Below are 72089 nucleotides of genomic sequence, written 5' to 3' on the forward strand. Positions count from 1 at the left end.
CTATAACATGTGAACTGACACACTTGTTTGTAATAAGATATCTGAAGAGGCAAGAGGTAGGTAGCACGTTGTCATCATCACCAGTGATAAATTTGGGTGCACTGTCCCGACATTTCTAGTGTGCTTGAGGGATCCTATATCACACAGGATTTTCAGAACGTGAAGTGCAGAAAGTCGCTCGACACCCTAATAAACCTGGACGGCATAAACATCGTCCGCGACAGCTGTGTCGCTGAAGTCATCCGCTTCATAGACGCCATCTTCATCGTTGTTACTTTCGTCATCAATGTCATCAGTTGTGTTGCTGAAGTCACCGGCTTCACAACCACCATGTTCATCGTTATCACTTTTCCCATCAACGTCATCACTGGTGCCATCAATATCATCAGGTGTGTCACTGAAGTCATCAACGTCACGGACACCATCTTCACCGTTGTTACTTTCGTCATCAACGTCATCAGTTGTGCTGCTGAAGTCATCAGCCTCACAACCACCATGTTCATCGTCATCACTTTTGCCATCAACGGAGTGAATTGCAAAAAATATCGACACTTCAGGCAAAAAGCACTAATTTTTTTTCATAACTTTTGCAAAAAACACTGCTTGCTCATTTGGACCGTTTTAAGTATGTTTATGACATGGGGGTCCCGCTTTTGCTGACGTGGCGTAACGGTTCTCAGGCGACGCCGTTAGACAGACGGTTTTACACCAACACCCTTTTTGGAAAAATGAAAAAGCAATCGGCTCCTTGGCCCGGAAATAAAAGCAATCGGGTCCTTTTCCTGTCTCATCTCTCTCTCTGCCCATGAGCTCTATCCCACCGCGCTATGGACGCCAAGGTCGAGCCGCCGTGTTCTTCGCCCGGATCCAGCGAACCAAGTCGTTGGCGAAGCCCTCCACATCGGATTTGGACCCAAGTGCCTCGCCGCGCCAAGTCCTTGCAGCGGCCGTGCCTCACGCCGGAGCTCTGCTTCCACCTGCACCACTGCTGCGTCCACTGCGTCGACTTCACGCCCGACCTCTGCATCGCGCGTGTTGACCCTGGTCCTCGCTTCGATCTGGAGGTAGCAGCCAACCGCATCCATCGACCCCTACTGCTCGAGTTCGAGCACGCATCCTGCCAGCACAGGGCGGGGGCGGCGGAGCCCGATGTGGCCATGTGGGGCACGACACTGGGCGGCGGCAAAGCTCGGCGGACGTGAGCAGCGGCGGCGGTGGCGGACGCGAGCAGCAGCAGCCGCACCGGACTCGCGTGGGCACAAGCAGCCGCGCCGGCCGCGAGTAGCAGCAGTCACGCCGACCGCTCATGGTGGCGAGCAGCGGCACTGGCCACGAGCAGCAGCAGCCGCGCCGGCCGCGCGTGGGCGCAAGCAGCGGCGCCGGCGGCCAGGCGGTGAAGCTCCAGGTGAGCTGTTCGGAATGGGGCATGGCGGAGCTCGTGGCCCGACTGGCGCAGGGGAGCTGCTGCTGGCTTGCACGCTGGCGAGCTCGAGCTCCATTGGCTGGCATAGGGGAGGCCCAGCTGACATAGTCAACGGTGGGAGAGGAGATGGAAACTTACCGTTGGCTCTTTTCTAAAAAAGGAGGGAGCTTAGGGTAAATATATATATATCTTTAACGACGTCTAGTGTGAACAGTTATGCCACGTCATCATTTATAGAACCCCATATCATAAACATATTTAAAATGGTCCAAACAAGCAATCAGTGTTTTTTGCAAAAAATTATGAAAAAAATAGTGTTTTTTGACATAATTCCGTAAATGTGTGGTTCCTGCAAACCTTGCCTGAAGTGTCAATGTTTTTTGCAATTCACTCCCATCACGTCATCACAGTTGCTATCAATGTCATCAGGCATGTCACTGAAGTCATCAGCGTCACGGACGCCATCTTCATTGTTGTTACTTTCGTCATCAACGTCATCAGTTGTGTTGCTGAAGTCATCAGGCTCACAGCCACCATGTTCATCGTCATCACTTTTTCCATCAACGTCATCACCGTTGCCATCAATGTCATCAGATGTGTCACTGAAGTTATCAGTGTCATGGATGCGATCTTCATTGTCGTCATAGTTACTGTCAACATGATCAGATGTGTCGCTCTGGCTAGCCTTTTTCCATGTAAGAGTATTTGTCTATGATGCGAGCATAAGGACCAAGGTTGGTCTCGTGCGCTAACATCCACCCCACCCGGCCGGCCATCGGCTGATTCTGCTAGTATCCATACATGTAATGTCAATTCATCGATTGTCACATAGTGAACCCCTTTCTCGTAGTCTAGAATTGTATAATTAACTGACTCCGAGCCGGAGCCGTACGTACGTGTCAAATCAAAATAATCTTCTAGCTCGTTTTCAGTCTGCAAGTACATGGAAGGTATAATATCCTAGTGCATGTGACCATGGCACTTGAGCAGTTCCGTTACGTTCTACAACACCTTGAGAATTACTCCCTCTGTTCGGAATTATTTGTCGTAGAAATGAATGTATCTAAACGTATTTTAGTTCTAAATACATCCATTTTCACAACAAGTAATTCCGGACGGAGGGAGTATATGAGTTTCTTCCTCGGGGTTGAACCATTTGCTCATTGCTCCTACAAAGTGATTAGGCAATGGTGCAGTTTGTACAATAAAGTTTCCATTAGTTTTATATGTAAACTCTGTTCAATATTTTTATCATCATTTTTATTAAAGAAATTATAAGTTTAGGCTCACCGTGCACAAATATGTTAACTTGATTTTTTTAGATTAAATAATATGTAAACTTGATGAAATTATAAGTTTTATTTGCGGACGATGAAATTATAAGTTTAAGCATGTTACTGGTGCAGTATCGAGATGCAACGTACTAGATGTAAGACAACCATTGTGGTTACATGCGCTTATGCAAGGTTTGGCCCTAGCTGCACAACATACGGATCGTCCAGCGATGGTCCAAGTAGATTCCTCAGAGGTTCTCTCAATACTTGTAGGTGATAATTGGTCTCGTTCAGCTTATGGACACTTGGTAGCTCAAATCAAGGCGACGATGATTGGCAGGGAGTTTATTCCTTAGAAAACCAGTAGAGCTCAAAAATAGGGTAGCAGATTGTATGGCAAACTATAGTCGTACTGAGTCATGTACTGCGGTATAGATGAACAGATGTCCTCCATGTTGTGAGGATATATTGCCACTCGATTGTAACCTTATGATCCATGAATAAAACTCTCTTAGTTTCGTAAAAAAATACAAATATGTTGGTGCAAGTCCACCTAAATTAGCAATGTGGGACTTATAATCTCTGGTTCAGTTAGCCAGCAAAGCAGCTGGCAGGCGTCTCCTCTCGCTTGGTCGTAGTCCTGCTTCCGTCCGTCTTTGCTAGATTCATAGCCGGCGCCGTGTAGAAAGCTGATGCACGATCCCCATGGTCCTCCACCTCCTCTCACGGTGGCCGCGGGTGGTCAGCACCTCCCTTCAGCTGCTCATGGACCTTGAACCAATCCCTCACGGGGTGTGTGTGTGTGTGGGGGGGGGGGGGGGGGGGGTGATGCGATGGCAGACGCAACACAATCGTTGGTGTCGGATTTCAGGGAGGAGACGAGAAGGCATGCAGTGTACATGGGTATCCACTAAGTCCATCTCCTCAGAGTGTGACCCCTTTTTGTTTATCCCCTTCTGTGTGTTTTGATGATGTGTGTGATTTTTTTGAACTCTTCTCCCATACCCCATGTGATTCCGGTTCGTTTGAATCCATTTCTATTAGGGATCATTTGAACTCATCTTGTAGTAACAGGGTGCAATGCAAACCTTATATAAGCAAAAAAGAAACAATTTTTAGGGGTAAAAAATAAACCGGGCAGGTGACCACGTGATGCCGGCCTGGCCCATCAGGCCATCTAAAATCCTGGCCCGGTTTGTGGATGACACGCACGCCGCCGTGGTCTGGCCGCCTCTCTCTTCCCCCACTCCCCACCTCTCCGCCACCGTCAAACTCGCCGCCTCGCCGCCGCGAACTGGGAAAGTTGGGGCGCGCAAGACAGGCAGTGTCGATGTGCAGGCAGGCGGTGTCGCGGTCGCGGGTGGTTGGGCGGATGGGGATGGACGTGCACCTCCACGACGACCCCGACCGAAGACGCCTCCGTTGACTCCTTCTTCCACGCCGACAAGGTCCCCTCCTATCGTCTCCTTGCAGTTTCTGCTTCATACTACGTATTACAGTATGATTGACTGGTTCAAGAGAGAAATTACAGAGCAGTTTTTTGCATGCCTGCGTGCACCATTTTTCCAAGAAAATGAAGGTGCGAGTGCTCAAGAACTGGAAATTTTCTGAATTTTCTTTTAATTTTTTCGACATGACATAGGCTGGTGTCTGATTGCTTTTGCCCGAGTGTACAAACTAGTCCACTCATTATTATCTCCAAAGGAGAATTGAGAAGTCTCTGGTCCAAGCTAATGACCGAATCTTGGGTAGAAATTCCAACCTCAGCCTGTCATTGTTGACTGTCTCAATCAACAAAATCCAGCTGCTACTTGACTACAGGAAAAGTTTGCCCTGATGACCAGACCATACTCGTATATATTGCAGCACAAGAGAGAAGCTGCTCTGTCTCATTTCCATCTGCCATTTCCGACCAACATGATTAAGCTTGCGCTCCTTATCCGAGGAACTGCGCTGCTCCTTTGCCTGTTGATCTTCCAAGCAGCATCCACTTCCCATGGTCAAGCGAGTGCATGAGGAGCCTGCATCGGCAGCGAGCGAGATGCGCTTCTGTCCTTCAAGGCAAGCCTCCTGGACCCTGCTGGTCGTCTGTCATCATGGCAAGGCGACGACTGTTGTCGATGGAAGGGAGTCCGTTGCAGCAACAGAACTGGCCATATCATCAAGGTCAGCCTCGGCAGCATCGACACGCACGGCCACGTGAGCGGATGGTTGAGCTTGTCGGCAGGGGAGATGAGCTCTTCTTTGGCTACTTTACAACACCTGAGGTATCTTGACCTGAGCTGGAATTACTTCAACGGCACAAGCATCCCTGTGTTCTTGACTTCTCTCAAGAACCTAAGGTATCTCAACCTCTCGAATGTTGGATTCACTGGAAGAATACCTTCCCAACTTGGCAATCTCTCAAAGTTGCAATATCTAGATGTCAGTTGGAATTTTCTTGATTCAAATAGTTACTCAGTGAACCTTGCATGGTTGCCACGTCTCTCTTCTTTGCGCCATCTTGACATGAGTTGGGTGGATCTTAGTTCTGCCAAGGATTGGCTTCAGATGGTGAACATGCTTCCTTCTCTTAAAGTGCTTCGCCTGAGCTCCTGTGGACTCAATCTTCCCGTATCTGCTAGCATGTCACATTCCAACCTCACACATGTCGATATACTTGATTTGTCTTATAACAAATTCTATAATAATTCACTCAAGCACGCTGGTTTTGGAATCTCACAAGCCTTAAGGAGCTTTACCTCCAAGATTCCGGCTTGGAAGCGGCCATTCCTAGTAAGTTGGCAAACATGACGTCCCTTCAAGTCATAGACTTTAGTTGGAACAATCTTGTGGGTCTGATACCAAACAAATTATATAATCTGTGCAATTTGACAATAATGAGGTTTAGCGGTATCAACACTGGTTCAAACATAGGGGAGTTCATGGAGCGATTGCCAAAGTGTGCATGGAATACATTGCAAGAATTGTCAGTGCAGGTTGCAAATATGACCGGGAATCTACCCTTTTGGATTGGGAACTTGACCGGTCTCGCCATTCTTCAAGCATCTCAAAACATGTTAACTGGCCCTCTACCTGTAGGAGTTGGAGCACTCGGTAATTTAAAAATGTTGGACCTCAGCCATAATAAATTCAGCAGTGTGCTCTCGGAGGAGCATTTCGTGGGCCTACTGAATTTAGAGTATCTTGACTTGTCATACAACTCTTTGAGATTAGCTATCAAACACAAATGGGTTCCTCCATTTAGATTGAAGGTCGCAGGTTTCGGTTCATGCCAACTGGGCCCCAGTTTTCCAGAGTGGCTTAGATGGCAATCTGACATTGATGTTCTTGTTCTCAGTAACGCAAATCTGGATGATGTTATTCCTGATTGGTTTTGGGTGACATTTTCCCGAGCTTCATTCTTGCAAGCATCAGGAAACAAATTGCATGGCTCATTACCGGCAAATCTACAACACATGTCAGCTGACCACATATATCTCTGGTCAAATAAGTTTACCGGACAAGTACCATGGTTACCTATAAATATATCAAGACTAAACCTATCTTCAAACTCTTTCTCTGGGTCATTGCCATCAGAGCTGAATGCTCCACTACTCGGAGAGTTGTTGCTTGCAAATAATCAACTTACAGGCACCATCCCGTCATCTATATGCCAATTGACTAGACTGAATAGGTTGGACCTATCAGGAAACCATTTAACAGGAGATATTATGCAGTGCTGGAAGGAATCTGATGCAAACTCTACGAATCAATTTGGTTTTGACATGCTAAGCTTAGCCCTGAATAACAACGGTCTCACTGGTGAATTCCCTAAATTTCTTCAAAGGTCGTCAAGGTTAATGTTCCTTGATCTTTCTTACAATTGGTTATTTGGAGGATTGCCTGAATGGTTGCCAGAAAAAATGCCACATTTGAAAATATTAAGAGTGCGATCAAATATGTTCAGCGGCCATATTCCTAAGAATCTCACTTCCCTAGACAGTCTTCATTATTTGGACATAGCACACAACAAGATAACAGGAAGCATACCATGGTCTTTGTCAAACCTGAAGGCAATGATGACAGTGGTTTCGCAGGACACGGAGTATTACAATTTTGAAGAGAGCATCCGAGTATACATAAAGGACCAAAAGCGTAACTATACCTTTGTAATCTACAAATTGCTAGTGATTCTTGATTTGTCAAGTAATAGTTTGACAGGACATGTTCCGGAGGAGACAACTCTACTCATTGGGCTTAACAATCTGAACTTGTCAAATAATCAACTCACAGGAGCAATCCCAAACCACATTGGTGATTTAAGGCAGTTGGACTCACTCGACCTATCCTTCAACGAGTTTTCTGGTGCAATACCATCAAGTTTGTCGGCTTTAACTTATTTGAGCTACTTGAACTTGTCATACAACAATCTGTCCGGTGCAATACCACCCGGAGAACAGTTACAAACTCTTGGAAACCAGATGTATATCTACATCGGTAACCCTGGTTTTTGTGGAGATCCGGTTGGCAGGAACTGCTCAACACATGATGCAGAGCAAAGTGACCTCGAAGATATAGATCATATGCCATCTGTTTATCTTGCCATGAGCATTGGATTTGTGGTGGGTCTATGGACAGTTTTCTGCACCATGTTGATGAAGAGAACATGGAGAGCTGCCTTCTTCCAGTTTGTTGATATGATGTACGACATGGTTTATGTGCAAGTGGCTGTAAGGTGGGCTCACATGATGGAGAGAACTCAAGACGGTGCACCATGAAGTGCCCAACTTCGCAGCAAGTGAATTGCGTGTATCTAAATAGTATTTGTATGTTTGCACCATATCCCTATTTGTAGCTCTAAATTAGACTTGGCTGGACGTCTGTATTGTACTGTATTGTTATTTGTATGTTTGCACCATATCTCTATTTGTAGCTCTAAATAAGCCTTGGTTGGACGCTTGTACTGTATCTTATTGGCAACCCTGTCTTGGAAATCATGTTGTTAGACAACGGTGAACCTTCGAACTATGAAGAAGCGATGGCGGGCCCGGATTCCGACAAATGGCTAGAAGCCATGAAATCCGAGATAGGATCCATGTATGAAAATGAAGTATGGACTTTGACTGACTTGCCCGTTGAACGGCGAGCCATAGAAAATAAATGGATCTTTAAGAAGAAGACAGACGCGGATGGTAATGTGACCATTTATAAAGCTCGACTTGTCGCTAAGGGTTATCGACAAGTTCAAGGGGTTGACTACGATGAGACTTTCTCACCGGTAGCGAAGCTAAAGTCCGTCCGAATCATGTTAGCAATTGCCGCATTCTACGATTATGAGATATGGCAAATGGACGTCAAAACGGCATTCCTTAATGGTTTCCTTAAGGAAGAATTGTATATGATGCAGCCGGAAGGTTTTGTCGATCCTAAGAATGCTGACAAGGTGTGCAAGCTCCAACGCTCGATTTATGGGCTGGTGCAAGCATCTCGGAGTTGGAACATTCGCTTTGATGAGATGATCAAAGCGTTTGGGTTTACGCAGACTTATGGAGAAGCCTGCGTTTACAAGAAAGTGAGTGGGAGCTCTGTAGCATTTCTCATATTATATGTGGATGACATACTATTGATGGGAAATGATATAGAACTCTTGGACAGCATCAAGGCCTACTTGAATAAGAGTTTTTCAATGAAGGACCTTGGAGAAGCTGCTTATATATTAGGCATCAAAATCTATAGAGATAGATCGAGACGCCTCATAGGTCTTTCACAAAGCACATACCTTGATAAGATATTGAAGAAGTTCAATATGGATCAGTCTAAGAAGGGGTTCTTGCCTGTGTTACAAGGTATGAAATTGAGCTCAGCTCAATGTCCGACCACGGCAGAAGATATAGAAGAGATGAGCGTCATCCCCTATGCATCAGCCATAGGTTCTATTATGTATGCCATGCTGTGTACCAGACCTGATGTAAACCTTGCCGTAAGTTTGGTAGGAAGGTACCAAAGTAATCCCAGCAAGGAACACTGGACAGCGGTCAAGAATATCCTGAAGTACCTGAAAAGGACTAAGGAAATGTTTCTCGTTTATGGAGGTGACGAAGAGCTCGTCGTAAAGGGTTACGTCGACACTAGCTTCGACACAGATCTGGATGACTCTAAGTCACAAACCGGATACGTGTATATTTTGAATGGTGGGGCAGTAAGCTGGTGCAGTTGCAAGCAAAGCGTCGTGGCGGGATCTACATGTGAAGCGGAATACATGGCAGCCTCGGAGGCAGCACATGAATCAATATGGGTGAAGGAGTTCATCACCGACCTAGGAGTCATACCCAATGCGTCGGGGCCAATCAAACTTTTCTGTGACAACACTGGAGCTATTGCACTTGCCAAGGAGCCTAGGTTTCACAAGAAGACAAGGCACATCAAGCGTCACTTCAACTCCATTCGTGAAAATGTTCAAGATGGAGACATAGATATTTGTAAAGTACATACGGACCTGAATGTAGCAGATCCGTTGACTAAACCTCTCCCTAGAGCAAAACATGATCATCACCAGAATTCCATGGGTGTTCGATTCGTCACAATGTAACTAGATTATTGACTCTAGTGCAAGTGGGAGACTGTTGGAAATATTCCCTAGAGGCAATAATAAAAGCATTATTATTATATTTCCTTATTCATGATAATTGTCTTTATTCATGCTATAATTGTGTTATCCGGAAATCGTAATACATGTATGAATAACAGACACCAACATGTCCCTAGTAAGCCTCTAGTTGACTAGCTCGTTGATCAACAGATAGTCATGGTTTCCTGACTATGGACATTGGATGTCATTGATAATGAGATCACATCATTAGGAGAATGATGTGATGGACAAGACCCAATCCTAAACATAGCACAAGATCGTATAGTTCATTTGCTAGAGTTTTTCCAATGTCAAGTATCTTTTCCTTAGACCATGAGATCGTGTAACTCCCGGATACCGTAGGAGTGCTTTGGGTATACCAAACGTCACAACGTAACTGGGTGACTATAAACGTAGACTACGGGTATCTCCGAAAGTGTCTGTTGGGTTGACATGGATCAAGACTGGGATTTGTCACTCCGTATGACGGAGAGGTATCACTGGGCCCACTCGGTAATGCATCATCATAATGAGCTCAAAGTGAACAAGTGTCTGGTCACGGGATCATGCATTACGGTACGAGTAAAGTGACTTGCCGGTAACGAGATTGAACGAGGTATTGGGATACCGACGATCGAATCTCGGGCAAGTAACATATCAATTGACAAAGGGAATTGCATGCGGGGTTGATTGAATCCTCGACATCGTGGTTCATCCGATGAGATCATCGTGGAGCATGTGGGAGACAACATGGGTATCCAGATCCCGCTGTTGGTTATTCACCGGAGAGTCGTCTCGGTCATGTCTGCTTGTCTCCCGAACCCGTAGGGTCTACACACTTAAGGTTCGGTGACGCTAGGGTTGTGAAGATATGTATATGCAGTAACCCGAATGTTGTTCGGAGTCCCGGATGAGATCCCGGACGTCACGAGGAGTTCCGGAATGGTCCGGAGGTAAAGAATTATATATAGGAAGTGCTGTTTCGGCCATCGGGACAAGTTTCGGGGTCACCGGTATTGTACCGGGACCACCGGAAGGGTCCCGGGGGTCCACCGGGTGGGGCCACCTATCCCGGGGGCCCCATGGGCTGAAGTGGGAGGGAACCTAGCCCAAAGTGGGCTGGGGCGCCACTCCCCTAGGGCCCATGCGGCTAGGGTTGAGGGGAAACCCTAAAGGGGGCGCCCCCTTGCTTGGGGGGCAAGCCCCCCCACCCTTGGCCGCCGCCCCCCCTAGGAGATTCCATCTCCTAGGGTCGGCGCCCCCCCTAGCACCCCTATATATAGTGGGGGAGAGGAGGGACTTCATACACCAGCCCCTGGCGCCTCCCTCTCTCCCCGTTACGTCTCTCTCGTAGTATAGGCGAAGCCCTGCTACTGTGACGCCCTGCATCCACCACCACGCCGTCGTGCTGCTGGATCTTCATCAACCTCTCCTTTCCCCTTGCTGGATCAAGAAGGAGGAGACGTCTCCCGTCCCGTACGTGTGTTGAACGCGGAGGTGCCGTCCGTTCGGCGCTTGGTCATCGATGATTTGGATCACGTCGTGTTCGACTACATCATCACCGTTCTTTGAACGCTTCCGCACGCAATCTACAAAGGTATGTAGATGCATCCGATGACTCGTTGCTAGATGAACTCCTAGATGGATCTTGGTGAAACGAATAGGAAAATTTTTGTTTTCTGCAACGTTCCCCAACAGATGGAAGCCGACAAACGTTTGCATGAGAAGACCACACAATCACGTCTATCCATTGTAGGAAGGCTAATGACTATTAAAACACAACATAATCTGTCAGAAGCTTGTTACAATGAGATGATGACTCTTATACATGACATTGTTGGGGACGATGTTGCAAAAGATCTCCCAGCAAACTTCCATAGGTCCAAGAAGCTTGTGCATAGTCTAGCAATGCCTTACGTCAAAATTCATGCATGCCCCAATAATTGTATGCTTTATCATAAAGAGAATGAAAATAAAGAAAAATGCACTATATGCAAAGAACCTAGATATGAGGAAACAACCGCAGGAAATAAATCTACGAAGATACCAAGAAAAGTTCTGCGCTATCTCCCAATTACTCCTAGGCTACAACGGTTGTACATGTCACAAAGCACTGCCAAGCACATGGACTATCACGCAAGGCCTCATAACAGTGATGAAGTAATGGTTCACCCTTCTCATGGTGAAGCTTGGAAGGAATTTAATAAGGAATTTAAAAAATTTGCTGAGGAAGTAAGGAATATAAGGCTATGTCTAGCGACTGACGGCTTCACACCTTTTGGTATTAAAGCAGCCTCCTACTCATGTTGGCCAGTATTTGTTGTGCCTTATAATCTTCCACGAGAAATGTGCATGAAGCAGAGTAACCTGATCCTTGCACTAGTTATTCCCGGTCCAGATCATCCAGGAAAGAACCTAAACGTTTTCATGCAGCCTCTAGTTGATGAACTTGATGATTTGTGGAGAAATGGTGTAGAAACTTATGATAGTTATCGAAAGCAAAATTTCACCTTAAAGGCAGCTTTGCTTTGGACTATTCATGACTTTCCAGCTTATGGATTAGTAGCATGCCAGAGCACTCATGGGAAGCTTGCTTGCCCTATATGTGGATCTGACATAAAGATATTCTCATTGAAGAATGGGAGAAAGCCATGCTGGTTTGACTGCCATAGGAGATTCCTTCCCACTGACCATGCATTTCGTAGGAGTGTGAAATGTTTTCGCAAGAAAAAAACAGTTTTAGATCCTCCACCAAAGCGCTTGTCCGGAGAAGAGGTGTATGAAGAACTCCATAGTCTTGTCCATGATGAAACTGGCAAGAGTAAATTTGAGGGGTTTGGGAAGGAGCACAATTGGATAGCTATAAGTGGTTTGTGGCAGCTAGACTATTTTCGGAAGTTGCTGCTTCGCCATAACATTGATGTAATGCACAATGAGAAAAATGTATCTGAGGCTTTACTAAACACATGCCTTGATATTCCTGAGAAAACTAAGGATAACAACAAAGCACGCCTTGATGTTGCTTTGTATTGTGATCGACCAAAGCTACACCTGAACAAGAATTCAAGGGGTGTGTGGAAGAAACCTAGAGCGAAATATTGTGTCAGCAAGGAAGATAGAATGACCATCCTTAAGTGGTTTAAAGAAGTGAAGTTTTCTGATGGGTTTGCTGCTAATTTGAGTAAAACTGTCAACTTGAGTAAAAACAAATTCATTGGGCTGAAAAGCCATGACCACCACATCATCATGGAGCGCCTCCTGCCAGTTGCCCTACGAGGCTTCATCCCAGAACCTGAATGGAAGGTCATAGCAGAGTTAAGTTTTTTTATCGGCAATTGTGTGCCAAAGAAATTGCTCCAAAACGGATGCGTGAACTTGAGGAGGAGGTTCCTGTTCTATTATGCAAGCTTGAGAAAATGCTCCCACCAGGCTTCTTCAATGTAATGCAACACCTGATAGTGCATCTTCCATATGAGGCAAGGGTTGGCGGCCCTATGGCATATCGTTGGATGTATGTTTTTGAGAGGTATGTTAGACTATATAACATTGATCTGTACATTGTGTTTTGATATATTTATGTCATTTATTGCTGAAACTTCTAATGTTTTGTTATAGGGCAATGCACTATCTTCGTTTAAAAGTGCGAAACAAGGCAAGAGTGGAGGGTTCAATCGTTGAAGCTTGTATTGTGCAGGAGATCACGAATTGTGTTTCTCTTTACTTTAGTGATCATGTTCGCACTATATGGAAGAAGAATCATCGATATAATAATGGAGGAACACGCGTGCAGAATGATGGTTGCACCTTAGATGTGTTTCAGCATGTAGGAAACCTACATGGGAGGCCTATTGCCCGAGAACTATCGCGTGAAGAGTTGAATGCAGCAAGGCTGTACATTTTGACTAACTGCTCTGCTGTTGATAGATTTCGTGAGTAAGTGATGAATAATTTGTAATTTTAGAATTGAAGTGTGCAAGATGTTTATAATCATACGCGGATTTGCAGAACATTTGAAGATGAAAAATATGCAAGTCATCCAAACTTGACATCGGAGGGCCTTGATGAAATGATGGCATCCGAATTTGTGGAATGGTTCGAGATTGCTGTAAGCACATTTTAATTAGCATTATATCCTCTCCATTCAACTACTACTATGTTTCATAATCCGAGTTTTTCTTTTCATTTCATTGTAGTGCAAAGAAGATCCCAATTCTGATGAGGACTTGTGGAATTTAGCTAATGGATGCAGCTCTAGAGCCTATTCCTATAGCTCCTATGATGTGAATGGCTTTCGCTTTAGATCAGAGATATTTGAGAAAACCGTAGAAGGTTGAAAACGGTGAACACAGGGGTTTGTTTGACATCCTTCATCTCAGAGACTGAACAACTTGACTACTATGGTGTCATTGAGGAAATTATCAAAGTATCCTTCACAGCTGGTAGAAAAATTGAGATGGTACTCTTCAAATGCCGTTGGTTTGACCCCATCAAGGGTGTGAAGCCAAATGCAGAATTAGGTTTGGTGGAGATAAAGTGGTCTTCAAGGCTATGTAATTTTGAACCATTTGCCATGGCTCACCAAGCTATACAAGCTTATTACTTGCATTATGCAGCCTCCAGGAGAGATCTTCGTGATTGGAGGGTTGTTTACACTATTCAGCCAAGTACCAGCTTGAGTAACTTTGATGACTGCGCAAATGACCCATCTACTACAGATGAATATTTCCAGGAAGGTGGTCAGCTAGGTAGTTTTTCTGTAGATGGTGGCAAATTTGTTGATGAATCTACTGAGCCAAGAAAGGAGTCAGATGATGTGGAGCTTGATCCCTCTGAAATTTATGTAATAGAAAATCAAGGCAATAATTATGAGGGAGAAGAATCTTCAGAAGATGAATTGGACGAGAGTACTGATGAGGAAGAAGAAGATTTACCTGAAGAGGAAGGACAAGAAGAGACATATGAGACCGAAGATGAGGATGGTGCAATAGAGCATGACTCTGAATATGACGATGATGATTACTGAACATTTATAGCTTTTGCACTTGTCATTTTCTGTCTTGGTACCAATAAATATTATATAGTGGCACAACTAGTGAATAATATAGTATGTTTACTATTGGTAGTAATACATATTACATAGTGATTTAATGACACAACTATTGAACAATATATTATGGTTGATAGTATTTGTAGTTTAGTTGTTACATAATGTTTTCTGTTGTTTTCTTCTTCTACTGTCATGCCTTTGGCAATCATCTACTAATTATTTTTTTATGTAGCTAATAAGAATGTATTTGTCACTATGTAAATAGGATGACCCGCTTGCATCATAGGCGTGTCTCAATGGCTAGGTCGAACAAGTCTTCTTCTAGTGCCTCCGTAGGAAACAATGGATCAACTCAGCCAACTGCACAGGCTAAAAAGCCTAGAACACCAAGAACTAGGACTTTAGCCGGTCTCAGACTAGAGGAAATTGACCGACCGCTTATAGTTCCCGTTGGCATGTAAGTATTAAATATTTCAATTTCTTTACTTGTAGCAATGTTCATGTGCTAACTACATTTGATCTTTATTTATAACAGGGCATGGGAAAGGCACCCATACAGCGCTCGTGATCCATCAACGGTGCTAGGTGCCTTAGTGCGCCAGATGTATCCACCGCCAATTGGTCCAAAAAATGATCAGAAACCGGTATTGTGTTGGGAGGACTACAAGTGGTCCCCTGGTCCAGAAGTAAGAACAGCAGCTTCCAAAATAGTGGAAGAATTTTGGGTAAGTATCTGCACACACACACACACATTGTTTTGGGTAAGTATATACATTGTTTCTATAAATGCTTTGAGAGTTTTGAATCAGTTTTTCTAGTACTTAGAATTCTGAAACAGAGGTGAACATATTATATTTAGACATAAGAAGTCTAAAATTGGTGGATGGGTGGTAGTTAAAATTCTTTATTTTGGTCACAACCAAGACAGAACTACTTGGTTTATCTATGAAGTGTTGGAAGCTTTGATGATTATGCATATGCTCACTTCCACAAATGCACTAGTAACCAACAAAAAATGTTTTGGGATGGTTTTTGGCAGTGGCGTTTCAAGTGTGACCCATCGGAGCAAGAGAAGGCAGATGGTGTTTTGGAGGAGAACTTAACTAGGAAAGTGAAGCAGATGCTACATGAGGAAAAGGCCGCAGCCATCAAAAGATTAAAGAAGAAGGGACAATTGCCTACAGAACTAACAGAAGAGGATGAGGATGGTAACCGCTGGCCAACTAAGGAAGCTTTAATATCTGCAAAGAGAGTTGACTTTGGTACAGATGTTGGTCGGCGTCTACTATGTGAGCACTGGAGTAGTACTGAATTTAGAGGGTTATCTTTAACCAACAAGAGGAACAGACTTGCTAATGGGGACACGGTCTTCCATTGCAGTGGTGCTAGAAATGTTGTCGCCACACGTCAATTTCTGGTACTATTTTCGTCAAACATCTTTCTGCTTACTGTTTAATAAGGAAGTTTCATTTACATTGGATGATGTGTCACACTCTTGAAATGCAGAAACTCAAAACCGGGAAAGACCCTGGAATTTCTGGTGCTTGGCTTCACACGCACAAATTGCATCGAGGGACCGATGAAGAGAAGATATGCAGTCAAAGAACTGCTGATCATTGGGTCAGTAAAATATTGCAACTTTGTTCATTATAATCATCATGAGAACTATGTGCATAACACTGCAGTTTACCATTAAATTTTAATTTGAAAAGGAGGATTTTGATAAGGCAATGAAAAATGCCCATAGAGAAAATTGGGAAGAGGAGCACCCGGATTTAGATGGACAAATCATCTACGAAGCAGCAGGCAGAATGCCACATGGCAGGCTAGGAATTGCTAATGAGTTGTTTAGCAAAGCAGAGAAGGCGAAGTTTAAGTCTAAAAGGGCGATGGCCTCACAGCCGGTGCAGTCTGCTAAGGAGGAGCGTCTAGAAAGAGAAAACAAACATTTGAAGAAGGAGATCAAGCGTCTTTGAGGCATTGAGCTTGTTGTTCAGGTAATCTTGTCTTCTCTTGTAAATTGGAGTCTGAGTGAATAGGTTTGTGCTGACATGCTGATGTTTGTAGTCTTTGGCTGAGAAAGGGGGAGTCGACTTTGATGGCATAATGCAATCAGCAGCAAATGACTTGGTAAGTTATACCCATCTCAATAGTAGGCTTTCAGCAATTGAACCATTAAGTAATGTTTCTTTTGTGTATGACACATAGTCTCCATCATATTCTGAAGGCGGATTTCAAAGGGGACGAGGTGATGTGCCTCAACACCAAACCGAAAAGGTTAGTTCATTGTCGTCGTGCTCGCAAGTCTAGGGATGACCTCTCCTTGTTCCACCATTTATGTGTTTGTCTTTGCTTATGTATTAGCACATCAAGAAAGAATTTGTGTGTGCAAGTCAGGTGCAGGATTTTTGGTCATGGAAAGTAGCAGCAGATGTAGATCCTTCATATATTTCAATTACAGATTTAGAAAAGAAATGCATGGTTAACTATATTGGCGCATTCCTCTAAAGGATTATATCACCCAAGAGAAATGACTGATGCTTCATGTAAATACTTGATGGTTGAGAGAACAAGTTTATCTGCACATCTATGAGAAAAAATGCAGTGAAGACCACACTTGATAGCCTGCAGTTGTCATGCTTGTTTCTCTATACATATGCCTTGCTTGCTTGTTTCTCTATACATATGCCTTGTTTGCTAGCATATCTTAATTTGCTATCATTTCTTATGTGCAAAACTAGATAAACTGAACCATGTTAATTCAAAAATCATTAGTAGGAAAAATATGATAGTATGAACAATAATTTATTTGTACTTCATGTATAATTTATTCAGGTCGCAGGGAACAAATTAGTAGACATGAAAGAGTTTAGGCTAACCATCCGGAATATTTTTCTTACGGATACTCTTCCTTTATCTAAGCATTGTTGAACCATGTTCGGTAAAGCCTCTGTACATATGCATTTCAATTTATAATACATATACATGCAAATATTTATTTCACCTTGGGGCACATGCTGCTAGTTTATGCTTTTTGTACATGCCATTCTTAATTAGTTTACTATATGCCCAAACTAGCCAATAGTGTTCAGTTAGTTTACTCGTTCGGCTTTGTCATGTGACTGCGAAATGTAAACACTATTGATAGTGGGGTCGCAGATAGATATGCATAGTACTTGGAAAATGTGTATGGAATATATGTTCCTGCTGATTCATGTTTCCTCTGAAAGTTTCATGTGAAGGATCGAAAGGTGAATAGGCATCATATTGTTGGATAATCATACTATTATATAGCAGCTAGAAGATAACCTGTCAATTAGAACAGTTAAGTTTGATCCCTGTAGGTCACTTAAATTTCAGCTACATTATACTAACAACTAGTCTTGTCATTACTTAGGGAATGGGAAGCAGGACTGGAGGCAGTACGAGTCATGGAAATGATGATGAGGATGACTACTATGGCAATGGGGGATATGATAACTATGGCGAGGGTGATCTGTATGGTGATGAGCACTATGATCACTATGGCGATGGGGAATATGATGACTATGGAGATGAGGATGACTATGGCTATGGCGGTGGCGATGGCGATGATGATGATTGGCTATAAAAGTCTAATGATCTTCAAGTCATGCCAAAATGTAGTTATGTTAGATATTTGAAACACTTTATTATCTTATGGACAAATTTGTCTTAGTGGACAATTTATCTTATGCAAAATGTGGCCTATCTCAATTACAATTTTTTTCTGCATTCGACATTTGATAATTATGGTTAATGCAATTTGGATGCAACTCAATACCTTGTGCTTGTGTATGAGACGCATTTGTTGGAATGCCAATATTCTGAATGATTGCTATGGAATGAAACACCCCTTGGTGAAAGAAATATATGAGGGGTGAGTAATGACCTATGGTGGAAAATATGTCTCGGTTATACAGAATGCCAATGGGGACTTCAGACAGTTGGTGAATTTATAAAATGACGGTGTTTGCTCACCCTCAACTAACAGGTTTTGTGGTGGTGTTCGCTCACCCTCGGCTAACAGGTTTCCTGAAAGGTCGTATACACTGTCGACCATCTAATGAGCTGACGGTTTGGTTCTCCTCATGGTCATAACTAAGTCCAGCGGGACAAATGTACCATCGACTATTTTGAGAACCGACGGGAAGCAATAACCGTCGGAGAGTAAATGCCCGACGAGGAACCGTCGGCTATAAATGTCGTCGGGCTAAGATGAGCCAGCAGTCACAATAACATGCCCGACGGCTCACCGTCGGCTTACTACCGTAGGTGACAATATTACCCGACTGTACCGTCGACCATTACTGCAATGGCCGACGAAGCAAGGCCGACGGGAGATGGCTGACGGTGTACCGTCGGTTTTAGTAATAGTTGACGGTGATAAAAAATATCCGACGGTAATTGGACCCTCGGTTATAATGAAATATCTAGTAGTGAATCGGGCCCGACAACGCTAGGTCATGAAGATTCAGTCTGGTGAGTCGCCCCGGGTGCTTCGGGTCGCTGCAGTCGACGCCCTTCCATCTGCAAAGCAGGGCGCCGACATGCCAAGATGTCAAGGCTTGCTTGGAGTCGTTGGTGATGGCCCTCTTGAAATCTAGCAGCGACATCATGTCCGTGGTATTATCATGAACTGTCGTCGTCGAGGAGGAGCGGACACTGCCAACTCCACAAGAAACGAGCAGCAATGACAATAACTTAAGGATGGTGGTGAGTCTCGCCGGTTGACTGCTACACATAAGGCCTCCCGTACCTGCAAGTGTGAAGAATTAATAAAACATTAGAACCCATGCATGTAAAAAAAGAGTTTGCTGGTAGCCGCTACGGCAATCATAGCACAGACCACAGAGGTTTGATTTTGTGAAATGCTTGATCGCAAACAGAAAACTGTCGGCAAGACGAAAGATGGATGTTTGGACACCTTTGGTTGGCCGGATCGGACGAAACGGCAGCCATTCTTGCATGGTTTTGCTGCCGGGTTGTGAGATCAGGTGTGTGTGCCACTGCCAGGTATGGGTTGGAACGCTAGACTTGATGCTCAGCTGGTTGATGAGGCCCCGGCCGGGGTATAAAAAGACTAACTCTTCCGGACTTGATTAGCCTTATTATTATGTGAAGCCTGGCCACCACCGGAGGGGAGGGAAGACCTCATGCAAGTCCGTCAACCTCAAGACCTCAAGTCCGTCCACCACCGGTCAAGTAAATACGTAGTAGAAGCTAGTACTTGGCGCTCGCGACGCGAGCCAGCCAGTCTCCGCACGGAGCGCTCCAAGGCAGGGTACGACACGAGGGAGGGAGCAGGCCTCACCACGTGGGCTGACTGGCTAGGGGAGGAATTAAAATCTGCTGCATGCGCATGCAGCAACCACAATATGGTTCCCACGGACGCCGCCGCCGGCTACTAAATCCTCGGTTTCGGCTGCTCGGCAGGACTCATGGCGTGTGATGCGGATACATGCGGAGGTTGGCAGAAGGTGCTCCCGCGGCGCGATGTGCAACGCCAGGCGTCACAAGCCCTTGCTTTGGCTCCCCGTCCCGTCCCCGCTTGGCTTCATGGTCGATGTTGCAGATGTCTCTTTCCTGGACACCTTGCAGCGGATGGTCGAGATCCTTTTAGATGTTATCGGTGTCTTGAGAACGGTCATCGAGCGCGTGAGTGCCGCAATGCCCGGCGTCCCCTCGGCTCCTTGAGAAGAGCTATTGTGTCGCCATTGCCCCGTCTCTCGTCGAGCACCAACAAGCTCCATCTCCATACAAGGTCCAGAAAGAAGCCCCGCCCCTCTCGAAGACATTTTGTCGTGATTCTTGGCCATCGATCGTTTCTGCTCCTGCTGCCTCAATGGCCCCGGCGGATATCTTGATGCGGCCCACTTTGGAGAGGCAGGCAGAGATGCTGCGCTCTGAGCTCCTTGGTATGGCTTCCTTTCAGCTTGAGAAAACGGTCCAGCCTCTACGTGATGTCGTTGCCTCTATGAAAGATTGGATGTTGCGGATGGAGAGCTTCATGGAGCTAGTTGAGGCTGCACTGGGCGGGCTCTCCCTGACGCCGCCTGTGTTGCAGACTGCTCATGTGTTGCACCCTTTGGTTGTGCCCGATGGCAGCTTCGACGCTGAGAAGGGAGACGAGCTTCATAGACGTTTCTCCCCTCGTGCTAGGGCCAGCTCACCGCCATTAGCCTCTGAGGGACTTGACAATGATGTGGTTGTGACTCCGGTGTTACAAATCATGCCCGAGCTTCGGGAGTTGTGTGCGGGCTCGGTTTTGCCTTTGTGCGTCGAGCAACTTCAAGTAGACCCTCCCGAGATCTCGAGTGTGGCTTTGCCACCAACATCACCCCTGGAGTCGAGCCAGATAGTTGATGCTGAGGAGAGTAGTGATTTGGACGGTGCGATCTCTCGCTTGCCAAATCCATTGGGCGTCACCCGTTAGTCATCGAGCGCGGAGTTTCAGATGTTGCTGCCCTTCCCTCATATGCGACCAGCGAGGAGGTGATGCCTGTGAGTGGCGTGGCCATTGAGCCAAGTGTGTTGGCACCTACTTCAACTCCAAATCCAAATGCTCTCTTCGCGAAGGAACTTTGTGACTTGCTCGCTAGCGTGGAGGTTGCTAGACCTGGTTTGGGCAGGTCAATTGCTTGCCTCCTGACGGGAACGCCAATAAGGGGCAAACTAAAAAAGATGGGCAAAGGCAAGAGTGACGTCATAGGAAAGACGTCTATGGTTGCTTGATGGATGATCTTCGGTCTCTCGGCTTGGGAGGTGCATGATGTCTTGCGTCATGGTGTTCGTGTTGAGATTCAGTTGGCGTAGTAGTAGTGGGTTTGTGGATGTTGTGCATTCAGAGAGTTTGGCAAGGGCCGACTGTGCGATTGAGGGATTTCTTGCTTTGTGAGTAGTTAGTCCGTGCTTTATTTGTGTAGGTTTTTGCCCGATTTTCCTTAAATTAACTGGGCAATTCTCTTCTTCTTAATTAATCGATAAGACAAAACGTTTGCCTCCGTTTCAAAAAACAATACGGTTCCCTAAAGAAGTGTTTGTTTCGAGGGGAAACTCGGATGAACAGCAGCAGACATTTGTGGTCTTCGATCTCCTCCAAAAATGCACGACTGTAAAAGAAATGTGAAACAATGCTGAAAGTGGGCGCTCTCTTTCCCCGCAAAAACAAAAAAAGAAAAGAAAGTGGGCGCTCTCTGTTTCACAAGCAACCAAGCAAAGCAGATACAATGCAAGGGTCTCTGTTTCAGCTAAGCGGATATAAGGATCAACAGACTGCTCTGAGATTCAGTCATTCTGTATTTCTGTTGACATTGACATGGCACATGAACAGAAATGAACAACCAGCTAGCGAACAAACACCAGAACTCAAATCAGCTCCTCGGCTCAGTCCCAAACCAGCTCAGCAGAGAGATGCTCTGCTTTCACTAGTCATCTAGAAAGGCGATTCTGAAGCCAAACAGAAAAAGAACGGCAACGAAGAAAACAACGCGCCCCCGCGTCGCTCACGCAGGGGCGACTCGGGCGGCGTAACCCTAGCCCGCCGCCGGCCCTCTCCCCCACCTCTCCTCTCCCTCGTCGCCACTGGAGGTGGCCGCCGGCTCGCCGCTCGGCCGCCGGTGAAGGTGGCGGCGAGGATCTGGCCGCCCCGTTCTTCCTCGGGGGGCTTTGAATCCGTGGCGGCGGCCTCGGCTGGTGGGTCGACGCCGGGTCTGCGGTGACCGGTGCTCGTGGTGCTGGCCGTTCTTCCTCTGCTGCGGGGGCGGCAAGGCGGCGGCAGGTGGCGGCTGTGGTGCGTGCGTCTCGGCGGCGGCCGATCCAGATCTGAAGGCCTCCGTCTACTTCAACCAGGGCTGCCTCCGATGGTCCTGCTTTGGGCAGCCTTTATCGCCGGAGTTGTACCTGTTTGGCGGCTGGAGGTGGAAGGTGGCTCCGGAGAAATCCGAGGCCAGCGGTGCTGGCCACGACGGCGGCGACGCCCGAGAGCGCCGTACCATTTTTGTAGGCGCCGTCCAGGTTGCCTCCTTCCCCTCCTCCTTCCACCCAGCTCGTATGCCGGGCGAAAGCCCAAATCCTTGCCGGATCGAGCGACAGCGGCGCTCCGGGCGTCGTCACCCTCTTGGGGGTGTTGTTCGTGGTGAGCTTGGGGTGGATGTGATGCTTTGGTTGCTTGGCGGCGGTTGGTGGCGTGGTCGGAGTTCGTCTGGTGGCCGTGCGTTGGCGCTCTGCCGCCTATGTGCTCTACCTCGGAGTCCTTATTCCACGGTGCTTGGTCTTCAGCAGCCCTGCCGGACTTGGCGGAGCGGTGCTTCATCTCACACATTGATGGCGGCGGTTATCGGCGGCATGGTGCTATGGAGGGTCGGCGTCCGATGCGCGGGATGGACTCGCGCAGGAGGAGGTAGCTGTCTGGCGTCATGGTGACTTCGATGGCTGAGTGGCCAGACAAGGTAGATGCCTCAATATGATCTGAAGACGGACCTGTGGAAGATGGCGGCGACGACACACGAGTGCGCCTGACCGGATTGTGCCCCAGACCCGGTATGTGGCTCGGCTGGGGCTTCCGGCTTTTGATGTTAGGCTTAGGTGAGTGGTCTGAGTGGCCCAGCTAGCACCCCTTCATCGTATGGATAAGAGTAGCGGCATATGTTGCCAAGATGGTGGATTTAGGCATATTGTTGTAATACTTTGTAAGGTCCTCGAGAATAATCAATAAAGTGGCCGTATGCATCTCGCAGATGCAGAGGCCGGGGGTCATCCTCCTTTTCTAAAAAAAATGTTAGCAGACACCTAGACATTTCAAAAAACAAAAAATGTAACAACAGACAAACTTCAATGGTTACCTGCTGATCCAAATATGCACGAGCTTGCAAAGGATCCGAACAGAAAAATGTGAGGGCAGCTTCATACGAAAGTAAAGCAATGCTGAATATAGGCGGTCTCTGTTTTCACAAACAAACAAGCAAAAGCAGAGGACCCTCCAGGATCAACAGACTGCTCGATTTTCGGTCATTCTGATGACAATGACATGGCACATGGCCAAATATCAGAACCACCTGGCGCTCCCAAAGTCTATAAATCAAACGAACACCAACACCTCAAGTCAGTTCCTAATCTCCTGCTTCCTTCTACAACCCCATTACCTTCCTCTTCCGCGAGTTCCTTCTCAAGCCTAGTCTGATCTACCCTATAACATGTGAACTGACACACTTGTTTGTAATAAGATATCTGAAGAGGCAAGAGGTAGGTAGCACGTTGTCATCATCACCAGTGATAAATTTTGGTGCACTGTCCCGACATTTCTAGTGTGCTTGAGGGATCCTATATCACACAGGATTTTCAGAACGTGAAGTGCAGAAAGTCGCCCGACACCCTAATAAACCTGGACGGCATAAACATCGTCCGTGACAGCTGTGTCGCTGAAGTCATCCGCTTCATAGACGCCATCTTCATCGTTGTTACTTTCGTCATCAATGTCATCAGTTGTGCTGCTGAAGTCATCAGCCTCACAACCACCATGTTCATCGTCATCACTTTTGCCATCAACGGAGTGAATTGCAAAAAATATCGACACTTCAGGCAAAAAGCACTAATTTTTTTTCATAACTTTTGCAAAAAACACTGCTTGCTCATTTGGACCGTTTTAAGTATGTTTATGACATGGGGGTCCCGCTTTTGCTGACGTGGCGTAACGGTTCTCAGGCGACGCCTTTAGACAGACGGTTTTACACCAACACCCTTTTTGGAAAAATGAAAAAGCAATCGGCTCCTTGGCCCGGAAATAAAAGCAATCGGGTCCTTTTCCTGTCTCATCTCTCTCTCTGCCCATGAGCTCTATCCCGCCGCGCTATGGACGCCAAGGTCGAGCCGCCGTGTTCTTCGCCCGGATCCAGCGAACCAAGTCGTTGGCGAAGCCCTCCACATCGGATTTGGACCCAAGTGCCTCGCCGCGCCAAGTCCTTGCAGCGGCCGTGCCTCACGCCGGAGCTCTGCTTCCACCTGCACCACTGCTGCGTCCACTGCGTCGACCTCACGCCCGACCTCTGCATCGCGCGTGTTGACCCTGGTCCTCGCTTCGATCTGGAGGTAGCAGCCAACCGCATCCATCGACCCCTGTTGCTCGAGTTCGAGCACGCATCCTGCCAGCACATGGCGGGGGCGGCGGAGCCCGATGTGGCCATGTGGGGCACGACACTGGGCGGCGACAAAGCTCGGCGGACGTGAGCGGCGGCGGCGGCGGCGGACGCGAGCAGCAGCAGCCGCACCGGACTCGCGTGGGCACAAGCAGCCGTGCCGGCCGCGAGTAGCAGCAGTCACGCCGACCGCTCGTGGTGGCGAGCAGCGGCACCGGCCACGAGCAGCAGCAGCCGCGCCGGCCGCGCGTGGGCGCAAGCAGCGGCGCCGGCGGCCAGGCGGTGAAGCTCTAGGTGAGCTGTTCGGAATGGGGCATGGCGGAGCTCGTGGCCCGATTGGCGCAGGGGAGCTGCTGCTGGCTTGCACGCTCGCGAGCTCGAGCTCCATTGGCTGGCATAGGGGAGGCCCAGCTGACATAGTCAACGGTGGGAGAGGAGATGGAAACTTACCGTTGGCTCTTTTCTAAAAAAGGAGGGAGCTTAGGGTAAATATATATATCTTTAACGACGTCTAGTGTGAACAGTTATGCCACGTCATCATTTATGGAACCCCATATCATAAACATATTTAAAACGGTCCAAACAAGCAATTAGTGTTTTTTGCAAAAAATTATGAAAAAAATAGTGTTTTTTGACATAATTCCGTAAATGTGTGGTTCCTGCAAACCTTGCCTGAAGTGTCAATGTTTTTTGCAATTCACTCCCATCACGTCATCACAGTTGCTATCAATGTCATCAGGCATGTCACTGAAGTCATCAGCGTCACGGACGCCATCTTCATTGTTGTTACTTTCGTCATCAACGTCATCAGTTGTGTTGCTGAAGTCATCAGGCTCACAGCCACCATGTTCATCGTCATCACTTTTTCCATCAACGTCATCACCGTTGCCATCAATGTCATCAGATGTGTCACTGAAGTTATCAGTGTCATGGATGCGATCTTCATTGTCGTCATAGTTACTGTCAACATGATCAGATGTGTCGCTCTGGCTAGCCTTTTTCCATGTAAGAGTATTTGTCTATGATGCGAGCATAAGGACCAAGGTTGGTCTCGTGCGCTAACATCCACCCCACCCGGCCGGCCATCGGCTGATTCTGCTAGTATCCATACATGTAATGTCAATTCATCGATTGTCACATAGTGAACCCCTTTCTCGTAGTCTAGAATTGTATAATTAACTGACTCCGAGCCGGAGCCGTACGTACGTGTCAAATCAAAATAATCTTCTAGCTCGTTTTCAGTCTGCAAGTACATGGAAGGTATAATATCCTAGTGCATGTGACCATGGCACTTGAGCAGTTCCGTTACGTTCTACAACACCTTGAGAATTACTCCCTCTGTTCGGAATTATTTGTCGTAGAAATGAATGTATCTAAACGTATTTTAGTTCTAAATACATCCATTTTCACAACAAGTAATTCCGGATGGAGGGAGTATATGAGTTTCTTCCTCGGGGTTGAACCATTTGCTCATTGCTCCTACAAAGTGATTAGGCAATGGTGCAGTTTGTACAATAAAGTTTCCATTAGTTTTATATGTAAACTCTGTTCAATATTTTTATCATCATTTTTATTAAAGAAATTATAAGTTTAGGCTCACCGTGCACAAATATGTTAACTTGATTTTTTTAGATTAAATAATATGTAAACTTGATGAAATTATAAGTTTTATTTGCGGACGATGAAATTATAAGTTTAAGCATGTTACTGGTGCAGTATCGAGATGCAACGTACTAGATGTAAGACAACCATTGTGGTTACATGCGCTTATGCAAGGTTTGGCCCTAGCTGCACAACATACGGATCGTCCAGCGATGGTCCAAGTAGATTCCTCAGAGGTTCTCTCAATACTTGTAGGTGATAATTGGTCTCGTTCAGCTTATGGACACTTGGTAGCTGAAATCAAGGCGACGATGATTGGCAGGGAGTTTATTCCTTAGAAAACCAGTAGAGCTCAAAAATAGGGTAGCAGATTGTATGGCAAACTATAGTCGTACTGAGTCATGTACTGCGGTATAGATGAACAGATGTCCTCCATGTTGTGAGGATATATTGCCACTCGATTGTAACCTTATGATCCATGAATAAAACTCTCTTAGTTTCGTAAAAAAATACAAATATGTTGGTGCAAGTCCACCTAAATTAGCAATGTGGGACTTATAATCTCTGGTTCAGTTAGCCAGCAAAGTAGCTGGCAGGCGTCTCCTCTCGCTTGGTCGTAGTCCTGCTTCCGTCCGTCTTTGCTAGATTCATAGCCGGCGCCGTGTAGAAAGCTGATGCACGATCCCCATGGTCCTCCACCTCCTCTCATGGTGGCCGCGGGTGGTCAGCACCTCCCTTCAGCTGCTCATGGACCTTGAACCAATCCCTCACGGGGTGTGTGTGTGGGGGGGGGGGGGTGATGCGATGGCAGATGCAACACAATCGTTGGTGTCGGCAGGGAGGAGACGAGAAGGCATGCAGTGTACATGGGTATCCCCCCCTAAGTCCATCTCCTCAGAGTGTGACCCCTTTTTGTTTATCCCCTTCTGTGTGTTTTGATGATGTGTGTGCTTTTTTTGAACTCTTCTCCCATACCCCATGTGATTCCAGTTCGTTTGAATCCATTTCTATTAGGGATCATTTGAACTCATCTTGTAGTAACAGGGTGCAATGCAAACCTTATATAAGCAAAAAAGAAACAATTTTTAGGGGTAAAAAATAAACCGGGCAGGTGACCACGTGATGCCGGCCTGGCCCATCAGGCCATCTAAAATCCTGGCCCGGTTTGTGGATGACACGCACGCCGCCGTGGTCTGGCCGCCTCTCTCTTCCCCCACTCCCCACCTCTCCGCCACCGTCAAACTCGCCGCCTCGCCGCCGCTAACTGGGAAAGTTGGGGCGCGCAAGACAGGCGGTGTCGATCTGCAGGCAGGCGGTGTCGCGGTCGCGGGTGGTTGGGCGGATGGGGATGGACGTGCACCTCCACGACGACCCCGACCGAAGACGCCTCCGTTGACTCCTTCTTCCACGCCGACAAGGTCCCCTCCTATCGTCTCCTTGCAGTTTCTGCTTCATACTACGTATTACAGTATGATTGACTGGTTCAAGAGAGAAATTACGGAGCAGTTTTTTGCATGCCTGCGTGCACCATTTTTCCAAGAAAATGAAGGTGCGAGTGCTCAAGAACTGGAAATTTTCTGAATTTTATTTTAATTTTTTCGACATGACATAGGCTGGTGTCTGATTGCTTTTGCCCGAGTGTCCAAACTAGTCCACTCATTATTATCTCCAAAGGAGAATTGAGAAGTCTCTGGTCCAAGCTAATGACCGAATCTTGGGTAGAAATTCCAACCTCAGCCTGTCATTGTTGACTGTCTCAATCAACAAAATCCAGCTGCAACTTGACTACAGGAAAAGTTTGCCCTGATGACCAGACCATACTCGTATATATTGCAGCACAAGAGAGAAGCTGCTCTGTCTCATTTCCATCTGCCATTTCCGACCAACATGATTAAGCTTGCGCTCCTTATCCGAGGAACTGCGCTGCTCCTTTGCCTGTTGATCTTCCAAGCAGCATCCACTTCCCATGGTCAAGCGAGTGCATCAGGAGCCTGCATCGGCAGCGAGCGAGATGCGCTTCTGTCCTTCAAGGCAAGCCTCCTGGACCCTGCTGGTCGTCTGTCATCATGGAAGGGCGACGACTGTTGTCGATGGAAGGGAGTCCGTTGCAGCAACAGAACTGGCCATATCATCAAGGTCAGCCTCGGCAGCATCGACACGCACGGCCACGTGAGCGGATGGTTGAGCTTGTCGGCAGGGGAGATGAGCTCTTCTTTGGCTACTTTACAACACCTGAGGTATCTTGACCTGAGCTGGAATTACTTCAACGGCACAAGCATCCCTGTGTTCTTGACTTCTCTCAAGAACCTAAGGTATCTCAACCTCTCGAATGTTGGATTCACTGGAAGAATACCTTCCCAACTTGGCAATCTCTCAAAGTTGCAATATCTAGATGTCAGTTGGAATTTTCTTGATTCAAATAGTTACTCAGTGAACCTTGCATGGTTGCCACGTCTCTCTTCTTTGCGCCATCTTGACATGAGCTGGGTGGATCTTAGTTCTGCCAAGGATTGGCTTCAGATGGTGAACATGCTTCCTTCTCTTAAAGTGCTTCGCCTGAGCTCCTGTGGACTCAATCTTCCCGTATCCGCTAGCATGTCACATTCCAACCTCACACATGTCGACATACTTGATTTGTCTTATAACAAATTCTATAATAATTCACTCAAGCACGCATGGTTTTGGAATCTCACAAGCCTTAAGGAGCTTTACCTCCAAGATTCCGGCTTGGAAGGGGCCATTCCTAGTAAGTTGGCAAACATGACGTCCCTTCAAGTCATAGACTTTAGTTGGAACAATCTTGTGGGTCTGATACCAAACAAATTATATAATCTGTGCAATTTGACAATAATGAGGTTTAGCGGTATCAACACTGGTTCAAACATAGGGGAGTTCATGGAGCGATTGCCAATGTGTGCATGGAATACATTGCAAGAATTGTCAGTGCAGGGTGCAAATATGACTGGGAATCTACCCTTTTGGATTGGGAACTTGACCGGTCTCGCCGTTCTTCAAGCATCTCAAAACATGTTAACTGGCCCTCTATCTGTAGGAGTTGGAGCACTCCGTAATTTAAAAATGTTGGACCTCAGCCATAATAAATTCAGCAGTGTGCTCTCGGAGGAGCATTTCGCGGGCCTACTGAATTTAGAGTATCTTGACTTGTCATACAACTCTTTGAGATTAGCTATCAAACACAAATGGGTTCCTCCATTTAGATTGAAGGTCGCAGGTTTCGGTTCATGCCAACTGGGCCCCAGTTTTCCAGAGTGGCTTAGATGGCAATCTGACATTGATGTTCTTGTTCTCAGTAACGCAAATCTGGATGATGTTATTCCTGATTGGTTTTGGGTGACATTTTCCCGAGCTTCATTCTTGCAAGCATCAGGAAACAAATCTGATATTATGCAGGATTGGAAGAAATCTGATGCAAACTCTACGAATCAATTTGGTTTTGACATGCTAAGCTTAGCCCTGAATAACAACGGTCTCACTGGTGAATTCCCTAAATTTCTTCAAAGGTCGTCAAGGTTAATGTTCCTTGATCTTTCTTACAATTGGTTATTTGGAGGATTGCCTGAATGGTTGCCAGAAAAAATGCCACATTTGAAAATATTAAGAGTGCGATCAAATATGTTCAGCGGCCATATTCCTAAGAATCTCACTTCCCTAGACAGTCTTCATTATTTGGACATAGCACACAACAAGATAACAGGAAGCATACCATGGTCTTTGTCAAACCTGAAGGCAATGATGACAGTGGTTTCGCAGGACACGGAGTATTACAATTTTGAAGAGAGCATCCGAGTATACATAAAGGACCAAAAGCGTAACTATACCTTTGTAATCTACAAATTGCTAGTGATTCTTGATTTGTCAATTAATAGTTTGACAGGACATGTTCCGGAGGAGACAACTCTACTCATTGGGCTTAACAATCTGAACTTGTCAAATAATCAACTCACAGGAGCAATCCCAAACCACATTGGTGATTTAAGGCAGTTGGACTCACTCGACCTATCCTTCAACGAGTTTTCTGGTGCAATACCATCAAGTTTGTCGGCTTTAACTTATTTGAGCTACTTGAACTTGTCATTCAACAATCTGTCCGGTGCAATACCACCCGGAGAACAGTTATAAACTCTTGGAAACCAGATGTATATCTACATCGGTAACCCTGGTCTTTGTGGAGATCCGGTTGGCAGGAACTGCTCAACACATGATGCAGAGCAAAGTGACCTCGAAGATATAGATCATATGCCATCTGTTTATCTTGCCATGAGCATTGGATTTGTGGTGGGTCTGTGGACAGTTTTCTGCACCATGTTGATGAAGAGAACATGGAGAGCTGCCTTCTTCCAGTTTGTTGATATGATGTACGACATGGTTTATGTGCAAGTGGCTGTAAGGTGGGCTCACATGATGGAGAGAACTCAAGACGGTGCACCATGAAGTGCCCAACTTCGCAGCAAGTGAATTGCGTGTATCTAAATAGTATTTGTATGTTTGCACCATATCCCTATTTGTAGCTCTAAATTAGACTTGGCTGGACGTCTGTATTGTACTGTATTGTTATTTGTATGTTTGCACCATATCTCTATTTGTAGCTCTAAATAAGCCTTGGTTGGACGCTTGTACTGTATCTTATTGGTATTTGTATGTCTGTACTTTAACACATGAAGTGTATACATATGTTTTGCTGGATTGTTTAAGCTGAAGAAAAAAATATATTTACCAGTGAGATCATTGTAAAAGTGAGATCATTGTCTAGGCTCGGAGGAGGTGACTCTGGATGCCCAAAAGGTAAAAGTGAAATTAAGAAGAAATAAGTGTATGTTTTATGTCTACGGACTGTTTCATTTCAGAAAAGATATGTTTAAGCTGAAAAAAAAATATACAGCCCTATAACTGCACTCTGTCTTTTCCATGTTGATCGGTTTGCTTTGTATCATCTATTCCCAGAGAGTGATGATCTCATTTGCATAGCAAAAAAGAATAAGGAAAAAGCCATCTGTTGGTTAATATGTGAACAAACTTGTTTGTGAGATGTGCCAAGAGGCAAGACGTAGAAAGCTCTGTTCATCATCAGTGCTTGTAAACTTATTCATGTTAATCTGAAGTGTCATTTGAGCTGGTATTCATTTAATTACTTTGGTCAGCACCCAGCAAACTGTATGACTCGACCATGCCCACCTAGTCTGTGTTTGGAAGCGAAGTAGAGAAGCTCAAGGCTGATCAGTTCAAGCCCGTGGAGCCCTTTGAGTGTGACCCCAGGATAAGCAGAGCGCTCAAGGTTCCATCAGTCTGGTGACATTGAAATGGCACATGAACAGAAATCAAGAATCACCAGGTGCTCCAAAAGCGTATAGACCGGACGAACACCAAAGCCTCGAATCCGCTCCTCGGGCATCAGTCCAAAATCTGCTCAGCAGAGAGATCCTCTGCTTCCAGAATGCCAGATGCTCTGCTTTCACTCGTCCCAAACGAGCATCAAGACTTTGCTACAGTGTATACAGCAACTCACCGGCCCCCATATGGCTCAAAAATTTGGACAACAGTGAATTGATGCTATTGTGCGAACCAGACTTGCCCGCATCAAAAACATTGTAAGTTCTCTACCGAGCTTTATTATGTAAATTCAGCATTCTAGGCTTTATTTACACTACACACAATATAAATGAGTTTGTTATTTTTCATACATTGAACCGGATTTTTTTTTTAAAAGACACGCTGACCAGCTGCTGAATCTATTAAACAGGGAACTGCAGAAGCACACACAGGCACGCCGTAATCAATCAGCTGAAATGATGGAGCACGTCTTCTTTGGGACAGCAAAGCTTTGTGGAGCCGTCCAAAGATGAGATCTAGTTCTACACATGGAGGATACTTTAACTCTTCCAGTAATATTGGAGGGGGAAATATATAATTGCCATTATGGTCTTGTCTTGTCAGAAAATATATATTGGGGTTAAAATAGTACTCCCTCTGTCCGAAAACACTTGTCGCTCAAACAGATGTATCTAGCACTAAAATACATCTAGATACATCCGTTTGAGCAACAAGTATTTCTGGACAGAGGTAGTATGAGTGAATGAGATGGATATGCTAAAATAGTATGAGTGATGTGCAAGCAAAGCACAAGTTCAGTGTACATTGGGATTTATGATTCGCGTTAAGATTGATGATAATTGAGCATGCCTCTTTATATATACTCCCTCTGTCCCAAAATATAAGAACGTTTTTAACACTACACTAGTGTCAAAAACGTTCTTATATTATGGGACGGAGGGAGTACATCATTTCTTTTCTGTTTCACGGATTCACTCTGATATACTCTGCTTCAGTTCCGAAACACTCTCAAGCTTAATAGTGTGATGATCCATTCATTTCAGGTCAAAGATGCACAACCTTACAGCCTTGTGTACGCATAAATCTCAAGACTCAGCTTTGCTGTCAAAGCCGATAATGCACATCATCGGTGACTAGTTCTTTTGAAGTTCTGCTTCTTCTCGCCTGCTTCGTCAGCTCTGCAACCCGGCAGAGCTCAGCTTTTGGAATACTTCATCGCTGAATTCGAGGGTGACAAAAACCCATTTCCTGTGAAGTTGGGAGAATCTATGTTGAACTCTTCGGAAGTGTTTGTGTCGTGAGAAACTGAAGTTGGAGCCCTATTCTGTAAGTTGGGAGAATCTATGTTGATCTCTTCGTAAGTGTTTGTGTTAATTGCCATGAGGACATTAGTTATTTTTGTTCCTGATAGTAAGTTCGTCTTGCTCAGCAGTTCGTACATCTATCCTGTTTGTTGCCCATCTAAAGAAACTGTGATAACTTTGCGGTTTAGTTCCTGGTCTGAATTTCTGTTGTTGTGATTACTTTCTGTCTGCATCCAAAAACTATGTGACAGTTGTATTTTGAACACTGAAAACTGGATGTACGCTCACCTGAAAACTGAAGGGACGCTCAACCGTTTCTATCAAGTTCTTACTGATCCATGTGAATTTACAACAAGATGCAGATTTGAAAGTCGAGATTTCGGTCAGGCAGGTGAAGAGGTAAAACAAAGCTTCTCATGCTCAACTCAAAAGTAAACTAAGATAAACATTTCAGACCATCTCTTCTTCTTGTTCTTCTTCTGCTTCTGCTACACCAGACCACGTCCCGCTGCGGCAGCAGGCACTTTGGTGCTCTCCGTCCCGGTCACGGTTCCAATTTCAATTAGACCTATTGTCTCAGGCTCCTGCTACTGGTGTGTTGTATCTTGATGTGAGATCTTATCGCAACTTCCATTTTTACTGTCCCATTCATATCGAATGGTGCTTTTCGATATCGCCTTCCATCTCTTCTGACAGTTGTGAATCTGAACCTGAAGTTGCTGTTTCTTGATTTTTGCTTTCCGCATTGCCATCAGATGGTGATTTACTTCCTCAAACTGCATGCCCATCAGGATACATTCCACCTGCATCTCAGTAATTAAATGTATCTGCTCAATTTCCGCAGATGGATTCCAGTTGTAAAGTGCTTCCCATTTCACGGAGACGGAGCGATTCAGGATATGTTTGTGCCATTGAAGCAAGACCTGCAGCTCCTACCCCGTTTCCACTTGATTAGCTCCACTACCCACACTGAAGAATAACTTGGTCCTTCATGGCCTTAACATGCAGCAGCTGACTGTTACGGCTCTGCGTCTGGCTGACAAATTTAAGACAACTGAACTACTATTAACTTGGTCCTCTGAGCCTTGGTTCTGTAAGTGAAATACCGTACCATCGATCTCTCACCCAAGCGTTGCCAACTCATGGAATTTGTTTATGAGGTGGAGCGCAGTTAAGTCCTTTGGCTAGTCATGTAATATGTCCTCTGTTTCCAGATATGTTTCTCTTCCCGATTTGTTTGTTGTGCTTGGCTATATGGTCATTGATTCGTCAGTCTTCATCATCTTTAAGATAACTCTTAAGCTAAACCACGGATTCTTGGTTGAACTCTATGTACGTGCTTATTGATTTTGTTCTATGTTCCTTCCATGCGCTATTATTGTGTTGTCGACCAGCCTGGTACGCGGCCTTGGGGTCGGCGTGGATGTCGGAGGGGCGGCTCCGGATATGCTTGTTGGGTGTCGGCTTCGGTGGCTCGGGTGACCGAAGCTGGCGGCTTGGTGCGTGGCCTCGGGGTCAGCGTGTGGGGTTTCCGTATGTCGGAGCAGCGGCTCCGGGGATGGTTGTTGGGTGTCGGCTCTGGTCGCTTGGGCGGCAGAGCAGTCGGCTCGCCTGGTGCGCGGCCTCAGGGTCAGCACGGATGCCGGAGCGGCGGCACGGATGCCGGAGCGGCAGCTTTGGTTATGGTTGTAGAGTGTCGGCTTCGGGTTGCTCAGGTGACGGAGCTGGCAGCTCGCCTAGTGCACGGCCTTGGGGTCGGCGTGTGTTGATGGTGCTCTGTTGGTCGTCTGTTGTAATCGTTTCGCCCGGTTTTCCGTTAATTAACCGGGCAACTCTCTTCTATCTTTTTTAATGAATCATGTCCTAAGAGACCGCGTTTAAAAAAAAACAGCAGCAAGGAGAAAACTGCTATCACCAATGAAACGCAAACTCAGAATATGCATACTACCCCTCAAAATCCGAATTACAGATAATGTGCTTACTGATTTCGTCGATTCTTAAAATCATTGTAAATATCATCCATAACTTAACTAGAAGAAAAATATGCAACCATTGCAAGACCATGACATGGACTTGGAATGTGCTGGTTCTCTCTTTTTTGTAAGCAGGGTAACTTGAGACTAATGACTGGGATAGTGTAATCTTTATGGGTGACAATGTGACCAAGACGCCTGTTTGGGATTTACAATTAGCAACCACATTACGGTTCCCTAAAGCGTATGCAAGTTAAGTTAATCCTAACACTCTCCACACTGCCTGTACTTTTGTCTGCTTTGACTGTCCAAGTTGTTATAAGCTTCTTTTTTTTCGATAACTCCAGTATTAGAACAGTCAGCATGACAAGACCTAGACGTGAACTAGCTTTTCTTGTAGACCATTCAATGGGACGGTCGGTAACATGCCAGTGGTTAGCATGACAAATCCTGATGATTTTATGCTCAAACTATCCTTTTGATCTGTTTTGCAGATTGCTGAGCACTGAGAGCCACGATTGGTCCCAAAGAGAAGGTTGGGAAGATCCCAACCCCGAGAATTACACACGGCCAAAAAACAAAACAAAACAAAACAAGAATGACAGGTTTGCTCTTGACATCCTGGTGAGAATAAAATATATCAACAGTATGGGTGGAATGTAACCAAATATTAGAATGAATACTCTATATATATGATCAGGTAGTACGTATTGTGTTTCTTTTGTCCGAGAGATAGTAGGACATGGGAGCTAGCAGATCAAGTGTTCCTCCAAAGGAGTCCCCACAGGTTGCCTCCAATACTGATAAAGGCTCTTGCCGTGCTTATTTCCAACAAAGACTCTGTTTCATGGTACCCCACCTTCCAGATTATTATCAGACAGATACAGATTGGTGAGGTGTTGCAAGCCACCAAGCTCTCTTGGGATGAAGCCCAACAAATTGTTCTGCTGAAGGCTTAATTGTTTTAACAGCCCAAGATTACCAAAAGAAGTTGGAACTTGACCAACGAAATTGTTGAACGACAAGTCTAACCCCACTAGACCTGAAATATTGCCTAGTGACGCTGGGAGATGACCTTCAAAATTGTTATCCTCCAATAGGAGTTCTTCGAGATTCAGGAGGGTATCTCCAAAGTTAGATGGCAGTGTTTTCCCAAGCATATTGGAACCTAAGGATAAATATTGGAGAGAAGACTGATTGTATTTGTACAGGGTTTCCGGGATTCTACCCGATAGCCTATTTTCAGCAAGGGCTAACTCAGTAAGATTTGGGAGTTTTCCCAACTCATCAGGAATGGTTCCGGTGAGCTTATTACCAATAAATGAGATCTCTTCAAGATTACTGATGTTTTTTAGGCTTGGTGGGATTGTTCCGGTCAGATTATTCAAGGCAAGATTTAACGCAACTAGCTTGGATAGGAGGTCTATACCGCTGGGAACTTCTCCTATTAGTAAGTTGTTAAACAGGAAAAGGTCCTGTAGATTGGAGCAGTTTGTAAGAGTGTCCGGAATGATCCCTCGCAGTGAGTTGTCCCACAAGGAAAGGTACTCCAATCTTTGGAGACAGTTGAAAGGAGGTATCTCACCGGTGAAGCCATTTAAGGACAGGTCCAGACTCCTAAGGAACGTTAGATTCCCGAGGGACGGTGAAATCGTGCCCGACAATGATAGCAAGTCAAGATTCAGCTCGGTGACTGGCCCTGGGTGCTTTGGGTCGCTGCAGAGGACGCCGTACCATCTGCAAAGGGGGGCGTCGACGTGCCAAGATCTCAAGGCTTGCTTCGAGTCAGTGGTGATGGACCGCTTGAAATCTAGCAGTGACATCATGTCCGTGCTGTTGTCATGGACTGTTGTCGTTGAGGAGGAGCAACGGATGGTGCCGACTCCATAAGAAACGAGCAGCAACGGCAGTAGCATAAGCATGGTGGTGAGTCTCGCCATTTGACTGCCACATGTAAGGGCCCCGTCAACTACAAAGTGGGAGGAACAAAACATTGTGAGTACCAGCACATTCATTGTAAGATTTATTGTGTGCATCGACGCATGGAAAGGCCGGGATATCTTCTTTCTGAACAAAACAAATTATGAGTCGCGCGGCAGCTGTGTGAGCTTTCTGTCATGAAAAATACTAGTACTAGGTTCTATATATATGATCAAATCCGGGGAAATATTAGAGGTACGTAGAACCCACGTGAAGTAAAAATATTAACTCTGATGAACAAGATGAATGTTTAGCAGTAGTAAGGACTCTGGAGGGCACCTTTGCTTGGCCGGATCGCACGGAACGACAGCCTTTCTTGCATGATGTTGCTGCCGGGCGCTGTGTCGTTTGTGTTGAAATGATAGACGCTCAGCCTGCACAGGTTCCACGAGTTTAATACGTACTACACTTATATCATAGAGCAAAAAAGAGAGGAGACCTCAGGTCAGTCAACCTCTTTCCAGTCATTGTTCATCAGTTGGGCTCCATGGGTGCGTCTCCGCCAGAATCTGACAGGGAGAGGTTCTCTTTTGACACTGGACAAAACGATGGTTGTCTTCGATGGATGTCGTGCTCTGGGAGATCCTCTCGCTTTTAGCCCTTTATATAAACACAAAGTGCATTCAGGTGCGGAAGCATGCTGGAAAAATGTTTATTTTACTCAACAAACTTGAAGAATGACTACTTACCAAACAAAACTTTGAAGAAATGCACGCCAATTTATCAGCGGCCTGTCCAAAGCATTCGAGTGCGACCATGCCTTAGTGGTTACAGGATGCCCAAAAAGGAAAAGTGAAACTAAGAAGAAAAGAAGTGTTTGTTTTATGTCTTAACTCTGTTTCATGTCAGAGTTGATCTAGCAGTAGTAGTATTCAATATGGAGCTGGAGGCCAGGCTTTCGGGGTTGGCAGGAGCCGAACTTTGAGTTCTCTTATACCGCGAGAGTAGGCTATGAGGTGGAGTTTAGTTATGTCCTTTGGCTAGTCGTGTATGTCCTCTGTTTTAAGATATGTTTCTCTTTCCAATTTGTTTGTTGTGCTTAGCTATATTGTCATTGACTCGTCAGTCGGTATCATATTTTAGATAACTCTAAGCTAAACCGTTGAACTCTATGTACGTGCTTACTGATTGTGTTCTAAGTTCCTTCCATGCGTTATTATTTCCAGCCAGCAGCAAGGAGAAGACTACTATCACCAATGAAACACAAACTCGGAATATCCATACTACCCCTCCAAAATCCGATTGCCGAGCACTGAGAGCCACGATCTCACCAGATCTTTTATTGCCAAAGAGAAGGCTGGGAATATCCCAGCCCAAGAAATATACATGGCCAAAATACAAAACAAAACAAGAATGATAGGTTTGCTCTTGACATGCTCTTGGTGAGCATAAAATAGACCAAGCAATTAAATACGAATGACATGGAAGCAAATATATTGTAATACTCTAATCAAGTAGTGCGTACTGTGTTTCTTTTGTCCGAGAGATGGTAGGACATGCATGGGAGCAGATCCAGTGTTCCTCCAAGAGAAGTCCATGTTGCCTCAAAGTGAGATGGAACTGTTGTTTCCAATAAAATTGTTTCATGGTATCCCACCTTGCAGATTATTATCAGACAGAGACAAATGGGTAAGCCGCTTTAAGCCGCCAAGCTCTATTGGGATGAGGCCCGACAAATTGTTTTGCTGAAGGTTTAGGTACCGTAGCATCCCAAGATTACCAAAAGAACATGGAACTTGACCAATGAAATTGTTGGAGGACAAGTCTAAGTTTTCTAGCCCTGAAATATTGCCTGATGATGCAGGGATTTGACCTTCAAAATTGTTACCGTCCAAATAGAGATATGTGAGATTAAGGAGGGTATCACCGAAGTTAGATGGCAGTGTTTGCCCAAGCATATTGGAACTTAAGTCTAAAATTTTGAGAGAAGACTGATTGCATTTGTACAGGGTTTCTGGGATTCCACCTGATAGCCTGTTTCCAGCAAGGCCCAGTCGAGAAAGATTTGAGAGTTTTCCCAACTCATCAGGAATAGTTCCTGTGAGCTTATTACCAAAAAGAAAGATGACTACAAGCTGACTGATGTTTGTTAGGCTTGGTGGGATTGCTCCGGTGAGATTATTTTCCCGAAGACCTAAATACTCTAGATTGGATAGGTGACCTATACCACGGGGGAATTTCACCCATTAGAAAGTTTTCATAGAGCCTTAGGAGCCACAGATTGGAGCAGTTTGTAAGAGTGTCTGGAATGATCCCTTGCAGTGAGTTGTTTCCCAAGTTAAGTTCCTCTAATCTGTGGAGACGGTTGAGATGTGGTATCTCGCCGCTGAAGTCATTACTGGACAGGTCCAGTGACCTAAGGAATGTCAGATTCCCGAGGGATGGTGAGATCGGGCCTGACAATGCTAGGTCGCCCAGGTTCAGCTTCATGACTCGCCCTGGGTGCTTCGGGCCGCTGCAGACGACACCCTTCCATCTGCAAAGGGGGACACTGACGTGCCAAGATCTCAAAGCTTCCCAGGAGTCGGTGGTGATGGCCCGCTTGAAATCTAGCAACGAGATCATGTCCGTGCTGTTGTCATGGACTGTCATAGTCGAGGAGGAGCAGCGGATGTTGCCGACTCCACAAGAAATAAGCAGTAGCGTAAGCATGGTGGTGAGCCTCGCCATTTGACTGCCACATGTAAGGGCCCCGTCAACTACAAAGTGGGAAGAGCAAAACATTGTGAGTACCAGCACGTTCATTGTAAGATTGGTTGTGTGCATCGACCCATGGAAAGGACAGGATATCTTCTTTTTGAAAAAAAAAATTATCAGGCACGGCAGCTGTGTCAGCTTTCTCATGAAAAATACTAGTAGTAGGTTCTATATATATGATCAAATCGGGGAAAAAAATTAGAGGTACAAGATGAATGGAAGGGCACCTTAAGTGAACGCATGTGAAATAAAAATATTAGCTATGATGAACAAGATGAATGTTTAGCAGCACTTCACTAGTAAGGACTCTGGAGGGCACCTTTGCTTGGCCGGATCGCACAGAACGACAGCCTTTCTTGCATGATGTTGCTGCCGGGCGCTGTGTCGTTTGTGTTGAAATGATAGACGCTCAGCTTGCAGAAGTTCCACGAGTTTAATACGTAATACTCTCATATCACAGAGAAAAAAGGAGAAGAGACCTGAGGTCAGTCAACCTCTTTCAAGTCCAGTCATCCTTCAGTTGGGCTCGATGGGTGCGTCTCAGCCGGAATCAGACAGGGAGAGGTTCTCTTTTGACACTGGACAAAACGATGGTTGTCTTCGATGGACGTCGTGCTCTGGCAGATCCTCTCGCTTTTAGCCCTTTATATAAATACAACGTGCATTCAGGTGCGGAAGCATTCAGGAAAAAGGTGTTAAGAATGGTTTAAGCGTCTCAATCACCGTAACATGGTGACCCGCATGTATTTGTATTGATATGGCTTGGAGTACAAGGGATCCGGTGGTTACAATCTAACCATACGGAAGAGATATACAAGGGGAGGAGATAGAGATAGAATATAGAGATAAGTTATCTAACTAACTACCTCCTTGATGCGCAACAATATTGGCTAACACCCTCCCTTAATCTGAACGCCTCAAGTTCAGATTACGCTTGAACTCCTCAAACTGTTTTGTAGCCAAAGCCTTTGTAAAGCCATCTGCAATTTGATCTCTGGAAGGAACAAACCAAATTTCCAGTTCCTTGCTAGCAACCCTTTCTCTGACAAAGTGATAACCAATTTCAATGTGCTTGGTTCTTGCATGGAAAACAGGGTTAGCAGAAAGATATGTTGTTCCAATATTGTCACACCAAAGACATGGAGTTTGTGTATGACATATCCCAAGCTCCTTGAGCATAGCCTTAACCCATATAATTTTTGCTGTAGCATTTGCCAATGCCTTACATTCTGCCTCAGTGCTGGAACGTGACACAGTTGCCTGTTTCTTTGCACACCAAGAAATCAAGTTAGGACCAAAGAAAATAGCAAAGCCTCCTGTGGACCTCCTGTCATCCAAGCAACCTGCCCAGTCAGAGTCAGAGAATGCACTGACAAGAGTAGATGATGGCTTGGTAAATGTTAGTCCAACATTCAAAGTATGTTTCACATATCTTAGTATACGTTTGGCAGCAGTCCAGTGAGCTGAGGTAGGTGCATGGAGAAATTGACATACTTTATTAACTGCAAATGAAATATCAGGCCTGGTGAGTGTGAGATACTGAAGTGCACCCACCAAACTCCTATACTTAGTGCCATCCTCCGGACTCAAGGGCACACCTTCTGTAAGAGAAAGTTTTTCTGAACTGGACAAAGGTGTCAGTGATGGTTTACAACTCTGCATCCCTGCCTTGCTCAAAAGATCGGTGGTATATTTTTCCTGAGAAAGATGGAGACCACCCTCTTTGTTTGGCCTGACCTCAATTCCAAGAAAAATAATGCAAATCACCAAGATCTTTAAGAGCAAAATCAGAATTTAAATCCTTCAAAAGAGCCATGACTGCGGCATGAGAGGAACTTGTGACAATGATGTCATCAACATAGACAAGAACAAAGATAACTGTGGCATGCTGATTGTAAATGAACAAGGAAGTGTCAGACTTGGATGGAACAAAGCCAAGAGCCTGCAACTTAAGACTCAAGCGAGAATACCATGCTCGTGGAGCCTGTTTGAGTCCATACAGAGATTTATCCAGTCGACAAATATGAGATGGCTTGTGAGGATCTACAAACCCAGGAGGTTGTTTCATATAGACTTCCTCTTCCAGAACGCCATGAAGAAACGCATTCTTTACGTCTAGCTGACGAAGAGTCCAGCCTCTGGAGACAGCAATGGAGATAACAAGGCGAATGGTAGCAGCTTTAACAACCGGACTAAAAGTATCCTCATAATCAAGCCCATACCTCTGTTTAAACCCTTTTGCAACCAAGCGTGCTTTATAGCGGTCAATAGTGTCATCTGACTTTTTCTTGATGCGAAACACCCATTTGCAGTCAATCACATTAAGACCTGGACGAGAAGGAACAAGATGCCAGGTACGGTTTGTCTGGAGAGCAAAAAGTTCATCATCCATGGCTTGTTTCGACTGGGGATCTGCAAGAGCCTCATGAATAGTGCGGGGTTCACCTGTAGGAACAGTAGCAACCAGCCCATATTTTGTTTTATAATTAAAAGGTTGTAGTGTACCACTTTGAAGTCGTGTACACGGAAGAACAGAGGGAGCTGGCACAGAAGATCCCGTAGGTGCAGCCTCCAGCGAAGCAGCAGATCCCAGCGATCCCGAGGGGGAGACAACGACGTCAAGAGGATCGTCTGCGGCGCGCGACTCAGCAGGAGGAGAAGAGCCGGGCGCAGACAATCCAGGGGAGCCGGACGCAGCATGCACAGGATCGGGATGAGGCGGGTCCCGGCGCGTGTAGACTCGGGGGACAGGCGCGAAGGTTTATATTGTACTCAACAAACTTCAAGAACGACGACTTACCAAACAAAACTTTGAAGAAGTGCACGCCAATTTATCTGGCTTCTGTGCATGGCGGCCTGTCCGAATCATTTGAGTGTGACCACGCCTTAGTGTGGTTACAGCAAGGTCGTCAGAATCGCGATTTTGAATCGGATCGGAGCTTCGGTGGTAGGATCGCAAATCATAGAATCTTCATTATCAGGATCGTAGAAACGTAGATTCTAAGAACTAAAATCGTAGAATCAAAGGGCTAATCTTGGATCGTAAAGTCGTAGAATCGTATAACAGAATCGCGATTCTGATAACCTTGGGTTACAGGATGCCCAAAAAGCAAAAGTGAAACTAAGAAAAAAAAAAGAAGTGTCTGTTTTATGTCTTAACTCTGTTTCATGTTACAGTTGATTTAGCAGTAGTAGTATTCAAAATGAAGCTGGAGGCCAGGCTTTCGGGGTTGGCAGGGGCCGAGCTTTGAGTTCTCTTATTCCGCGAGAGTATAGGCTACCGGTTTGGGCCGTCCATGGACGGTCGGTCATGTAATTCAAAACTCTTCTTAATTAATGAGATGATAAGGCAAAGCTTTTGCCTCCATTTTGAAAAAAAAAATCTGCTTTTGCTTGTGAAACAGGGAGTGCCTACTTTCAGCATTGTTTTACTTCCATATGAAGCTGCCGTCACATTTTTCAGTCTGTTTTCTTTTGCAGGTTTGTGCATTTGAAGCTGAAAGCCTGGCCTCCAGCTCCGTTTTGAATACTCAGTCTGTATTCAAAATGCAAACTCACACATTCAAACTTCCATATGAAGCTGCCGACAGTCAGTTCTAAGAGTGTGGGTTTGCATGATGCTGAAGAGCCAAATGTCTGTTGCAGTTCATCCAGAGTTTCCCCTGGAAACAAAGTTTGAATGGTGGTTTTGATATTAAATAGCTGAAGATTTCCCCTGGAAACAAGTTCAATAGTTGAAGATTATACTACTTTTATACTACTCCTACTTATTATCCTGTACTGGCCTCAGTTCCTGGGTACTAAAATCTCCATTTTTTCTGTTTGGGTCCTTCCAAACCAACCAAGCCATCTAAGCTGCAAGGCACGCACGAATTTGTCCATGTCCAGGATGCCTAGGCCGCCCATATCCTTGGGCATACAAACCTTCTCCCATTTTATGTTGCAGTTTCCCCCAGAAATCTTATCTGTGCCTCCCCACAGAAAAGTACATACACTCCCTCCGTCCCAAAAAATATAGGGGTCTCTGTTTCAGCAAAGCAACCCCCAAGATCAGCACAGTGCTCTTGGTTCGGCCTGTCTGGTGACATTGACATGGCACATGGACAGAATCAAGAAGAACCACCAGGTGCTCCCAAGTGTATAGATCGAACGAACACCAACGCCTTGAATCCGCTCCTCGGGAATCAGTCCCAGATCAGCTCAGCAGAGAGATGCTCTGCTTTCACTCAGCATCTAGAGAAGGCGATTCTGAATCAAAAAATTCAAGTTGTTTACTGAATAAGGTTGTTTACTGCACCAGTGTGTGTGATAAAAACCTAGCTTCTGGTATCAGTATCACACTTCCAAAGTACATACTGCTGGTACAAAAACCGTTTGGGTGTATACACGACTTTCCAAATGAATTATCTCCAACACTACAGTCATTCAGTACACAGTCACAGCACACGCACGGAATATATGAAGAATACATGCTTTAAAGTGATGCAAAGTTTGAAGTTGGGGAGCACATCTGGTTCTTGCCACCCGATGCGACGAAGGAACATCCATCGCCACAGAAGTAACTGCCGGCCATGGCCATCGAAAGTGGAGACACAACACTGGCCAGGAGTGTCTTTCCAGGCTTCTTGACGCGGAGATCCCATGACTCTGTAGCGCGGCCGATATTTCTCATGGTATCTACGTGAGAAAATAACCGTCGCTTAACCAGAAATTGACATATTGTAAAACAGGTGCACTATGCAATACAGTAAAATTATACTGGCTGGGCAACAAAAATCTCAGCCGTTTGGGCCAATGATCATCTGTTGAAAACAAGGATCTCCAGCCTGGCACTTCTCTTTTTCCTGAAGATAGCAAATACTACAACAGACACATTCCGGTCAATGTCTGTCTTTGCTCACTCTCAAGAATTAGCAAGCCGCATATTATGGAGATGACAAGAAACCATTGCTGGAAATGATCTGACGAAAATCAACAATGCCATGATTCATAAAATGTTCGTGCATACAAAAAAGATCATGCATTTCAAAAAATGTTCGTTAAATCAAAAAAATGTTTGTGAATTTTAAAAATTGTTCCACCAATTTCCAAAAGAAATGGTCATCAATTCTAGAAATGTTCGCCTATTCAATAAAAATGTTTTTAAAAATGTTTGCAAATAGTATAAAATGTTCATGATTTTTTTTATGATTTTAGAAAATGTTTGAAAATCTGTAAAAATGTTCACGAATTTGAAAATATTCATGATTTCAGATATGTTGAAGAGTTTAAAAAAAATGTTCATAACTTTAAAAAATTGTGCATGATTTCACGAAAATGAGAGTGATAGTGTATCTTGGTGATGCAACAAAATGTGGTCAGTTGCAACACACGGACCGTTTTGCTAGTAAATCTAAGCTAAGCATGTATCCTTAGCTCAACATACCGATTTTGTTCTGTGTTGTTTGTTTCCGCCAGCAGCAAGGAGAAAATTGCCATGACGTGCCTCAACAATCAACACATAGATATGGAAATTTCTTATCTTAAAAAGGAGAGTGAAACAGGGAAAGCCAAATCTTGCCCTCCAAAATCTTTGGAGACGGTTGAAAGGAGGTATCTCGCCGGTGAAGCCATTCATGAACAGGTCCAGACTCCTAAGGAATGTTAGATTCCCGAGGGACGGTGAAATCGTGCCCGACAACGATAGGTTCATAAGGTACAGCTGGATGACGCGCCCCGGGTGCTTCGGGCCGCTGCAGACGACGCTGTTCCATCTGCAAAGGGGGACGCCAACGTGCCATGACCTCAAGGCTTGCCTTGAGTCGTTGGTGATGGCCCGCTTGAAATCCAGTAGCGACATCATGTCCGTGCTGTTATCATGGATTGTCGTCGTTGAGGAGGAGCAGCGGATGCTGCCAACTCCACAAGAAACGAGAAGCAACGACAGTAGGGTAAGGATGGGGGCGAGCCTCGCCGGTTGACTGGCACATGTAAGAAGGCCTCCCTGACCTGCAAAGCGTCAAGATTAAATGATCAGCAACGACAGTAGCATTAGATTGAGAATGCTGCCGACTTCAGAAATGATGTGAAGAAAGACTTTGCTGGCAGCAATGAAAAAACCGAGGGCAAAGGCAAAAGATAGGATGCTGCCTACTCGGAACGGTGGCCTGCTTCCTTCCATGGTTTTGCTGCCGGCCGGCCGGGTGGTGAGTTAGAACGCTGGATGCTCATCACGTCCACACACTTGCGTCTGAATTTTCTGCAATTTTTCTCACGCCCTTATCAAAAGCCTGCCCGCCATCGGAGCGAAGACCTCAAGTCCGTCAAACTTGTCAGTGACCGTTCGAGTCCTGAATAAATACTCCAGTAGGATAGGTCCAGCTCTTCTGTATATATACTTTTCAGCCAGAATCGGACAGAGATATGTCCAGCATGCGGATGGTTTCTTTGTGACTGCCGTGCTTTCCCGGATGTGGTGGGCGAAGTTCAGGGACGGTTTGAGGTTCTTCCTACGGTGCCTCCCATACGGGCGCGCAGCGCTGCAAGTCAGGGAGTGTCCAAATCGTTTTTTTTTTAGAAAAGGAGGATGACCCCCGGCCTCTGCATCTGGTAGATGCATACGGCCACTTTATTGATTATTCTCGAGGACCTTACAAAATGTTACAACAATAAGCCTGAATCCACCAACTAGGCAACATATGCCGCTACTCCTATCCATATGATGAAGTGGATTAGCTTTGCTTGTAGACCAAACAATACGAGTGGTCAATACCGGGCCAGCATCACAAATCTTCATGATTTTTTTTAAACTGTCTTTTCGATTCCTTTGCTATTAATGACTATTCATTTTGGGGGTTGGATTTAAAATGATGTACATGTGGCAAACAAAGGGAGAGTTGCCAACATTCAAAAACCTCTGGACCTTAAAGCTAGATGTGTGACCTGACTCACAATGTGCAGATATTGTTGGTCTCATTATGCGAATCCAGGATAGAAATTCTAGCTCCAATTTGGCTGCCGTGTTGTACATGGTACTGTCTGAATCATGGCAAATTCTAGCCACACCTCGAGTGTAGGAAAAGTATGCATGACAAAGACCAAGATGTAGCTTGTAGTCTCTAGACCATACACGTATATTGTACGTAGTTCATTCTCCTTTCAATCATGACAAATTCTTGCCACATCATCTGTTTAACAAGGTCTCCAGTCTTTAGACACACTCCGGTCAGTGTCTGTCTTTGCTCCCTCTGAAGAATCCAGCAAGCCGCGTATTAAGGAGATGATATATATGAATCCAATGTTGGAAGTGTTCATACATTTCTGACGAAAATTAAATGCTATGGCAAGGAAAGAAGTCTAGCTAGCAATAGAGGCAACCGAAAATATCAAGAACATGAATGGTACTGTCTAAGATGTTTCTTTAGTAAATAAAAGAAATGCTTGATAATTTTAAGCATAAAATTAACTAAGATTTATGCAACACTAACCAAGCAACAACAGTTGTTATCTTTTTATTGCCTCCCACTCCTCGTAATTAATCATATGTAGGAGTAGTGGAAAAAACTTCTCTTTTTTCATTCATGTGTCTGAATTGTTGCTCTTTTTCCTCTCATTTCTCATTTTAATATATTCTGTTCTAGAGTTGAAGATATGCTAAGTTACACAGCTAGGTGTCCATGGTAGAAATAAAGTTGCATATGTGCATTTTTTCTTTGTTTCAACAAACAGAACTGCAGATAGGTGAACTTGCTTTAGAACTATCTATTCTTCACTAACATTTGCACAGTCAAATCACGCAAATACTGTTCCTACTATCTTATATAAATAAATCAGTATGATAAAACTTCAGTGGTTGAGTCAGTGGTAGTGTGGCAAATTAGCAACACAAGCTCATGCTCAGAAAAGTTTCACACATCGCCACAACCCCTCTTCTTCTCCAGGTGATCTGCCGCGGCAGCGTCATGCGTGTTTGGGGGTGGACTGGGAGTGTCGCACACCACAACGACGCCTCCGTCACGCTGGAGGTCCTAATCGTTCACTTTCCCCACAGGTTCACTTTCCATTTCACGCAGAGGGAGCAGAGCAATTCAGAGTTATCAGTTGTCACTAGGTTACTAAGTGAGACTTGTAGCTGAAGCATCTCCTGCTCAGTTTCCACTAGATTAGCTACTCTACACACAGTAAGCAACCTGATCCTTACTCCATAGCTTTAACATGGCTTTCACCGCTTGCAACTGGCTGAGAAGCTTCATGCTTCAGCAAATGGAGTATTATGGTATGCCCTCTGTTTTCAGACAAGTCTCAGCTCAACTTACCGATTTTGTTCTGTGTTCCATTTGTTGTTTGTTTCGGCCAGCAGCAAGGAGAACATTGCCATGACCAATGAACACACAGATAGGAAAATTCCTTACCTTGAAAGGCGAGAATGAAACGGTGTGAGCCAAAAGTTTTCCTCCAAAATCCTAGTTACTGGCGACCAACATGCTTGTCCACCGTGCTCGGCATGGCCGACTGTCTAAATCATTACAGATTTCAGCCATTACTAAACTATAAGAAAAGTATGCATGCATCACAAAATCAGGACGTGGACTGAAGAACAATGTAATCTTTGTTGACGATAATCATCTTTATTATATATAAATACAGGGATGTCTCGGAAAGGCACCTGTTCTACAAGGAGCGCGAGTAACCGGTGGCGGTTTCCAATTAACAACCTCTTGACGGTTCCCTGAAGCGTGGATTATACATAATTAACACATGTTACAACCATCTTAAGACCCTTTGCTTTGCTTGTTGGTTAGCTTTGGCTGTCCAAGTCGTGATAAGTTTATGAAAAAGGGTTTCCCCCCGCTTTATATTATAAAGCAATGTACCAAGCATTATTAGAAAAGTCAGCATGACAAGACCAAGACGTGGACTGGCTTAATTTGCTTGCAGACCATACAATGGGAGTGGTCAGTAACCCCAATATTAGAAAAGCCAGCATGACAAATCCTGATGTATTTTTTGAAACTATCCTTTTGATACGTTTTGCTGATTGCTTAGCACTGAGAGCCATGATCTCACCGGATCATTTATTGCCAAAGAGAAGGTTGGGAAAGTCCCAACCCCAAGAATTACACGCGGCCAAACAAAACAAAACAAGAATGATATAGGTTTGCTCTTGCCATCTTTTTGGTGAGCCTAAAATAGGCCAAACAACATGAGTGACATGTATGAAAACCAAATATTGTATAGTCTAATATAATCAGGTAGTACGTAGTGTGTTTCTTTTCTCCGAGAGAGATAGTAGGACATGAGAGCAGCCGATCATGGGTACCTCCAAAGAAGTCCCCACCCCACCGGTTGCCTCCAAGTGAGGGGGGACTGTTATTTCCGACAAATAGCCCGTTTACCGAAAAAGGCTTTCGCCCCGCTTTATAAATAAAGCAAACCGCCAAGAGCACACATACACAGACTAGTTCGGAACACACACACACACCCAAGTCACATAACGAGGAGTACAAAGGTTCTGCTGAGGGCACAGCTCAACAAGCCTAGAATAAACAAAAAAGGACGCGGCCAAGGCAAGGCGTCTAATCCGGCTCCGGGGGTGGCGGAGGGGGCGGCGGCGATAGACGGACGGCCATCGAGCGAAGGTCGGCGATGAAGGCGGTGATGATGTCGCGGTCCTGAGGGCGGCTAAGCGGCCGCCATAGCTGCAAGTAACCAGACAGTTTGAAGAGAGCGTCAGTAGCCCGTCGAAGAGGAATACGCTGGATCACAAGCTTATTGCGAATCGTCCAAAGGGTCCATGCAAGAACCCCAATCTCGAGCCACCTAATTTGGCGAGAGGGGGAAGGGGAGTTTTGGAGTTCGGCAAAGAGGTCGGGGAAGTTGGTGTGGCACCAGTCGCCTCCCACAGTCTCCCTAAAGCAGCTCCACAAGAATTGAGCTGAGACACAGGAGAAGAAGATGTGATTCGAGTCTTCGGGGGTACCGCACAGGGGGCAAAGGCCGGACCAGGGCCATTGCGTTTGCGGACCTCCACCCCAGACGGGATCCTACCGCGGATCCATTGCCACATAAAGATCCGAATTTTCAGTGGCAAGCGGATGGACCAAACCTCCGGAAGGGGGGGAGGGACGGAGGAGGGGGCAATGGCCGAGTAGAGGGACTTGGTGGAGAATTGGCCCGAAGGCTCAAGACGCCACCGAACCTCGTCCGGGCCCGCATCCAACTCCGGTTCGTGGAGAGCGATGCAATCGAGCAGCTCCAGCCACGCGGCGGCTTCCGGAGGCCCAAATGGCCTCCGGAAGGCGAGGCGCCCTAAGTCAATAAGGGCCCTCTCAACAGAGATTAGGGGGGCGACAGCAATGGAGAAGAGGTCGGGGAAGCGGGCCGCAAAGGGGGAGTCTCCCGCCCACCGGTCGAACCAGAACAGCGTCGCTGTACCCGATCCAACCGAGATGGAGGTGCCGATGCGAAGGACGGGAAGCAGTTGGACAACCGATTGCCAAAACTGGGATCCGCCGGATCTTTGACAGAAGGCGAGGGGCTGTCCGCGCAAGTACTTTTTCTGGATTATGTCAAGCTAGAGACCACCGTGGCCCTGCGAAATGCGCCAGAGCTAGCGGTGAGGAGGGAGATGTTCATGCGTTTAGAGCACATGATACCGAGGCCTCCCTGTTCACGGGGCTTGCAGATGTCCGGCCAGCTAACCATGTGATATTTCTGCTTATTGTTGTCAACCGCCCAGAAGAAGCGAGATTGGAGTTTGGCGATTTCATGGTGAAGGGTCTCATGGAGGCTATAGAAGCTCATAAGAAACAGGAGGAGGCTAGTGAGGGAGGAGTTAACGAGGATCGTCCGAGCCGCCTTTGACAGCCACCGGCCTTGCCACGGCTCCATGCGTGTTTGAAGCTTGGCCACTGTGGGGCGCAAGTCCGCGACAGTGAGCCGAGAGTCACTGATGGGGGTTCCCAAGTAGGTCGTGGGAAAGGAGCTGAGGCGGCAATTGAGGCGGTTGGCGATGTCCAAGGCGTCAGCCGGAGAGTAGCCCATAAGCATCACATCACTCTTGTCGAAGTTGATCTTGAGGCCAGACATTTGTTGGAAGCAGAGAAGAAGGAACTTGAGGTTAGCGATGTCCGTGTCCGAGCCCTTGACCATGATGATGGTGTCGTCGGCGTACTGGAGCATGGAGATCCCAGATCCGCCCGCCAGATGGGGGGTGATCCCATGAATGTGGCCAGCGGCTTTGGCCTTATCAAGGATGGCGGCAAGAGCATCCACCACCATGTTGAACAGGAACGGAGAGAAAGGATCGCCTTGTCTAACTCCACAAAGGGTGGGGAAGTAAGGCCCAATTTCTCCATTGATGTTCACAGCAGTGCGACCACAGGACACCATCTGCATCACCCGGGTGACCCAACGATCATCGAAGCCCTTCCGGAGCAAAACTTCCCGAAGGAAGGACCAACTAACAGTGTCATAGGCCTTGTGAAAATCAATTTTCAGGAAAACTGCCTTAAGGTGTTTCGACCGGACCTCATGGAGAACTTCATGAAGAACTAGCACCCCATCCAGGATATACCGCCCTTTCACGAAGGCGGACTGGTTGGGGTGGGTAATGAGGTCCGCGAGCAGGGTCACCCTATTGGCGTACCCTTTAGCCAGAGTCCGGAAGATCACATTGATCACCGTGATCAGGCGGAACTGGCGGATGTTGGAGGCCCCCGGTACTTTGGGAATGAGCGAGATGATCCCATAGTTGAGGCGACCAAGGTCGATATGGTCCCAACGTAGAACTCGTCAAAAATGGCCATGATTTCTGGCTTAATCACATTCCAGAAGGTTTGGAAGAATTTCACCGGAAGGCCGTCCGGACCCGGGGCCGAGGAGGGATTCATGCCTCTAATGGCCGTCCATACCTCATCCTCCGAGAATGGAGCCGTGAGGGCGGCATTCTCCGCATCTGAAACACACTGGTGGCCGGACCAGCAGTCGAGGGCCAGAGACAGGCCGCTCCTAGGAGAGGCAGAGAAAAGGGATCGATAGAATCCGTCGACATGAGTCATAATGTCGCTCGGGGACTGCAGAAGGGACGGACCGTCCCAGAGGAGGGGGATGGTGTTGTGTCTCCGGCGACCGTTAGCTATGGCCTGAAAGTAGGCAGTGTTCGCATCGCCCTTCAGGACCCATTTCTGGGAGCCCCGCAAGCGCCAGTAAGCTTCCTCATCTGTGTAGATGATGGAGAGTTGGTCTTCCAGGTCATACCGAGAGAGCCACTCGTCAGGGGAGAGGTCGACCGTGTCCGCACGGAGGTCCAGTGCCTAAATGGCGGTCAGCAGGACCTCTTTTCGCTCGCGGAGGTCACGGCCCAGATTGGCACCCCACCCCTTCATGAACTGCCGACCGCGCTTGGCACAGAGTTGCCAAGAGTCAATAGCAGAGGGGGGGCGGGAGTGAGGGAGAGACCTAGTCTCCACCCATCGAGCCCCAACAGCCTCCACAAATCCAGTTTGGGACAGCCAGAATGTCTCAAACCGGAATCTAGGGGAGATCGGAGGACGCTCGTCGGAGGAGGACAAGAGAAGAGGGACGTGGTCGGAGCCAATCCGCGTGATGGCCCGAAGAGAGGCCAGAGGACAGCGAAGGTCCCATTCCGGGGAGACTAGGACCCGGTCCAAGACGGACTGGGTCGGGGAGGCTTGCCGGTTAGTCCAGGTGAACCTGGCACCGATCCTATCTATTTCGCGAAGACCCAGATCGGCAATGCAGTCGTTAAACATCTGCATACGTGCATAGTTAACATGATCATTGCTCTTGTCTTCTGCGAATCGGAGGAGGTTAAAATCGCCTCCGACAACCACCGGCAGGGAGGCCGCCGAAACCTTCCGATTAAGCTCATCAAGGAAGGACGCGGATCTACTGTGGTCAGCCGGGCCATAGACGATGATAACCTCCCATTTAAAGTTCAGGGCCAGTTCATAAAGCTCCATACTAACAAAGAACTGGCCCCGGTCCATACTTCCCACCTCGAAGGTGGCATCCTTCACACCCAGAAGGATGCCACCCGAATGGCCGGCGTTCCCACTAGAAGGGAGCCAGTGCCATGCAAAGAGGTGGGAGCTCAGTCGGTCAAGCTCCGGCAATGAGAAGTCAGAGCGCATGGTTTCCTGGATCGCCACTATGTCAATATGCTCATCGCGAACGTACTCGATGAGTTGGCGGCGTCGGCCGTCATGGCCAAACCCGCGGATGTTCTAGAATAGGGCACGCATTAAGGAGCCATTGGGGGGCTGCTTGACCCCAGGACGCGGGGGGCGCTTTGGGCGCGGAGAGCGGCAGTGCGAGAGCGGGTGCGGCCCCGAGGCCCAGCCTCCACCGCAGGGGGGCGGCCAGCCGTCCTCCGGGGCTGAGACGTGGTAGCCACCAGAGGAGGGCCCGAGGGGATGGGGGGAGCGAGGAGGGTCTGACGAGCCTCCGCCAACTTCCCATCAAGAATCTCGCGAGCCTGGATGGCCGCTATCTGCACCTTGCAGATTATTATCAGACAGATACAAATTGTCAAGGTAGTACATGCTAATGTGTATCTTTTGTCCGAGAGATAGTAGGACATGGGAGCAGATCCAGTGTTCCTCCAAAGGAGTCCCCACCGGTTGCCTCCAATACTAATAAAGGCTCTTGCCCCGCTTATTTCCAACAAAGACTCTGTTTCATGGTACCCCACCTCCCAGATTATTATCAACAGATACAAATTGGTGAGGTGTTGCAAGCCACCCAGCTCTCCTGGAATGAAGCCCGACAAGTTGTTTTGTTGAAGGTTTAGGTATTCTAACAGGCCAAGACTACCAAAAGAACTTGGAACTTGACCAACGAAATTGTTGAATGACAAGTCTAACCACTCTAGCCCAGAAATATTGCCTAGTGATGCTGGGAGATGACCTTCAAAATTGTTATCCTCCAATGTGAGATATTGAAGATCCAGGAGGGTATCACCAAAGTTAGATGGCAGTGTTTTCCCAAGCATATTGGAACCTAAGGACAAATATTTGAGAGAAGACTGATTGTATTTGTACAGAGTTTCTGGGATTCCACCTGATAGCATATTTTCAGCAAGGTATAAATCAGAAAGATTTGGTAGTTTTCCCACCTCATCAGGAATGGTTCCGGTGAGCTTATTATCAGCAAGCCAGATGTGTTCAAGCTGACTGCTGTTTTTTAGGCTTGGTGGGATTTCTCCGGTCAGATTATTGAAGGAAAGATCTAACCACACTAGATTGGACAGGAGGTCTATACCACTGCGAACTTCTCCTATTAGTAAGTTGCTAGACAGGGATAGGTACGGTAGACTAGAGCAGTTTGTAAGAGTATCCGGATTGATCCCTTGCAGTGAGTTGTACCGCAAGTCAAGGAACTCCAATCTTTGGAGACGGTTGAAAGGAGGTATCTCGCCGGTGAAGCCATTCATTGACAGTTCCAGACTCCTAAGGAATGTTAGATTCCCGAGGGATGGTGAAATCGTGCCCGACAACGATAGGTTCATAAGGTTCAGCCCGATGACTCGCCCTGGGTGCTTCGTCTGCAGAGGACGCCGTTCCATGTGCAAAGGGGGACACCGACGTGCCATGATCTCAAGGCTTGCCTTGAGTTGTTGGTGATGGCCCGCTTGAAATCTAGCAGCGGGATCATGTCCGTGCTGTTGTCATGGACTGTCGTCGTTGAGGAGGAGTAGCGGATGGTGCCGACTCCACAAGAAACGAGCAGCAACGACAGTAGCGTAAGGATGTGGGCGAGCCTCGCCGGTTGACTGGCACATGTAAGAAGGCCTCCCTGACCTGCAAAGTGTGAGGAGTAAATGAGCAGCGCAATGACAGTAGCATTAGATCGAGGATGCTGCCGACTTGCTGGGCTGGATCGCATGGAACGGCATGGCAGCTGTGTGAGCTTTCTCTCATGAATAATACTAGCAATAATTTCTCTAAATATGATCATATAATTCAGCTTGAATACCCATGTGAAATAAAAATATTAGCTATGATGAACAAGACGAATGTTTAGCAGCACTTCACTAGTAAGGACTCTGGAGGGCACCTTTGCTTGGCCGGATCGCACGGAACGACAGCCTTTCTTGCATGATGTTGCTGCCGGGCGCTGTGTCGTCTGTGTTGAAACGACAGACGCTCAGCTTGCAGAGGTTCCACGAGTTTAAAACCGGCCACTCTCATATCACAGAGAAAAAAGGAGAAGTGACCTCAGGTCAGTCCACCTCTTTCAAGTCCAGTCATCCTTCAGTTGGGCTCCATGGGTGCGTCTTAGCCAGAATCGGACAGAGAGAGGTTCTCTTTTGACACTGGACAAAACGACGGTTGTCTTCGATGGACGTCGTGCTCTGCCAGACCCTCTTGATTTTTGCCCTTTATATAAATACAAAGTGCATTCAGGTTTGGAAGCATTCAGGAAAAAAGGTTTATTTTACTCAACAAACTTGAAGAACGACGACTTACCAAACAGAACTTTGAAGAAGTGCACGCCAACTTATCTGTCTTCTGTGCATGCCGGCCTGTCCGAATCATTCGAATGCGACCACGCCTTAGTGAGTGAAACTAAGAAGAAAAGAAGTGTCTGTTTTATGTCTTAACTCTGTTTCATGTCAGAGTTGATTTAGCAGCAGCAGTATTCAAAACGGAGCTGGAGGCCTTCCAAACAAACCAAACCTTCTCCCATTTTATCTTGCAACCGCTGCCCTCCCTTCCCTTGAGTGACCTGAGCGCGAGGGAGACGACATTGAGCACGTCGAGCAAGACCAGTCTGGCCTCCTCATCATGTTGACCAGAGCTCACGAAAGCCATGACCCATGAGTGACACGGCTTCTCTGTAATTGCCTGACGTTACAGTGGCTAGACAAACATGTCTCGATTTTCTTTCATTACGTTTACAATAACGGGGGTACTTCATTACCTTTACGTTGCTCCTGCAGAACCAATCACCTCCATAGTGGTAATTAATAAGCTGAATGAGGTTGTTTAAACAAATTCATGTTGTTACGATGCTAAGTCTGATCACACAAAACAGAACAAGGACGTCACTCACTAACTTCCCGAGATCAAAATCAACACAGAAGAAAACTTTCCGGTGTCGTTATCATACTGTCTACAGTGTCCACACTATCCACACTGTGTACTTTGCTTGCTGGATTACTTTGACTGTCCAAGTCATTATAAGTTTTTGTCTTAACTCCAATATTAGAACAATCAGCACGACAAGACCTAGACGTGGACTAGATTTTTTGTAGACCGTTCAATGGGAGCGATCGGTAACTGGCCAGTGGCTAGCATGACATATCCTGATTATGATTTTTTTCTGAAAGTATCCTGATTTGTTTTGCAGATTGCTGAGCACTGAGAGCCAGATCTCACCAAATCATTTATTGCCAAAGAGAAGGTTGGGAAGGCCCAAATCCTGAGAATTACACACGGCCAAAAAACAAAACAAAACAAAACAAGAGTGACAGGTTTGCTCTTGAGATCCTGGTGAGCATAAATTAGATTAACAGTATGGTGTGGCATGAAATCAAATATTAGAATGAATACTCTATATGATCAGGTAGTACATAATGTGTATCTTTTGTCCAATACTCCCTCCGTTCCTAAATATAAGTCTTTTTAGAGATTACACTATAATCTATATACGGATGTATATAGACATATTTTAGAGTGTAGATTCACTTATTTTGCTCCGTATGTAGTCTATAGTGAAATCCCTACAAAGACTTATATTTAGGAACGGAGGGAGTACATAGTAGGACATGGGTGCAGATCCGGTGTTCCTCCAAAGGAGTCCCCACCGGTTGCCTCCAATACTGATAAAGGCTCTTGCTCCGCTTATATTTCCAACAAAGACTCTGTTTCATGGTACCCTGCCTTCTAGATTATTATCAGACAGATACAAATTGGTGAGGTGTTGCAAGCCACTCAGCTCTCTTGGGATGAAGCCCGACAAATAGTTTTGCTCAAGGTGTAGGTGATGTAAGAGTCCAAGATTACCAAAAGAACTTTGAACTTGACCAACGAAATTGTTGAATGACAAGTCTAACCACTCTAGCCCCGAAATATTGCCTAGTGACGCTGGGAGATGACCTTCAAAATTGTTATCCTCCAATCCGAGGGCTCCAAGATTCAGGAGGGTATCACCAAAGTTAGATGGCAGTGTTTTCCCAAGCATATTGGAACTTAAGGTTAAATATCGGAGAGAAGAATGATTGTATTTGTACAGGGTTTCTGGGATTTCACCTGATAGCCAATTTGCATCAAGGCCTATTTCAGAAAGATTTGGGTGTTTCCCAACTCATCAGGAATGGTTCCGGTGAGCTTATTATCGGCAAGATAGATATATTCAAGCTGACTGATGTTTTTTAGGCTTGGTGGGATTTCTCCAGTGAGATTATTTTTGTAAAGATTTAAACTCACTAGATTGGATAGGTGACCTATATCTTGGGGAATTTCACCTATTAGTGAGTTGTTAGACAGGCCTAGGTACAGCAGATTGGAGCAGTTTGTAAGAGTATCTGGAATGATCCCTCGCAGTGAGTTTTCTGCCAAGTGAAGGTACTCCAATCTTTGGAGACGGTTGAGAGGTGGTATCTCACCGGTGAAGCTATTTGTGGACAGGTCTAGGTACACTAGATTGGAGCAGTTTGTGAGAGTATCTGGAATGATTCCTCGCAGTGAGTTGTTTCTCAGGGAAAGGTACTTCAATCTTCGGAGACGGTTGAGAGGAGGTATGTCGCCGATTGTTAGAGTTGTGTCGAATATAGTGTACAACGTAGGTTACAGTTGGACTTGTAGTTGTATTGTGTTTAGATAGGATATGGAGTGTCCTAGTAGGACACTTGTATCCTAGGCCTCTCATATATAGCGGGGCTAGACACACGATGTAACCTATGCCAACATAATAGCACAGGCGCGCAAGGGGAGCCGGCGGCGTGTGCCGGCGCCCGGGTGGCCGGTGTGCGGTATTGTGACGGTGTCACGGGGAAGAGCGCCCGTAGTCAAGCCCGGGATGTAGCCATATCGGTGAACCTCGTTAACAAATCTCGGTGTCGTGCTCGTGTGATTGCTTGGTCCTCGGATGATCAACGGTATTGCCTCGAATTTATTCTAACAAATGGTATCATGAGTTAGGTTGTTCGGAGGCCGTGGATTGTTGATCTAGAGGAAATATCAAGTCTGAGATGCAGCCGGTTGTGGCGTGGTTCTCGGCGAGATTGAGAAAAAGTAATCAGAGGCGGCGGTGCAACGCGTGGGAGAGGAACCTATCTATTGGATCAATCGAGAGCGATCTCGCCGAGTCCGTGGTTGAGATCGGAACCAGCAGGCGCGTGTGCGAGTGCCAACAGAGGAGACGTGCGGCGGTCGATCGGTTGATCGATCGGGCGAGCGTACAGGCGGCACTGAGCTAAGCAAGCGTCAAATCGATACGATCTCGGCGAGTTGGGATGCGTGAGACTTGTGCGAGCGGCCGGGGAGCAGCTGGTCCAGGCAAGGCCCAGGGCGTTCACGCGAGGCAAAGGCCCAGCGGGCTGTGGAGCAGCCGGCTCGGTCGTGGTGCGTGGCCGAGCACAGGTGCGGCGGAGCTGGCTCGATGATGTTGTCCCACGCCACGCAGGAACTCATGAGCTTGCCGGAGATTTGTTTGAAGACAAAAAAAAGGGAGACCGAGTCTCCATAGTACTGACACGGACAGGCAGGCAAATCAATCGGTGAAAGAAATCCATCAAGGGATATGTGCATCCATCGGAATTGGCAAGTGCTTGGACAAGGCAATTAGCCAGCATCTGGGTTGAGTGCCATGGAGCTACACACGTGAAGACCAGAATAATTTTTGGTTGGAATTTGCTAGATGTACACGGACTGCAGGGCGTTGCGTCTGGTAGCAGCTTGGTTATTTTTTCATGGGTCAGCCGTACAAAGAATCATGATTGAGGTGCCAACCTTGACAAGCCCTCCGCCATTAACGCCACCATGACGCCAAATGACGACCACCCCCTACGATAGAAACTCACCAAGCAGATGGAGCGCTACCACAAGATGAAGATCAGCGGTAGAATAGATAAATCGCCGCACACATTGCCGCCGCCAAACACCTCACACGCACCACGAAGCGCCCACCGTGCTTCCGGGAACCCCAGGCGACGCCTTCAAGAATGAGCGCGACGAAGGTACGACGCCGTCGCCCGCAAGGGGAACTAGAGCTTTCGCCCAAATGAAGAACACAGTGAGAGACGGGATAGGACCTGGACAAGGCCTCCAAGAAGGGAACCGACGCCCACAAGGCGCCGCCATTGTCGTGGCCTCCGCCGACGGCCAAGGGATTCCCCCGATCCCGCCCCGTCCCAACCATCCGGCCAAAGACCTGGCCAGGGGAACGCCCGCAGCCGGAGAAGGCGTCAGACTTCATCGAAGCAGGCACGTCGGTTGACGGGGCACCCCGACCCACCGTAGTAGACGTCCACCGAGACCTCGCCGCCCGCACAGCCGAAGTCGCGGACCACCAGCTCCCACGGCCGTCGTCCGTCAAGAGGCCACGCCGTCCACACCGTCCGAGGCCGCCGCCCCGGCATCCACCCACTGCGCACATCCCGTCAAAACACGGAGAACGACCCACACCGCCGCCACCAGGGAGACCACACCACGAGCGCCCAATCCGGGCGACGAGGCAGGGCCGCGCCGGCCAGATCCGGGCGGATCCGGCGATCCCCGGCCCACCAGCCGCCAGAGAGGAGCCAGCCCCGATCCAGGGCCGAGCCGGCCTGATCTGGCAGTTCGGCGGCCACCAGGAGGTGAGGAGGCGGGAGGCGGCGTCTGATGCGGGGAGGGGGCGCCTCCACATCGAGGCGGGTGCATTGGGAAGCCTCGCCGCCGCCTACTGCCGCGCGGGCAGCTGCCGGCGGCGGCGGGGGAGGAGGAGGGGAGGCGGGGGGAAACCTGGGGGCGGCTAGGGTTTCGCCCCCGAGTCGTCCGGAGCGGACGACGCGGGGGAGGTGAGGAGGCGGGTCCAAATCATAAGAAAAGTATGCGTACAGCATGAAAAAATCATGACGTGGATTAGCTTTGCTTGTAGACCAAACAATACGAGTGGTCAGGGAGTGTCGACCGTGCTTCACGGATGTCGTGGGCGAGGTTCACGGACGGTTTAAGGTTCTTCCTACGGTGCCTGCCGTACGGGCGCACAGCACTGCAAGTCAGGGACTGTCTAAATCGTAAGAAAAGTATGTATACAGCATGACAAGACCATGAAGTGGATTAGCTTCGCTTGTAGACCATACAATGGGAGTGGTCGGGACCGGAACAGCATCACAAATCCTGATGATTTTTTTCTAAACTGTCCTTTTGATTCCTTTTGCTGATTGCTGAGTACGTGCATTAATGGCTATTCATTCTGGGGGTTGGATTAAAATGATGTACATATGGCAAACAAAGGGGGACCTTAATGCTAGATGTGTGACCTGAGTCAGTCTTGGATATTATTGGTGTTATTGAGTCAGTCTTTGATAGAAATTTCAACTCCAACATGTCTACTGTGCTGTGCATGGTCGCCTGTCCGAATCATGACAAATTCTAGCCACAGCTCGAGTGTAGGAAAGGTATGAATGCCAAGACCAAGACGTGGCTTGTAGACCATACACCTATATTGCAGTTGTGGTTGAACTGGAGTAGACAGAAGTTGCTCTGTCCATTCTCCTTTCAATCTTTTTCTTTTGACCGGAACTGCAGGAGCTCTGCATTTTCATTATAGTTGGAAAGCAAGTTGTACAAAGGCTAAGAACTAGCCAGAGCCAGAGGAAGGAGGAAGGAATAAAGAAAGAAAGCCCAAAGCTTAGGGAATACAGAAATAAACTGAGGCTGATATCATCTCTGATAAGCAGGAGAATTCTCTGAGGTGTTGCTTGCTTGCTGTTGAAAAATCTTGTAGTATTTCGTTCTTTCCAAATTCCCCAAGCAATGTAAGCAGCAGCAGTGCACTCATCAATCCCGTTTTTTATTCTTATGAAGTAATTGGCATTTGGGCCGCCACTCCGAGGCCAGTGGCGGATGTATGTACAAGTCTGGGGGGCTGTGCCCCCCCCCCCCCCCCCCCTGGATTTTTGAGATTTATTTTTGCAGACTCATGTTTTAGCGTTCCCCCCCCCCCCCCCCCCCCCCCAATCAGTTTCTACCTAGCTCTGCAACTGTCCGAGACCGAGGTAGCAGGGAGCCGCCTGAGCCGCACCTGCGCATAGAGAGCCAACTTGCTGCCATTTTTCCTTTGCAAAAGGGCATCGAGGGAACATATGAGAAACAGATTCCAAAGTTTGATCGCAAGTACTTCCTCCATTCCCTTATACAAGGCCACAAACTCATATTACAGGTACCAAGATAAAATTTAATGACACATTTGCAAGTCAACTTTTCTTTTCATTAACCGGGATCATTAATACACCACAAGCATGCAACGAATGAATGAGAAGGAAGTGGCTGAGTGTCATTATGACTACATGCATGAAAGTATTAAAAATTTGCTAGTACGAGGAAACATCATTAATTTTTACCTCGATTACTGTTGGTGGCCTTGTATTGATGCAAAATGTATTTTTGATAGTGGCCTCGTATAAGGGCATGGAGAGAGTACAACAATTGGCCTTATGTTCCCATCCTCTGATCTGTAACCTGTCTGCAGTCCAAAGTCTATTTTGGTCCAGATGAAGAATTTCACTTTCATTTCAGCTTTGATAGTCCAGACTTCTTCAAGGATCGGAATCGGGATGCGTGATAGGAATTGCACATTGTAAGCTAAGCATGCGGAGTATTGTCCATTTGTCGTGAGGTTCTAAGATATTTTGTCAAGTTCAGATGTGAGTTGAACATCTAGTTCTTTGCCCCATAGTCTGATGAAAGCATCGAGGTGTGCAATAGAAGAGATGTTAGCCAATATCCCCGCATCCAAAATCCATCTTGCAGACCCTTCTGAACTTTAGTTGACTTCGATTTGGCCATCTTGTAGAGCTCCGGTTCCATCTCTTTGGGTGCTTGCCCATCTAGCCATCTGTGTTTCCAGAAGCCCACATTGTTTCGGTCTCCCATGGTGATCGTGGAGCAAGCAACAAAAAGTTGCAGGTCGACCGAGTCACATGGCACAAGAGTACCTTTCCAAGGTCTTGGAACATTGTCCCGTTCATGCCATGGCGATCTAAACCTGAGCGCTCTATTGAAAGCAGTCAGATCTTTAATCACAAGCCCACCGACAGCTTTCGGGGCACATATGCATTTCCAATTTACAAGACACTTGCCCCCATGGGGCTCTTCATCTGCATTCTAGAGGAAGTTCCTTCTGAGCTTGTCGAACCTCTTTACGAACCATTTAGTGGGGGCAAACGAGGAGAGGAAGAAGATTGTGATGGCAGTTAGCACCGAATTAATCAGTGCAAGTCTCCCAGTTCTGTCGAGCAATTTCCCTTTCCAAGCCTTCATCTTACTAGCCCCCTTATCCAAAATGGGCTGAACATCAACCCTTCTCAGTTTCCTTACAGAGAGGAGCAACCCCAAATACCAACAAAGAAAATTTCCCAACCTAGCTCCAAGGTTACCAATCATATCCTGGATCTGCATCCCATTGGACTGGATGGATTAAATAACACATTTTGCCGGGTTGATCTTAAGCCTGGAGATCTCTCTGAATGAAAAAGGGATGGCCGAGGTAGCATCAATTTGACAAGCCTCTGGATTTAGGAACTTGACAGTGTCATCCACATAAAAGCTAGATCTTAGTCTTGCAGATGCAAAGAGTGGGTGGGGGAGGGGGGTCAGGACTCCCATCTTAGTGGCTTTCATGAGCCTTTTCTGCAAAGGGTCCATTGCTAAGATGAAAAGCAGCGGCCGGAATAGGCTCGCTCCTTTTCTTCACCTCCACTTTCATGAACCGCTCCCCTGAACCGCTCCCGCGACGCGCCCCGCGCTCGCGTCACGGGGGTTCTCGATCTGCCGCCGGCGAACTCCTCCCCTCCAGCCTCTCCTCCCCCTCGCCGTCGCCGGAGGGCATCCGCCGGGCGAAGCCTGTGTGATGTGGGCGGCGGTAGGGCCTTTCCTTCCTTCCCCTGTTTGAGGCTGCGGCGGCGCGGGTTAGTCGCTCGTGGGGGCACGAAGCTCGGCGAGGCTCTCGGCGGCGGGGACGTCGGGCTTCGACGGTTGTTAGGCTGGGAGTGGGGGTGCGCAGCGCTGCGTCGTTGGTGGCGGGGTGTTGGTCGGGCTCCCCCCGATCTGGATCCCAATCTGCGGTGGGCGGCGCGGCTAGCGTTGGCGGTGGTGGTCCTGCCCGCCGGTGAGCATGTCTTGTGGGGGCTGGTCGCAGCTGTGAGTCGGCGCCATCCCTCCTTGACCTTGTGGCTCGCCTTGATGGACCCTGTTTGGCCCCTTCCGAGTCAAGTCAGGAGCTTTCGGCCGCGGGCTTGGCGGCGCGACGACTAGCCCGAGTTCCGGCGATGCGCTCATGTGGTGGCGCGGTGGCGGGGTTGGCTGGTAGTGGTGCGGAAACTGCGCGGGCCTGTGCTGTGACTTTGGTGCAGGCGGCGGCCATGGTGGCTGGTGGCGCGGGTGCGTGCCCGGCGGCTCCGACGCTTGGAGCTCACCGGTCGGCGCGGGTTGGGCAGTGTCCCAGGTGGCTGCTGCTCCGGCCGTAGATGGCTCCATGGCGGCTTGGCAAGTCGGCTACAGCGGCGGCTGGCTTGTCCCGGCGTCGGCTCGTCCGTAGGCCGCTTGTGTCCGCCTTCGATCTGTCTCCTTGTCGTCCCGGTGCTATTTTCGTTGAAGTGATGGCCCTCTCCCAGCTGTGGCCCATCGTTAGTCTCGCGCTAGTGCAGCGGTTCCAAGCTCGTCTCGCGCCCGACAGCAGGACCGTGCCCATCTCGTGCCCGGCAGCAGGACCGCGCTCGTCTCACACCCGGCAGCAGGACTGTGTTCGTCTCACGCCCGATGCGGCAGGACGAGTCGATGGAAGCTAGTTTGCCATGGGGTCCGCTCGTCTTTTCGATTGGGGTGGCGGTGGGTATCGAGTGAGGTGGTGTGGAGTTCTTGGATGCCGGGGCGGCGGCCCTGGTGGTGGTAGCGTGGTGCTCATGGGCAGAGCCCGTCGCTCGGTGCTGCCCGGCGTCCATGGCCATGTGGGTAGCGTGGTAGCCGGGGTGTGGCGTTTGGTGCCGGTGAGTGTTGGCCGGGGTGAAAACCTGCTCTATCTTCGGACGGACCGACGACGGCGTTGCTCGTTCCCTTCTTGAAAGCATCGTCGCGGCTCTCATTGCCCGTCATGAGGCTCCTGGGGAAACTCTGATGCTTGGATCAGGCGGTGCTACCTCTTGAGCATGCGTTGGTTTTCCCTTGAAGAGTAAAGGGTGATGCAGCAAAGTAGCGTAAATATTTCCCTCATTTTTTGAGAACCAAAGTATTAATCCAGTAGGAGATAACACGAAAGTCACCTAGTACCTGCACAAACAATCAACAACCTTGCAACCAACGCGATAAAGGGGTTGTCAATCCCTTCACGGTCACTCGCAAAAGTGAGATCTAATAAAGATAATAAGATAAATATTTTTGGTATTTTTTTGTATAGATTGGAAAGTAAAGATTGTAAAATAAAATAAATAGGAAACTAGACTTGTAGATCGGAAACTTATATGATGGAAAATAGAAGATTATATGATGGAAAATAGACCCGGGGGCCATAGGTTTCACTAGTGGCTTCTCTCAAGATAACATGTATTACGGTGGGTGAACAAATTACTGCCGAGCAATTGATAGAAAAACGCATAGTTATGAGAATATCTAGGCAATGATCATGAACATAGGCATCACGTCTGTGTCAAGTAGACCGAAATGATTCTGCACCTACTACTATTACTCCACACATCGACCGCTATCCAGCATGCATCTAGAGTATTAAGTTCATAAGAACAGAGTAACGCATTAAGCAAGATGACATGATGTAGAAGGATAAACTCAAGCAATATGATATAAACCCCATCTTTTTATCCTCGATGGCAACAATACAATACGTGCCTTGCTGCCCCTGCTGTCACTGGGAAAGGACACCGCAAGATTGAACCCAAAGCTAAGCACTTCTCCTATTGCAAGAAAGATCAATCGAGTAGGCCAAACAAAACCGATAATTCGAATAGACTTTTAAAGATATCAAATCATGCATATAAGAATTCAGAGAAGAACCAAATATTATTCGTAGATAGACTTGATCATAAATCCACAATTCATCGGATCTCGGCAAGCACACCGCAAAAAAGTATTACATCGAATAGATCTCCAAGAACACCGAGGAGAACTTTGTATTGAGAATCAAAGAGGGAGAAGAAGCTATCTAGCTAATAACTATGGACCCGAAGGTCTGTGGTAAACTACTCACACATGATCGGAGAGGCTATGGTGTTGATGTAGAAGCCCTCTGTGATCGATTCCCCCTCCGGTGGAGCGCCGGAAAAGACCCCAAGATGGGATCTCACGGTTACAGAAGGTTGCGGCGGTGGAAAAGTGGTTTCGTGGCTCCCACTGATGTTTTTTGGGTATAAGAGTATATATAGGTGGAAGAAATGGGTCGGTGGAGCTTCGTGGGGCCCATGAGGGTGGGGGCGCGCCTACCCCCCTGGGCGCGCCCTCCTGCCTCGTGACCGCCTCACTGAGTTCCAGACTTCAACTCCAAATCTTCTGGATTGCTTTTGTTCCAAGAAAGATCACCGTGAAGGTTTCATTCCGTTTGGATTCCGTTTGGTATTCCTTTGCTGGAAAACACTGAAATAGGCAAAAAAAAACAGAAACTGGCATTGGGCCTTCGGTTAATAGGTTAGTCCCAAAAATAATATAAAAGATCATATTAAAGCCCATTAAACATTCAAAACAGATAATATAATAGCATGGAACATAAAAAATTATAGATACGTTGGAGACGTATTAAGCATCCCCAAGCTTAATTCCTGCTTGTCCTCGAGTAGGTAAATGCTAAAAATAGAATTTTTGATGTGGAATGCTACCTAACATAATTATCAATATAATTTTCTTTATTGTGGCATGAATGTTCATATCCGAAAGATTCAAGACAAAATTTTAATATTGACATAAGAATAATAATACTTCAAGCATACTAGCAAAGTAATCATGTCTTCTCAAAATAACATGGCCAAAGAAAGTTCATCCCTACAAAATCATATAGTTTGGCTATGCTCCATCTTCGTCACACAAAATACTCAAATCATGCACAACCCCGGTTTCAGCCAAGCAATTGTTTCATACTTTAGTATTTTCAAACTTTTTCAACTTTCACGCAATACATGAGCATGAGCCATGGACATAGCACTATAGGTGGAATAGAATGGTGGTTGTGGAGAAGACAAAAAAGAGGAAGATGGTCTCACATCAACTAGGCATATTAATGGGCTATGGAGATGCCCATCAATAGATATCAATGTTAGTGAGTAGGGATTGCCATGCAACAGATGCACTAGAGATATAAATGTATGAAAGCTCAACAAAGGAAACTAAGTGGGTATGCATCCAACTTGCTTGCTCATGAAGACCTAGGGCATTTGAGGAAGCCCATTGTTGGAATATACAAGCCAAGTTCTATAACAAAAATTCCCACTAGTATATGAAAGTGACAAAATAAGAGACTCTCTATAATGAAGATCATGGTGCTACTTTGAAGCACAAGTGTGGAAAAAAGGATAGTAGCATTGTCCCTTCTCTCTTTTTCTCTCATTTTTTTGGAGACTCTTTCTCTTGTTTTCCTCACATGGGACAATGCTCTAATAATGAAGACCATCACACTTCTATTTATTTACAAATCAAGAATTACAACTCAATACCTAGAACAAAATATGACTATATGAATGCCTCCAGCGGTGTACCGGGATGTGCAATGAATCAAGAGTGACATGTATGAAAAAAATTATGGATGGTGGCTTTGCCACAAATACGATGTCAACTACATGATCATGCAAAGCAACATGACAATGATGGAATGTGTCATAATAAACGGAACGGTGAAAAGTTGCATGACAATATATCTCGGAATGACTATGGAAATGCCATAATAGGTAGGTATGGTGTCTGTTTTGAGTAAGATATAAGGAGGTTTATCTGTGATAGAGCGTATCATATCACGGGGTTTGGATGCACCGGCGAAGTTTGCACCGACTTCTCGAGGTGAGAAAGGGCAATGCACGGTACCGAAGAGGCTAGCAATGATGGAAGGGTGAGAGTGCGTATAATCCTTGGACTCAATAGTAGTCATAAAGAACTCACATACTTATTGCAAAAATCTACAAGTCATCAAAACAAAGTACTACACGCATGCCCCTAGGGGAAGGGTTGGTATGAGTTAACCATCGCGCGATCCCGACCTCCACACAAAGGAAGACAATCAAAGAAATACCTCATGCTTCATATTTGTTACACAACGGTTACCATACGTGCATGCTACGGGACTTGCAAACCTCAACACAAGTATTGCTCAAATTCACAATTACCCTACTAGCATGACTCTAATATCACCATCCTCATATCTCAAAACGATCATCAAGCATCAAACTTCTCATAGTATTCAATGCACTTTATATGAAAGTTTTTGTTATACCCATCTTGGATGCCCATCATATTAGGACTAGTTTTATAACCAAAGCAAAATAATATAAGTGAAGCATGAGAGATCAATAATTTCTATAAAATAAAACGACCACCGTGCTCTACAAAGATATAAGTGAAGTACTAGAGCAAAATTATCTAGCTCAAAAGATATAAGTGAAGAACATAGAGTATTCTAATAAATTCCGATTCATGTGTGTCTCTCCCAAAAGGTGTGTACAGCAAGGATGATTGTGGTAAACTAAAAGCAAAGACTCAAATCATACAAGACGCTCCAAGCAAAACACATATCATGTGGTGAATAAAAATATAGCCTCAAGTAAAGTTACCGATAGACGAAGACGAAAGAGGGGATGCCTTCCGTGGCATCCCCAAGCTTAGGCTTTTGGTTGTCCTTGAATTTTACCTTGGGGTGCCTTGGGCATCCCCAAGCTTAGGCTCTTGCCACTCCTTATTCTAAAATCCATCAAATCTTTACCCAAAAACTTGAAAACTTCACAACACAAAACTTAACAGAAAATGTCGTGAGCTCCGTTAGTATAAGAAAACAAACCACCACTTTAAGGTACTGTAATGAACTCATTCTTTATTTGTATTGGTGTTAATACTACTGTATTCCAACTTCTCTATGGTTCATACCCCCCCCCCCCCGATACTACTCATAGATTCATCAAAATAAGCAAACAACACACACAAAATAGAATTTGTCAAAAACAGAACAGTCTGTAGAAATCTGTAACTTTTGAATACTTCTGTCACTCCAAAAACCCTGAGAAACTAGGAAGTCGTAAGATTTTTTTATTAATCTTCTGCAAAAAGAATCAACTGAAAAGCACGTTCCTGTGATTTATGAAAATTATTCTCGTGCGTGCAAAAGTTTCTGTTTTTCAGCAAGATCAAATTAACTATCACCGTAGGTTATCCTAAATGTTCTACTTGGCACAAACACTAATTAAAACACAAAACCACATCTAACCAGAGGCTAGATGTATTATTTATTACTAAACAGGGACAAAAAGCAAAGAAGAAAAATTGGGTTGCCTCCCAACAAGCGCTATCGTTTAACGCCCCTAGCTAGGCATTGATAATTTTGATGATTCTCACATCAAAGACAAGAATTAAAGCACAAAGAGAGCATCATAGAACACATGATAAAAACATCTAAGTCTAACATACTTCCTATGCATACGCATTTTATAAGCAAACAAATTATCATAGCAAAGAAAAATTAGCATATGCAAGGAAGAAGAAAGAGACGATAGCAATCTCAACATGACGAGAGGTAATTTAGGAAGATAAAAGTTTCTACAACCATATTTTCCTCTCTCGTAATAATTACATGTAGGATCATAGGCAAATTCAACAAAATAGCTATCACATAACATATTCTCAACACGATCCACATGCATGCGAAGTTGACACTCTTCCAAAATAGTGGGGTTAACATTAACTAAAGTCATGACCTCTCCAAACCCACTTTTATCAAAAATTTCATAAGATTGAATATTCTCCAAATATGTGGGATCTAAAGTTGACACTTTTCCAAACCCACTTTCAATATTATTGCAAACACTACTATCAATCTCATATTCATCATGGGGCTTAAATAAATTTTCAAGATCATAAGAAGAATCACCTCAATCATGATCATTGCAACAAATAGTGGACATAGCAAAACTAGCATCCCCAAGCTTAGGGTTTTGCATATTACTAGCACAATTGACTTCAAGAGAATTTTTAATGACATCATTGCAATCATGCTTTTCATCGAAGAAACTACCAAGTATGGGTGCAATAGCAACGATCTCATGTTTAACATAAGGAACTATAGCAAATTCATCTTCATAAATATCTGCATCATGGCCACAAGAATAGCAAGCATCATGTTCATCAAGGGATATTTCAATCAAATCATCGGAATCATCATTATCTATAGATTTATGCGTATCATTATTTTCTTCCAAATCAACGGTCATTCTCTCAATAAATTCTTTGACATAGACATTATGAGCATAGTGTTCATAGCAATATTTAAGTATGTCAAAATTTTCAGATTCGTAGAGAGTAATATCATACGTTTCAATCAAAGAAGCAACTTCATAAGCACCCTTAAAAGCAACAAATTCTTCAATTTGTTCGATATCATAGTAACTATAAACACCCTTTGCATAAGAAGATAAGATTTCATTTTCATTAAACTCACATAGGTAGGAAAGGTGTTTTTTAGTGTTCTTAGAGCAACAAGTAAAATCATAAATTCCACAAAGATTCCAAGCATAACACATCAATCTGTTTATTTGATCTCATAAGAGTCTCCCTTTTTCAGACAAACGATGACGCACAAAATGAGCATGCTCATCTAAAGATTTCCCATCAACTTGGCTATTTGGGGTGTCAGCACGAGCGCATAAGGATCGAAGATGATCCAAGTAGAACACTTTAAGTGGATCCATATCAATAGATTTTTAGCAAGCAAAGACGCAAGCAAATAGAAGGCACGTGGAAACACAAACAAAAAGACATACGGGAAGAAGGCGAAGAAAAGGCAAAGGGTTTCGAAAATCGTTTTAAAAGTGGGGGAGAGAAAAACGAGAGGCGAATGCCAAATAATGTAATGCGAGGGAGAAGAGTTTGTAATGGGTACTTGGTATGTCTTGACTTGAGCATAGATCTCCCCCGTAACAGCGCCAGAAATCCTTCTTGCTACCTCTTGAGCATGCATTGGTTTTCCCTTGAAGAGTAAAGGGTGATGCAACAAAGTAGCGTAAGTATTTCCCTCACTTTTTGAGAACCAAGGTATCAATCCAGTAGAAGATAACACGCAAGTCACCTAGTACCTGCATAAATAATCAAGAACCTTGCAACCAACGCGATAAAGGGGTTGTCAATCCCTTCACGGTCACTCGCAAAAGTGAGATCTAATAAAGATAATAAGATAAATATTTTTGGTATTTTTTTGTATAGATTGGAAAGTAAAGATTGCAAAATAAAATAAATAGGAAACTAGACTTGTAGATCGCAAACTTATATGATGGAAAATAAAAGATTATATGATGGAAAATAGACCCGGGGGCCATAGGTTTCACTAGTGGCTTCTCTCAAGATAACATGTATTACGGTGGGTGAACAAATTACTGCCGAGCAATTGATAGAAAAACGCATAGTTATGAGAATATCTAGGCAATGATCATGAACATAGGCATCACGTCTGTGTCAAGTAGACCGAAACGATTCTGCATCTACTACTATTACTCCACACATTGACCGCTATCCAGCATGCATCTAGAGTATTAAGTTCATAAGAACAGAGTAACACATTAAGCAAGATGACATGATGTAGAGGGATAAACTCAAGCAATATGATATAAACCCCATCTTTTTATCCTCGATGGCAACAATACAATACGTGCCTTGCTGCCCCTGTTGTCACTGGGAAAGGACACCGCAAGATTGAACCCAAAGGTAAGGACTTCTCCTGTTGCAAGAAAGATCAATCTAGTAGGCCAAACTAAACCGATAATTCGAAGGTAGAATCTAAATTGTCAGTATGAATCTTCGTCGGTTTAGGAATCGGCGAAGATTCATATTGCCACAGATCCTACACAAAGAGTATAATGAAGACCAAGTGGTTGTGATAGTTTGAGAAGCACCATATTTATGGTGGTAAACATTCTGTTCGCGAAGCGATGTGGGACCAAACTTTGGTCGTAGGAGGGGACTGAATTTAGTAGTAGCGCTGGTTGGATGAAAGCGCTATTGCTAAGTACAATAGCAGTAGGGCTTTTTACTTATGAGCGCTATTAGTATATATAGGCTGCCGGCAACGGTCTGTCAATTATAGTAGTAGCGCGTATTAGTATTACATTGCTGCTGCTATGTGCATAGGAGCAGCGCTCTTTATACCCAAGCGCTACTGCTAAATAGTAGCAGCGCTGGCTTATAAACAGCACTACTGGTAAGCTCCTGCATATAAGGTTTTCCCTACTAGTGATGGTTCGTCGTATGTGGCTTCATTTCTTCACGGTGGCGTGGTCACTTTTGGAGTCCCTGGCTGCTCTTGTAGTGTTAGGGGTCGTATTGCTGCGCTCAGCGCCTATGTATCCTGCCTTGGGTGTATGTTGTGGTGGCGTGCGTTTGTATCGGGTTGTTGTCGGTCATTGCTTTATATATAAAGCGGGGCGAAAGTATTTTTCGATAAAAGCAGCGGCCACAACGGGTCCCCATGCCTTAGTCCCCTTTTGTGGTAAGAAGGTTGTCAAGGAGCACCATTAAGGAGGACACGGGAAAAGGAGGAAGCCAACAGCAGACAAATAATGTCCCTCCATCTTTGCCCAAATCCATATCTTGCAAGCACCTTAGGTCCAGCTGACCGAGTCAAAAGCTTTTGCAATGTCGAGCTTGAGAAACACCAAAGGGATTTTTTCTCGTGGGCCTCTTTAATCTGGTTTTGCACATAAAGAAAATTGTCTTGTATAGATCTACCTCGTATGAACGCACTTTGATTGCTAGAGACTAAACTCTTGAGTTCAGGGGCCAATCTGGTAGCCAACAGCTTGCACACAATCTTGGAGACACTATGAATTAAGTTGATTCGACGGCAATCTGTCTATCTAACAAGGTTCTCCAGCCTCGCACTCGTTCTTTGTCCTCATGATATTAAAGACAACTAACACATTCCAGTCAGCGTCTGTCTTTGCTTCCTCTAAAGGATCAAGAAGCTGCATATTTAGGAGATGATATATATGAATCCATTGTTGGAAGTGATCATACACTTCTGACGAAAATTAAATGCTATGGTAAGGAAAGAACTTTAGCTAGCGGCCTAGAACTTTACAGAGGCGACAGAAGATATCAAGCACATGATGGTACTGTCTAAGATGTTTGTTTAATAAAAAAAATGCTTGATGCTTTTAAGCATAGAATTGACTAAAATTTACGCAACAGTAACCAAACAACAACAGTTATTATTCTTTTGTTGCCTGCCTCTCATAATTGATCATATATACTGTATGAAGTATAGTGGACAGAACCTCTCCTTTTC

General features: G+C 46.0%; 2 protein-coding genes and 5 pseudogenes across 4 annotated transcripts; 4 read left to right on the top strand and 3 right to left on the bottom strand.

Annotated features, from left to right (window-relative positions):
- Positions 1-4533: 4533 nt before the first annotated feature.
- On the top strand, positions 4534-7457 carry LOC147966874 (receptor-like protein EIX2). The gene is made up of 2 exons (XM_087527403.1): positions 4534-4684; positions 5899-7457. Exons 1-2 carry the CDS (start codon positions 4534-4536, stop codon positions 7455-7457), a joined length of 1710 nt encoding a protein of 569 aa, XP_087383529.1.
- Positions 7458-11018: 3561 nt separating this feature from the next.
- On the top strand, positions 11019-14330 carry LOC147966875 (uncharacterized; annotated as a pseudogene). The gene is made up of 4 exons (XR_015609082.1): positions 11019-12833; positions 12923-13240; positions 13313-13412; positions 13501-14330. The product of XR_015609082.1 is annotated as an uncharacterized LOC147966875 (transcript).
- A 290-nt stretch (positions 14331-14620) lies between these two features.
- LOC147966876 (uncharacterized) lies at positions 14621-18083 on the top strand (annotated as a pseudogene). The gene is made up of 8 exons (XR_015609083.1): positions 14621-14811; positions 14890-15079; positions 15394-15771; positions 15861-15974; positions 16067-16351; positions 16422-16484; positions 16563-16631; positions 17752-18083. The product of XR_015609083.1 is annotated as an uncharacterized LOC147966876 (transcript).
- Positions 18084-27994: 9911 nt separating this feature from the next.
- LOC147966877 (receptor-like protein EIX2) lies at positions 27995-30559 on the top strand (annotated as a pseudogene).
- A 5019-nt stretch (positions 30560-35578) lies between these two features.
- On the bottom strand, positions 35579-37035 carry LOC147966878 (uncharacterized). The gene is made up of 2 exons (XM_087527405.1): positions 36993-37035; positions 35579-36702 (listed from the first exon to the last, which is right to left on the bottom strand). Exons 1-2 carry the CDS (start codon positions 37033-37035, stop codon positions 35579-35581), a joined length of 1167 nt encoding a protein of 388 aa, XP_087383531.1.
- Positions 37036-38296: 1261 nt separating this feature from the next.
- On the bottom strand, positions 38297-39395 carry LOC147966879 (uncharacterized; annotated as a pseudogene).
- Positions 39396-53089: 13694 nt separating this feature from the next.
- On the bottom strand, positions 53090-54510 carry LOC147966880 (uncharacterized; annotated as a pseudogene).
- Between the last annotated feature and the right edge of the window lie 17579 nt (positions 54511-72089).

This window comes from Triticum urartu, chromosome 6A, assembly GCF_056163025.1.
Source record: "Triticum urartu cultivar PI428250 chromosome 6A, HENAU_Tu73, whole genome shotgun sequence".
NCBI lineage: Eukaryota > Viridiplantae > Streptophyta > Magnoliopsida > Poales > Poaceae > Triticum > Triticum urartu.

Bases quoted from the DNA above. Each gene is read 5' to 3' on its own strand.
- LOC147966878 (XM_087527405.1), bottom strand. From the start codon at position 37,035: ATGCAAGAAAGGCTGTCGTTCCGTGCGATCCGGCCAAGCAAAG. The intron at 36,703-36,992 runs GTGCCCTCCAGA...CCCACTTTGTAG, and splicing joins TGCGATCCGGCCAAGCAAAG to TTGACGGGGCCCTTACATGT.
- LOC147966874 (XM_087527403.1), top strand. From the start codon at position 4,534: ATGACCAGACCATACTCGTATATATTGCAGCACAAGAGAGAAGCTGCT. The intron at 4,685-5,898 runs CCACTTCCCATG...ACTTGTCATACA, and splicing joins GTTGATCTTCCAAGCAGCAT to ACTCTTTGAGATTAGCTATC.